The 72,089-nt window shown below is 41.5% G+C and overlaps 1 long non-coding RNA gene across 1 annotated transcript; it reads left to right on the top strand.

The window, feature by feature from the left end:
* Positions 1-40,350: 40,350 nt before the first annotated feature.
* Positions 40,351-66,494, top strand: LOC128832616 (uncharacterized). Its single transcript, XR_008444018.1, has 4 exons — positions 40,351-41,366; positions 44,414-44,538; positions 54,162-54,339; positions 66,358-66,494. It is a non-coding gene; the product is annotated as an uncharacterized LOC128832616 (long non-coding RNA).
* Positions 66,495-72,089: the final 5,595 nt, after the last annotated feature.

The following is a 72,089-nucleotide window of genomic DNA, read 5'->3' as shown; positions in this document are numbered from 1 at the left end:
CTAGATATACTTTGGTGTACTCTGTCTCATATTCAAGAGGCATCCATGTTGGATGCTTCTTTCAGGATTTGAGTTTCACAACAAATAAAATAATGTGCAGGGTGGTTCACAGATGATCATAGGGATATGCCATCTATGGGTGTGGCATAACGTGTGTTTATATATATAATATGGGACTTGGGCAATATGAGGGAAGTGAGGCAGGGGTCTGAGGGATGATGTGGAATTTCAATTATTGTCTCTTGCCTCCTTGACAAGCAATTGACGCTTCCTATGCATTTCTTATACTTCCATGGAAGATTATTAGGACCAGTTCTGCTTAGCAATTCTGGGGTAAAGCTTCCTGACCCTTCTACCCAGCCCTATTCATCTCTCTCTGCCAATCTCAGTTCCTTGGCCCAGAACCTAGCCCAGTTGCCCAGTCACATGCCACTCTCTATCCCTTCAACAGGATGACCACCTCTTTACACACCTAGCTCTAATGCGTAGGAAAAAAATCTGCCTGAACATGTGGGACTTCAGTTTGAGTGGCACATGCTGGAGGTCTCATGCTGCCAATACTAAAGCATCCTTAGAATTTCTAAATATTAAATATGACAATTTCCTAACTCAAAAAATGCTGCAACCTACATGGGGGAATTCTTTAGTGAATCTTGTTGTAACAGATAGAGAAACTGATCACAGGCCTAAAAATTGATGGTAGTTTTTGGTATAAGTGATCATGACTTGATCACATTTATAATGTGCCAGCAAAATAAAGTAAAACCCAGCAATTCTATGTGTGCTTTCAATAGGGCCAATTTTACAAAGCTGAAAACAATTATAAGCTAGATCAGCTGGGAGAAAGAATTCTATCAGAAAATTGGGAGTCATAATTGGGAATAATTTAAGAACATATTACATGATGCCCCAAAAGCCACAACAAAGAAGTAGACCATATTGTTTAAAAAAAAAAAAAAAAAAAACTGACCTGGTATAGAGGAGAAGTGAAGGCAGATACATAGGAAAAATGGGAAGTTGACATTAATAAATATAAATCAGAAGTTAGGAACTGTAAAAAATTGGTAAGGGGAGATGAGACACAGGGAGAAATCTATGGTCAGCAGAGTTAAGGACAGTAAGAAGGCATTTTTAAAATATATTAGAAACAAAAAGAATCCTGACAATGGTGGTAGTCCATTCCTAGATGGAAAGGGTAGAATTACCAATAATGCAGAAAAGGCAAAGAGTTAAATATCTTTATGTATTTGGGGGTGGGGGGAACAGATGATATAGTTTAATCATATGGTGGTGGTGATATTCTTTCCATTTCACTAGCATCTCAGGAGGTGGATAAACAGCAGGTTAGACATTTTTAAATCAGGAGGCCCAGGTAACTTGCATCCAAGAGTTTTAGAAGAGGTGATTGAGGATCTCACTGGAGCATTAATGTTGATTTTTAATAAGTCTTGCTGCACTGAAGAAGTTCCAGAAGACTGGAAGAAAGCTAATGTGGCAGTTTTTAAAAAGGATAAGGGGGTGACCTGGATAATTATACACCTGTCAGTCTGACAGGGCAAGATCCTGGGCAACATAATGGAATGACTGATATCGGACTTGATTAATAAAGAAATAAAGGAGGGTAATGTAATTAAGGCAAATTAACATGCGTTTATGGAAAATAGATCTTATCAAACTTTTTTGATGAAATCATGAGTTTGGGTGCAAAATGTAATAGTATTGACATGGTATAGTTAAGCTTCTGTAAGCCATTTGACTTGATACCACACAACATTTTGATTTAAAAAAAATATAAAATCAAAATGGCACACATAAAATGAATTAAAAACTGTCTAATATGTCTCCAAATGTAATTATAAATGGGGAATTGTCATTGGGTGTGTTTGTTTCCAGTGGTATCCTGCAGGGATGGATTCTCAACTCTGTGATATTTAACATTTTTTTTATCAGTGATTTGGAAGAAAATATAAAGTCATCACTGATAAAGTTTGCAGATGACCCCAAAATTGGGGGCATAGTAAATAAAGAAGAAGAAATGTCACTAGTACAGAGTGATCTGGATTGCTCGGTAAACTGGGCACAAGGAAATAATGTGTTTTTAATATAGCTAAATGTAAATGTATACATCTAGGAAGAGAGAATGTAGACCAGACTTACAGGATAGGGAACTCTCTTGTGGGAAGCAGTGACTCTGAAGAAGATTTGGCAGTTGTGGTGTATAATCAGCTGACCATGAGCTCCCGGTGTGACACTGGCCAAATACCAAATGCAAGCCTGGGATGCATAGGGCTTGTCTTCACTATTGGGGAGATCGATGCTCTGCAATTGATGCAGCAGGTGTCAATTTAGCGGGTCCAGTAAAGACCCGCTAAATTGATGGGAGAGCACTGTCCAGTCAACTCCGATACTCCACCACTCTGAGAAGAGTAAGGTAAGTCAACTGGAGAGTGTCTCCCATCGATACAGCGCAATGTAGACACTGCAGTAAGTCGAACTACGCTACGTTGACTCCAGCTACGTTATTCATGTAGCTTGAGTAGCATAACTTAGGTCGACTTACCCCGGTAGTGAAGACAAGCCCATAAACGGGACTCTTGAGTAGGAGTGGAGAGGTAATTTTTCCCTATGCTTCACACTGGTGCAACTGCTGCTGGAATTCCGTGTCCATTCCCAGTATCCACAATTCAAGAAGGGTATTGATAAATTGGATATGGTTCAGAGAAGAGCCACAAGAATGATTCCGGAAGCAGCTGGCATGTCTGGCTTCTAGGCAGAGGGGCAGCCAGGGGGATCTGCGTGCTGCCCCACCCTGAGTGCCAGCTCCACAGCTCCCATTGGCTGGGAACCGCAGGCAATGGGATCAGTGGGGGTGGCACCTGCAGATGGGAGCAGAGCCTCTTGGCTGCGCCTCCGACTAGGAGCTAGAGGGACATGCCAGCTGCTTCTGGGAGCCACCCGAGGTAAGCACCGCCTGGACCACAAACCCCCTCCTGCACCACAATCCCCAGCCCTAAGCCCCGTCTCACACTCAAAGTCCCTCCCAGAGCCTCCTAACCCTCTTCCGCACCCCAACCATCTGTCCCAGTCCTGAGCCCCCTCCGGCAGTCAAACGCCCTCCCGGAGCCCGCAGTCCCTCCTGCACACCAAACCCCTCATCCCAGGCCCCACACCACAGCCTGCAACCCCAGCCGGAGTTCTCACCCCCCCATGCCCCAACCCCCTGCCCCAGCCTGGAGAACTCCCTGCACCCTGAACCCCTAATTTGTGGCCCCACCGCAGAGCCTGCATCCCCAGCCAGAGCCCTCACCTCCTCCCGCACCCCAACCTCCTGCCCAGCCCAGTAAAAATGAGCAAGTGAGCAAGGGTTTGGGAGAGTGAGTGACGGAGGGAGGGGGGATGGAGTGAGCAGAGGCAGGGCCTCGGAGAAGGGGCAGAGAAAGGGTGTTTGGTTTTCTGCACTCGGAAAGTTGGCAATCCTATTACTAACAGAAGTTGGCCCAATAAAAGATATTACTTCACCCATCTTGTCTTTCTAATATCCTGAGACTAACATGGCTACAACCATATTTCCCTAAGTGTCCTTTTGAGCTCTTAATTATGGTATGTTTTATTCATTGCAACTGATTTTGGGAAGACTATACAACTTTTTATATTAACAAAGCCAGCACTAAGGTCTATAGATTTATCAATGGACCGTGTTTGTGCGTGTGTGTGTATGTGTGTGTGCATGCATCTGCACATTTGTGTGTTTAATTTCACAGTTTAAATGAAATAATACAGTGTGTGGTACTCAAAATATTTTCATTCTCCAGAAATCAGATTTGGATCTCTCCTGGCTAGATTTGAAATAAATATTTCTTTACTTGAGTAGACTGAGTTTCAAATTTTGGCCTGTGCCAACTCATTTGCTTCCTGCCTTTTTAAAGACACCACCAGTAATAGTGATAATTTAGCAGGCATCCATTTCCAGATTTTAACTATAGTTTAGCTTTTTTTCTCACACCAGAATTATTTATTGTGCCTCATTTCCAAGAGGCACCGAATCATCAGCGTCACTTTTACAAAATGTTTGCACAAGAAAGGGAGATGATAGTAGCAATCTAAGATAATAGAGTAGGTCCTACTCTCAATAATTTTGAAGCAGTCGTCCTTGAATAAAATGATTGTTGTTCTTAAACTGGCCCTCAGAGTCTTATCGTGACTTTGAATTTAATTATTTAGCACACAAAGTAGGAATTGTAATTGTTAGCCTATTCAATAATAAATGAACAACAAGAATCACTGCAGAGCTAGAGGTGGTGCCTTGTATTGGACTAACTAGAAAAGCTGATAAAGGCTACCAGCTTTAAAGAATACCATTCTCTCCATCAGGCCATAGATATGTAGCAAAACAGAGCAGCAGATACAAAAATCCTATAGCTAGATGCTGCGCTCGTAAATGAATTGAGAGGCACTTGATCAAAGGGAGTATGTATTCATGAATAAATGCAAGTCTTGAGTGTGGCATTTCCAGGGCTACTCTGATTTACAGTGAGCGGGGGAAGGCTAGAATCAAATAAAAATGAAACCACAGGTTAAAACAAGAGCCCAGATTCTGAATTCCTTACTGGGAATATTGAGTTCAGAAGGAATGAAAGATAGGGCCCTAGATTAGAATTTGTGATGGGCAAACCCTGCAAAGTTTGGGGATTCCTTTTATTTCAGGTAGGTTCCCAGAAGTTGGGGCCAACTTCCCTTGGTGAGAGAGACAGGCTTTCGAGCTACACAGAGCTCTTCCTCAGGTCTGGGAATGGCAGTTAGTGTCACAGCTAAATACAAGATTGCACAGATAGTTTATCATAAATAGTTAGTGCATTTTCTAAGGGAACTTTCAAGGTGAAGCGGCCTATTAACACCCCTCCAGTCATAGGACAAAAAGGGGAGTTGGTGGGTAACAGATCATTGTAATAAGCCATAAATCCAGTGTCTTTATCATGACCATGATTTTTAGTGTCAAATAAAGTTATGAATTTAAATCCCCATGCTCATCTTTTGAAAGTGTTGTGCAGGTTTTCTTTGGGGATGAGGACTGATAGGTCAGATACAGAATGATCTCTTTGTGAAAAGTGTTCACCCACGGGTGACATACAGACATGCCAAACCCGCAGAAAAAATGCAGAAATTAGGCTTGTTTTTGGCTTAATTGGTTTGCGAGTTGCTTGTTGGCTAGTTGTTTGGCTTGCAGCTTGTTGCTTGTTGTGGCTTGTTGCTTCTTCTTTTTTTTTTTTTTTTTTTTTATCAGCTCCTGGCTAGCAGAGGCAAGGGGGGGAGAGAGTCAGGGGTGCACAAAGGGCCCACCACAGTCCCAGACTGCATGCCAGGGGTATCTAGTCACATAGATTGTTGGGTTCTTAAGGTTTGGCTTGTTTTGAAATGGAATTAGCTTGATTTTTGGCTTATTGTGAAAGTCGGGGTGCTTATTTACCACGTGAAAGTTGGCAGCTGTGGTGACATGTTGTTTTTGTCTTTTATCATTTTCCTGTGTGAGGTCATTGAGAGCATTCTGATTGTCTGGTTTCACCCACCTAGTTGTTACTTGGGCACTTCTGGGTGGGACATAAGATTTTGTGATAGGCATGTGTTGGGCCCATGGATTTTGAAAGATGTTTTCCTCTGTAATAAAACACACAATTACATTAGGAAAAATAAGACATGATTAATAATACTATAATAATAAAAGAGCGTATATCTTCATCCAGAGAATGCATGGTAACATTCCTGCCCTTGATCAAATAATGCTGGTTGTGTATTTAAGGAAACATTCTAGGCCATTATAAGGGATCCCTTTTCACTCTCCTCCGAAGCACAAAGTAATAATTAAATTGCCTGATTGTGGATCTGAAAATTCTCCAGTCATGAGGGAATTCTCAATGACCTAGTATTGACACTGGGAGCATATAAGTAGGATTAGAGGAATATTGCACTTGGTGGTCATTGGCTGATGTAACAGCCATTCAGAGCAAGTTAGAGCACCAATCAGGTGGCTCTAACTTTTGCTAGAGGCTGAACTCAGGATTGGAGAGGTATGAAGGTCATGTCCTGCACAAGCCCAGCTTGTCTGGAACCAAGACCAAGATTCTTACCCTTAGGTCTTGTCTATATAGGAAAAAAATTCAGTGTAACCTAAGGTGTGCATTTACATACTCATAATTATGTCCCTTTGTAGACTCTGATTCCGATATAAGAGTGTCTTTTTCAGTTTACAGAGAAGCAGCCATGTTAGTCTGTATCAACTCAAATAAATTTGTTAGTCTCTAAGGTGCCACAAGTACTCCTGTTCTTTTTTTCAGTTTAGTTTATGATGCTTGGGAAAAGTTTAAGCTAAACCAAAAACTCCCACGCATACTGGAATGACTATCCACATGGGGAGTAGGAGGGGGGCAGTTCATGCTTGTATAACTATACTTGCACAACTGTATCAGTAAAACTGGAAAATCTTCTCCATATAGACAAACCTTTAGTCTTCCTAATCAAAGGAATGAGATGTGTACAAAACAGTATTCCTACTTCCAACACAAGAAAACACCTTCTGTCTTGAGCCCTGATTAATGAAGAGGTTTTTGTTGTTGTTGTTGCTTCTCTATTGTGTTTTAACTTGTCATATGGAAGACACATGTCAGCCACTTGTGTAAACTTCTGTTCTCACTGATGACTAGCTTGACAATTATATTTTCAAAAATATGCTGCATCCAATTAATTTTCCATGTGCTCGTTTTGATACAGAAAGTCACTATGTTTAAGCACTATACAAGCTTGGAAACGTTCTACATCTTGGTGCAACTTTTTGCAGCAAATACATATGGAACTGGGAGAATTATTTCTCTCCATCTGGAGTAGATACATCTAGATGTAACAACAAACCAAAACAATTTTTTTTAAAAGTAATTTCAAAGTTTTGAAAAAGGAACTCAATTTGAAAAAAATGTTTTTCCTTCCCCCCACCCTCTTTCCCCCAGTTTGCAACCGAAAAAAAGGAAAAAAATTGGGAGAAAGGAAAAGAACATGGGGAAAAAAGAAAAGCCCTTCCCTCCCAAACAAAAGTATTTTCCATAAAAAACAGAAAATTTTGAAATTTTATTTTTTCAAAATTTCATAATTTTGCTCCACAAAGGTTTTTACCCCTTCCACTTACAAGAGCACCCATTCAGCATGTGCTTAAATTCCTCTGACACAAATAGAGTCAAAGTTAAGCAGGTGCAATTATCTGTGCTGTACTGGCTGAAATCAGCATTTATCTTGAGGAGCATCCCATCAATAAAATAAGACAGTAACTGTCTTCTACATTGGTTTGAAAGAACCATGTTTAAATGCGGTTTTGTCTAAGAACCTAAAAGTCTGCCTACTCATTTTCTCTATCTATGAGCAAGTGAGTGTGGACCAATATGTTCCATGGTGAGGTCAATGAAGTCCAAGAAAGAAGCACTTTATTGAGCTCCAGCAGTACTACATCACACTTATCTATTTATTATCCCACTGTATGTGCTGAAAGTGCCTTTTGCTTGTTAAATTATACTGCACGTTTTTTTAAAGAAGATACATACAAGCATTCCTGGTGGCTTATCCAAACAATTCAGACAAACTCACTGAAGCCTTTTATATTTTACCTTCCTCTCCCTTTTGTTCTGCTATCCATATATCACTGGAACCTTGAAGTAATTGTTTGATGAAGACTTGGCCTTATGATTCATGAAGCCCCAAGAAATAATTTAGGTTGGCTATTAGAGGGGAAATGTTTAATTTCCCTTAAATTCTGATATTGAAGGGAGAATACAGACTGAGAATTGCCAGCCTTGTGCTTCAGCTTGGCCTTGTTTCCATGTACTTGTCTCATGTCCTCTGTCTGTGTTGTCTATTTAGATTGCAACTCATTGGGACATTTACTGTCTCTTACTCTGTGGCCAAGATTTTCAAAAGTGGTTAAGGTTTCTTGGTTTCCAATTTGAGACGTGCCAAAAGAGCATGATTTTCAGAAAGTACTGAGAACCTGCTTCTTGAAAATCAGTCCAGGACAATTGAGACACTCCAAACCACTAATTCCATTTGAAAATCTTGGTGTATGTTTGCACTTTCCCTAGCACAGGGGGGCCTTGATCTTGATTGGGCTCCTAGGCACAACTGTAATACAAATAACAATGTACTGCAAATAGTAATATAAGGACCCTCTCTCTTCTCACATGCTCTCTGCTTCCATATAGATTACCAGTGAGGGGAAAAGAGTACATAAGCAATTGCTGCCCCAGCACTTTGATACTTGTCTGAAAGTTAATGAAACTAGCATCACATCCACCAAAAAAATGAAAGTTGGGAAAGATTACTTTAAACAAGAGAAGATAAACTGTAAAAACATAAAGTGAAATGGTGTGGTTAGTGTGTGTGATAATAGATTGAAATAGTCCCATGTGATAATTCAAAGTTCTTAGACAGCCCCAAATCAAGACTTCCTTTTCTCTTTAATTGTCCTGTGCATCACATTTAGAGCTAATCAGCAACCTATAGTGCTATGTTTCATGAATCCTTGTTCTTTAATAATAAGAACAATAATGATACACTTATGTTAATTGTATTGATTTTTTTAAAATATTCCCCAAATAAGTAGCAATCTAAAGGTGAAAAGGGGGCTATACTGACAAGCATGAGAGATGGGCAATTGCTGGTTAGAACGTAATGGAGATATAAAAGCTTCCCTGTTTATACAGTTGATGGAGTTTTACAGGCTATTAAACCTGATGAAGGGAATGAGGCCAAACATGGTTGGTTTATGTTGTTTTTACTTGAATATGAACTCTGTAAATGAATTGGAAACCCTAGGGATAGTTTTTCTGCATAACACTGATCTCCTGTACACTTTCCTCCAATGCTGGCCCTTCCAGAAAATTGAACATAGTGAAAGGAATTGAAAGAAATGGGGACAGAAAGTAATCAGTAGCACTTTTGGTTTTCAGCCCTCCTTGCCATGCCCCCAATTCAGCCTGGTAATCTATAATGTTCTGCCATTGATTGTGTCCTCTTCCTCCTCTCCTTGTTTTCTCTCCTGCTTCATCCCTTTGCACAGTCTTCCCCCTAAACTCCATGGGCAAACTCTTGGACTCATGGAAGTCTATGGCAAAACTCCGACTGACTTTAGAGGGGTAAGGATTTCATCCTCTGTCCCTCCCTCCAAATTTCCTGCAATACCTGAGTGTGCCTCTATCCATTTATGTATGTTGTACATAGTGAGGACAACTTTCTCATGTTGCTAAACAGCAGAATGTCAGTCTCCACGTTTTCTACTCATTCATACTCCAATTAGATTTGGATTTGGGTCTGGTTATCTTTCACCAAAAATTCAGGAGGAGAACCCCATTTAAAGCCCTGCCATAATATATAGCAGTAAAGAAAGTAAGTGTGCAACCATTATTTCCCCCATTATTGCTATAACAGTATTTATTTCCTTTTCTGCACCACTTTCTGTTATGTAGCGTGAGTGTACATAGCTGTTCATTGATAGTGACAGTGAGCTTTTTATTGATAGCATCTATGTTGGTCAAACACAAATAAACATTTACACAACTGAGAGTCAGATCTTACTAAGGCAGGGGTGAGCAAACCTTTTGGGCCAAGGGCCACATCTGGGTGGGGAAATTGTAGGCAGGGCTGGGGCAGGGGGTTGGGGTGCAGAAGGGAGTGAGGGGTGTGGGAGTGGGTGCAGTGTGTGATGTGCAGGAAGGGGCTCAGGGAAAGGGATTGGGGCAGAGGAGGGGTGTGGGGGGCATGAGGGGGCTCAGGGCAGGGGTGCAGGAAGCGTGTGGACTGTGGGAGGGAGCTCAGGGCAGGGGGTGCAGGAGGGGTGCGAGGTGCAGGCAGGGGGCTTAGGGCAGGGAGTTGGGGGGTGGGGTGCAGGAGGGGTTCAGGCTCCGGCCCAGCGCCGCTTATCTAAAGTGGCTCCGGGGTGGCAGCGGCGCGCCCCGGGGCCAGGGCAGGCTCCTTGTCTGTCTGCCCTGTCCCCGGCCCCACTCCACTCCAGGAAGTGCTGCAGCCCCTATGAGAGCGGGAGGGCGGAGGGCTCTGTGTGCGCTGCCCTTGCCGCGCCTCCAGGTACCTCTCCCAAAGCTCCCATTGGCCGTGTTTCCCCGTTCCCGGCCAATGGGAGCTGTGGGGGGCGGTGCCTGGAGGCAAGGGCAATGCATGGAGCCCTCTGCTCCCCTGCTCGGGGCCACAGGGACATGGTGCGGCCGCCTCTGAGAGTGGGGTGGGGCCCACGACACCACGGGGGACAATCTCACAGGCCGGATCCAAAGCCCTGAGGGGCCGGATCTGGCCCACGGGCCGTAGTTTGTTCCTCTTCCCCCCCCTCGTACTAAAGGATGCTGCTGCTTGCTGCTTTGATTTCAGTGTTAAGCTTTTCCCCAGTGCAAATACAGTGTCTTTCAGTATCCAGGAGCTCCTTTTGTATTTTGTGGCTTCAGTTACAATACATCAACCGAAGGCTATAGTCTCCTGGGAATTTGCTGGTATATTGCAAGATTGTAGATTTAGTTCTAAAGTGGCTTTTTGATGCTAGCAATGCCCTCAACATGATTGTTTAACTTACTTTAGCTGCAAATAAAAATCATGTTTGGGAAATTGTTTATCTGACATTTGAATGAAATGGCCAATTCCTCTCAATTGTGCTTTTCACTCTGTAACTTTAAAGTTTATAATTTTGGTATGGAACAAGTCCTTAATGCTGACAGTCTCTCCTGCCACTTGTTGTGCGGCATGAGTGATTCCAGACAAAGCTGTGGTTTAACCAATGTGAAATGCAATTTTTCTTGTTGTTTGGAATGCATGTAGTGTGTTACATAGCCATAAGTTTCATATCCATACAGAAGAGATGTCACAGTGGTTACCAGATATACTTTAATCTTAATATTGGATTTGATATCACATTTATTCTATACATATTTTTAGGATTTCACAAAAACTCTGCATAGCTACAACTTCATAATTAATTATGATTTTGTTGGCAAATGTGGTGTTATTTCAGTGCTGAAATGCTATAAGCTCTGTGACATCTATTCCAACTGTAGGGATGACAAACTGAAACAAATTAGCAGGTTAGCAGTAATGTACTAATGCTTTATATTATGGTACCCAGCTATTTCTGTGGTGCAAAGTCCATAGGAATATCTTGCCTACTTAAACAATTAAGTGGTAGCAGTTAGATCCTGAAAGGGCCGGACAACTGAGATGTCTATCCCTACCCCCAATATCTATGTCTGTGCCTAGCTTAATTGCCAGAAATAGCAGTCAAGTAATTGGGAATGACATAATGGTAAGTGGTGCTGATGTGCAGTGCTAGTTTTTTCCAACATCTCTGTTCATGAGAAACCTCAAAATGCTGTGAGGACCAAAAAATTGAGCAGTCAGCCAAGAGTAAGAGACAAGGCCAAACTTCCAACTTCTGCACGCAAGATAAGAGCAAAGGACTTACATATCCACTCTTCTTCCTCACCATGAGCAGTGGCAAGAGAGCTTACTGCAGCTTGGTGCTCCATAAGAGGAGAAAGTGGGTTGGGAATCCATGGAGGACTGCTTGGGGAAAAACGCTATTTACATGTATTTTCTGCTAACCCTTAGCCATAGCGTATTTCGCATTGGGTCTGGTCATCCTCAGGATTATATGACCAAATGTACAGTCAGTTTACTTAGCCTCTTGGGGCTTACATGCCCACAAGGTGCCTTATAAACCAGTCATGATTTGGCTTTGCAGTTGTAGAGAAATGATTAAGAACCTTCTGTCTATGGATAAGCTGTGTGCACTTCCACAGTCATCAGCAAAACATTCTTGGTAGATGCCTTTGTATTTGGCTTTGGCTTGCCCTTTGCAAAATTCACATAGCACGCCATTTGAGTCACAGACAGCAGATGCACCAAGGTCTGAGCTCCCTGCTATTTGCCAAAACTGGAGCTATAGTAAACACAGGGCATTGCACAGTTGTGCTTGACACCACTGAGGATGGGTGTTGCCGTTTAGATTTTTTCCTCTCAAAGATTACCTTTTCAAATATGCCATTGTAAAAATGAAAGACAAAACATATTGGGCCATGAGAGTCCATGATCCTCTTCTGCTCAGTCTATCAAAAGCTTTTTGTCATACTGATAAATACCAAATATAGATTTGTGTTTTGTTCTTGGCATTCTTCTTGAATTTGTCAAGTTTAATAGATCTTTTCAATGATGTTTCATTTATCTTGAAATCCATAACCATTTCCATGTGAAATGGCATGATTGAAGAATAGCTTTAGCATTTACTCTGGATAAAATGTTGTCTGCTATTGATTAAGGAGAAGTGCCTCTATAATTACAGCAATCAGATCTATCAGCCCTCCTTTTAAAAGAGGCATCGGTCGTAATCCTGAGGAATAGTTTATTCTACCTGTGTATCTAAGGGTTGGGGAGGGGACCTGGGTGTCTTAGGGAACTGATAATATGATATAAAACCTTTTACCGCTCCAACACTGGTTTGTTTGGCTCTAATTTAATGGTAAGCCAAGTCATTTTCCTTATAGGTGGTTATGTAAAATGAATCGGTAATCTCATTCTAGGCTAAGGGAACCCCTCATGAAAACCACCATGACCACATTGGATTACTTAGCACCTTGTTGGCAGTCTCCGTAGTGGGGTTGAATAAGCATGAAGATGAAGATCGCTTTCATGCTGAGAAACTATCCCCACACTTCTCCCAGCTCATCATCCATAAGAGCAGGGATGCAATGTCACTCCATGGATTCTGTTTATTAAATGAAGGCCTTCATTTTCTGCTGATGTCAGCATAGCACCTTCCATGAATTTCAATTTACTATAGAATATTAATAGCTGTTCTGGTCACGAAACTGGAAATAACCAAATCTTAGAGGGTAGAATTTAAAAATAATATTTTCTGAGTAGATTTGCAAAAATGTTTGGTATTTAAAATGCTATTATTGCATTATAGGTTCATGTAGAAACATAGACATTTCAAATTTGAATTTTTAACTGTGTTGTGTAGCAACTAGAATGAAGGTGTTTTTTGAGAGACAGTGTAGGGGAGGTGTGTTTGTAATGAGAACCAACATGGAGCATGTTAATGTTATGGAAATAGATACTTTGAGTAAACAATGTTAAAGTAACATGGGTCATGTTAATTAGGTGAGGTATAAATAATGAATGAATATGGAGTAAGGAACTGACTGGGATCCTTAATTGATCATTTGTTTGAATAGTTCATTTGTTCAGATTATTTAACATATAGACTTTTTTAAGGTGTCCTTTTTAAAAAAAAAAGAAACATGTTTTTGATGTTAAGCGGACTTCATTGAAATATGTTTCCAGTCTTATTTCTTCTTAATGCACATGATTGTATGTGTGAGGGAAAGAGAATGATTTCCCTGATTTTATGTGTTTTTTTTTATGAGAGCCAAAATATTAAATTGGGTTGGTGACGTATAAGGTCTGCAGTTGGAGGTCCCTACTCTGATAAACCTTCTGAGGCCACTAAAGTGGGCTCCCTCTCCTGCAGACTTAACAAGCCCAAAGGAGGGAAGGATGTGTGGATGGAGTTACACCAGAATGCAATACGAGAGGAATGGCAGTGGTAAGAGAATCAAGGGCATAGGTTTTGTCCGTGATGGAAATTTGAAGTGTTCAACATTTGACATCTGGAAAATGTTAAGCTTTTAAAGATTTTCATGGAGATAAGATACTACCTTTGCCTGTTCCCTCTATCTACAATGCAAAAACAAACAAATAAATAAATAACCCACAGCTGCAAGTCTCAGAGCCTGGGTTAACTGACCCGGGCTTGCGGGGCTCCTGCTATAAGGCTATAAATAGCTGTGGGGACATTCCCACTTGGGCTGGAGCCTGGGCTCTGAGACCCAACCACATTGCTGTTCTTCAGATCCCAGGTTCCAGCCTGAGTGGGAATGTCTAGACAGCTATTTTTAGCTCTGTCGTGAGAGTCCTGGAAGCCCGAGTCAGTTAATCCGGCTTCTGAGACTTGCTGCTACTGGTCCTTTTTTGCAGAGTAGACATACCTTATGCCTGCCCACATCATACCTCTCCTGTCCTATTTCATGCCCCCCTCTTTCTCATATCCCACCCACTCCTCTGCATCCTGCTGGCCAACCCAAAATGGCTCAGGACTTGCTGCCTGCTGGGTAACAAAGGCATCTACAGCAACAGAGTGGTCAGGCCGGCTAGGGACAACTAACCGTTTTGGAGGGAGGGGAAGGAAAGCAAAGATAACAAAATGACAGGCACTTAAATCAAAATCAGCAGAATTTCCATAGCTGTGCAGCTGGGAGGAGATTTCTGTGGCATCAAGACCAGCTGGCCAATTTTATGATCAGAGTTGGTGGAAGCCTGTTTTTTAATGATGATGGAGCATATAAAACTCTAATCTCAGGAAGGTGGAAAGGAGTAAAAAACTAAATGCTTTTTAGACTTACCTAAGCATTAATTAAAGATGGAGAATGTTAATTCTGTCATCTAAGGAAGCTATAGTCTTATATTCTAAAAGTAATCTAATGTTGAATTTAATACATATAGTATTCCCATTAATAATAATCTCTTACTAGGGCATCTGTGTAACACTGATAATTTTAATTTAATGGGAAAATTCTAATGAAGTATGTAACTTTATGAACTTCATCAGATGCCCTAATTTGATATCATTAAAGAGACTGTTAAATGGGTGAAAATGGAGCCTTTCATTTACTACAAGAAACATGCCAACTAATTTAATAGGAAGCAGTTTTACATAGGAACAGAGACCTGCACAGGAGGTAGAAAACTGAATCCACTTGTATCCGCACAGGTGCATCATCTGCTCACAAAATATGCATCAAAAATTGGATTCAGTGCACATTCCTTTATGGGAGACCCATCTGCTTTTCTGAACGCTTCTTTTCAAAAAATCCATGCAGTAGCGATCTCATGAGTGCTCATAATGACCATTCAGGTCTGTGACAGTTAGTGGAAAAAGAACAGGAGTACTTGTGGCACCTTAGAGTACTCCTGTTCTTTTTGCGGATACAGACTAACACGGCTGCTACTCTGAAACCTGTCATTAAGGGAAAAAGAAATTTTCAAATAATATAATGACTATTCCGAGCCCCACACATGACCTTTTTTGGCACATGCTGACTGTGGCACATGCACTATGCACTCACTATTTTGAAATGCCAGCAGTTGTATGATATGATCCACTATAAATAAGAGTCAGTATTGCTACATTTCATCTTCTGTTTCCTTATCAATAAGAAACTCCGAGGCATCCCATGTCTAGAAAGCTGAGAGAGAGAAACAGTTCAGGAACAATTTAGGATTTATTTACAGGAAGATGACTAGAGCTAAATCCTGCCTTATACTGTGACACAACCCCATAAATTGGTGCAGGTTTAGTTGAGACTTGGCCCATTAGCTTTAATTAATCTGTCAATGAACCTGGCTTGAGTGACGAGTTTGTAATGAAACATGAATCCAGGTTTTCTTTTGAGTGGCAGCAGGTGTCACTGAGAACCCATTTATTTCTATTTCATATGCATTCCCCTGTACAAACTGTTAGAGCAAGAAACCATGCTGGATGGGGGGCAAATATAAAGTACCCCATGAAATGTTGAAGTTTGGGGTGGTGGTGAAAATAGTGAGAACGTATCTGGAAGGGATACATATTGGAAACATACAGTGGCTGATAGGAACCCAAGAAAGAAATGTGATAACTCTCCACCACCCAACTCTCCATCAGTCTCTCTACTTCCCTCATAAACCCCCTACTCCTGCCACCCGCCAACAAATCCAACCAAACCTTTGACTCCTTAATAATTGTTAAACATTCAAAATAGCAGAAGCATTTTAGCTCAGATCTAAATTGGCAATACTGCGTGAATGAATCTTGCACAGGATTTTCCAGGTATCAGTTTATTTTAATGCAGCATTATAGTTTGAACCTCTTTCCCTATTCAGGTATATTACATTTTAAATAAACAAATCAACCTTATTTTGATCTCATATCATATTGGCCATTCTAAAATATGATCTGCAATTTTCTTTTTTAAATAGCTGTCAGACTTTTGTTGAAAATTGTGTCATAAATATCAAACATTCACTGATCTCATAGAACATTATTTGTTTTATTGCACATATTTACAGTAGTTTGGGATGGTGGTGGTGGAATATGTTTTTCCCTGACCAGCACATAATTTTGACTAACAATTAAATGTGTCTTCCCTATTTATCTGGAATTCCACAAACCTATACAATATACCACTACAATACCAAAAAACAAAAAAAACACAACAACTCAGCCCAGTGTTTTATATAAAGTTAGAGAATGTTTTGGCTACTTTCATATTATTAGTGGTAACAAGAAACAATAAAATGTCTTCTGAACCTTTTCCATTTTTTTTCTGGATCTCAAAGTGTGACTCAAAGATAATAACCAATGGCAAAATAAGCCTTCAACAAGACCTTAGACTCTAAGAACGCCTTTACAAATTCTAGCAGCACTGAATAAGAAAGTTGACAATAAACATGCAAGAACTTTTTAAAACAGTGGTTTTTAAACTGAGACTGGGAGCAGTTTTGATCAGAGCAATGTATGTTGTGTGGCCAACAATGCAGACATGCAGAAAGAATTTTGAAAGCTAGTAACTTGGAATATTATAGAGAAAGGAGCCCTTGAGGGATGCTAATGGACCCATGTTCCACCATGAAAGATTTCTCTATTCTGAAGAGGGTGAGAAGCTTCTTGAAAACTTTCATCTGAATGGTAAAATAAGGAGGTTTCTCATGCTGGGATATATATCTTACTTCCTAGCAGGGTCAGAGCAAGTGTGCCAAAGAAGCATTGCTAATCTCCGCTCACTTCCACTTCTCACTTGAGTAAGTGCAGGAAGGATGAGTTTAGGGACCATGGGGAAGTTTGCAAAGCATTGATGAATGCCTGCACTCTCAAACTCCTAGTAACTGCCTGGGATGCTTCCCAGAGCACCCAGGATTGTGAGGCACCTCACTACTACCTGCCCTTCAGACTTCTGGGACTGCTGGGGGTCAGCTCCTCAACTCCACTGGCCACAAGTGAGACAAGCACTCCTCCTTCAGCAAATGCAGGCTCTTCTGTGCTTCTGCAGGGTAGTGATAGTTAAACTCCAACCTCTGAGCCTTCCAAGTGTCCCCCTGGAGTATCCAGGTCCTGTTCCACTGGACACGCACACAGTTTTGCTGCTCCCAAAGAAATAGTAAACTCCTGCTCCACAGTTCCTCTTCAGATCACTGCTCATTTATATCTTCCAACAATCCATTGCCTTTACTTGTAAACAGGATTCCCTCCTGCTGTTTTCTATTCCTAATCTACTCATGAAGATTCTGCAATCTCTTGATTAGCATCAGTTTCAGTATGGAAATAGACTTCCATTGTGAAGTGGACAATACACAATGACCAGACAGAGAAATACATGTGTGGTGTCGGAGAGAAGGCTATGGATTCTTTGACCATGGGATGGTGTTCCAAGAAGGAGGAGTGCTAAGCAGAGACGGGCTCCACCTAACGAAGAGAGGGAAGAGCGTCTTCGCAAGCAGGCTGGCTAACCTAGTGAGGAGGGCTTTAAACTAGGGTCACCGGGGGAAGGAGACCAAAGCCCTGAGGTAAGTGGGGAAATGGGATAGTGGGAGGAAGCACAAGCAGGAGAGTGCAAGAGGGGATGATGCCTGTCTCATACTGAGAAAGCAGGGTGATCAGCAAGTTTTCTTAAGTGCCTATACACAAATGCAAGAAGCCTGGGAAACAAGCAGGGATAACTGGAAGTCCTGGCACAGTCAAGGAACTATGATTTGATTGGAATAACAGAGACTTGGTGGGATAACTCACATGACTGGAGTATTGTCATGGATGGATATAAACTGTTCAGGAAGGACAGGCAGGGCAGAAAAGGTGGGGGAGTTGCATTGTATGTAAGAGAGCAGTATGACTGCTCAGAGCTCCAGAATGAAACTGCAGAAAAACCTGAGTCTCTGAATTAAGTTTAGAAGTGTGAGCAACAAGGGTGATGTCGTGGTGGGAGTTTGCTATAAACCACCAGAGCAGGGGGATGAGGTGGACAAGCCTTTCTTCCGGCAACCAACAGAAGTTACTAGATAGCAGGCCCTGGTTCTTGTGGGAGACTTCAATCACCCTGATATCTGCTTGGAGAGCAATACAGGGGTGCACAGACAATCCGAGAAGTTTTTGGAAAGTGTACAGGACAATTTCCTGGTGCAAGTGCTGGAGGAACCAACTAGGGACAGAGCTCTTCTTGACCTGTTGATCACAAACTGGGAAGAATTAGTAGGGGAAGTGAAAGAAGATGGGAACCTGGGAGGCAATGACCATAAGATGGTCGAGTCCAGGATACTGACACAAGGAAGAAAGGAGAGCAGCAGAATACTGACCCTGGACTTCAGAAAAGCAGACTTTGACTCCCTCAGGGAACTGATGGGCAGGATCACCTGGGAGAATAACATGAGGGGGAAAGGAGTCCAGGATCTGCCTGTATTTTAAAGAATCCTTATTGAGGTTGCAGGAACAAACCATCCAAAAGTGTAGAAAGAATAGTAAATATGGTGGGCGACCAGCTTGGCTTAACAGTGAAATCCTTGCTGATCTTAAACACAAAAAAGAAGCTTAAAAGAAGTGGAAGACTGAACAAATGACCAGGGAGGAGTATAAAACTATTGCTCAGGCATGTAGGAGTGAAATCAGGAAGGCCAAATCACACTTGGAGTTGCAGCTAGCAAGAGATGTTAAGAGTAACAAGAAGGGTTTCTTCAGGTATGTTAGCAACAAGAAGAAAGTCAAGGAAAGTGTGGGCCCCTTACTGAATGAGGGAGGCAACCTAGTGAGAGAGGATGTGGAAAAAGCTAATGTACTCAATGATTTTTTTGCCTCTGTCTTCACGAACAAGGTCAGCTCCCAGACTACAGACTACTGCATTGGGCAGCACAGCATGGGGAGGAGGTGACCAGCCCTCTGTGGAGAAAGAAGTGGTTCAGGACTATTTAGAAAAACTGGACGAGCACAAGTCCAGGGGGCCGGATGCGCTGCATCCGAGGGTGCTAAAGGAGTTGGCAGATGTGATTGCAGAGCCATTGGCCATTATCTTTAAAAACTCATGGCGATTGTGGGAGGTCCCAGATGACTGGAAAAAAGCTAATGTAGTGCCCATCTTTAAAAAAGGGAAGAAGGAGGATCCAGGGAACTACAGGCCAGTCAGCCTCACCTCAGTCCCTGGAAAAATCATGGAGCAGGTCCTCAAGGAATCAATTCTGAAGCACTTAGAGGAGAGGAAAGTGATGAGGAAGAGTTAGCATGGATTCACCAAGGGCAAGTCATGCCTGACTAACCTAATTGCCTTCTATGATGAGATAACTGGGTCTGTGGATGAAGGAAAGCAGTGGATGTGTTATTGACTTTAGCAAAGCTTTTGATATGGTCTCCCACAGTATTCTTGCCAGCAAGTTAAAGACCTATGGGATGGATGAATGGACTATAAGGTGGATAGAAAGCTGGCTAGATCGTCGGGCTCAACGGGTAGTGATCAATGGCTCCATGTCTAGTTGGCAGCCGGTATCAAGCGGAGTGCCCCAAGGGTCGGTCCTGGGGCCGATTTTGTTCATATCTTCATTAATGGTCTGGAGGATGGCGTGGATTGCACCCTCAGCAAGTTTGCAGATGACACTAAGCTGGGAGAAGTGGTTGATATGCTGGAGGGTAGGGATAGGATTCAGAGGGACCTAGACAAATTAGAGGATTGGTCCAAAAGAAACTTGATGAGGTTCAAAAAGGGCAAGTGCATAGTCCTGCACTTAGGACGGAAGAATCCCATTCACTGCTACAGACTGGGGACCGAATGGCTAGGCAACAGTTCTGCAGAAAAGGATCTAGGGGTTACAGTGGACGAGAAGCTGGATATGAGTCAACAGTGTGCCCTTGTTGCCAAGAAGGCTAACGGCATTTGGGGCTATATAAGTAGGGGCATTGCCAGCAGATCGAGGGATGTGATCATTCCCCTCTAGTCAACATTGGTGAGGCCTCATCTGGAGTACTGTGACCAGTTTTGGGCCCCACACTATAAAAAGGATGTGGAAAAAGTAGAAAGAGTCCAGTGGAGGGCAACAAAAATTATTAGAAGGCTGGAGCACATGACTTATGAGGAGAGGCTGAGGGAACTGGGATTATTTAGTGTGCAGAAGAGAAGAATGAGGGGGGATTTGATAGCTGCTTTCAACTACCTGAAAGGGGGTTCCAAAGAGGATGGATCTAGACCAGTGTTTCCCAAACTTGGGATGCCGCTTGTGTAGGGAAAGCCCCTGGAGGGCCGGGCGCAGTGGCCGCGTTTCGCTGCTCCAGGCCAATCGGAGCTGGTGGAAGCAGCACGGGCCAAGGGACGTCCTGGCTGCCACTTCCAGCAACTCCCATTGGCCTGGAGCAGCGAACCCGGACCTGTGGACGCGGCAGGTAAACAAACCGGCCCAGCCCGCCAGGGGCTTTCCCTACATAAGCGGCATCCCAAGTTTGGGAAACGCTGATCTAGGCTGTTCTCAGTGGTACCAGATGACAGAACAAGGAGTAATGGTCTCAAGTTGCAGTGGGGGAGGTTTAGGTTGGATATTAGGAAAAACTTTTTCACTAGGAGGGTGGTGAAGCACTGGAATGGGTTATCTAGGGAAGTGGTGGAATCTCCTTCCTTAGAGGTTTTTAAGGCCCGGCTTGACAAAGCCCTGGCTGGGATGATTTAGTTGGGAATTGGTCCTGCTTTGAACAGGGGGTTGGACTAAATGACCTCCTGAGGTCCCTTCCGACCTTGATATTCTATGATTCTATCCCATGTCTGTAATGAATACTTTTTGAAGTTTTTCACCTCTTGGCTACCTGCCTTCAGAATGTAACTTTCAACATAGAAATATAACTTAAATATTATCTGTACATACATTTCACAAGGATTAAGACAATTGACCCTTGGTAGACATGTTATGTGTCACCCTTTGGTAAATTTTATTGTGGATATAAAACTCTTGTAAAACTCTTATGCTGCCCATGCCCTCTGCCAGTAGTTGGCACAAAGAGGTTCCTGGGTCACACGGCCTTCTAGTGCTTTGAACAGTGTTACTCTGCATTCTCAGAAAGAAATATTTTTTATTGATTTTAAAAAAGAGACAAAATACAAAGTCTCATTGATCTGGTAGGAAGACTAAAAACCATTTAAATATAATTACATTCAGCTTAGCTAACCTGGGTGAGTCTCAATTTATGGCTTTGCAGAACTGGTTTCTTTTTCAAAATTTTCTCTTTTGGTGTTGGGGAAAGGGGGCTGAATGATCTAAATCACCGTATTTTTACTCTCATTAAATGACAAATCCTCTTCCCATTAAACTAAATGAGAGCAGAACTGGATCTTAAACGTTGAATTAGGCCCATGAAGAAGGTTGGGTGGTCACCGTGGTCTTGAACATGACCAAAAATATAGAAACCTCTGCAGCAGGTCAGTTCCTGGTAGACCAGCATTTAACTGTAAATTAATGTGAACAAGCTATTAGAACGGTTTTATTACAAATTAATAAAATGTAATTGTCATCCAGTAACAGATTCAACAAGGCATAGTCCTAACTGATTTGGGAACCAGAGAATAAGGATATTTTGTAGAGGGGCATATGAGGTAAATGAGCCAATGATGGATGAAAATATGGAGGTTGAGGAAGTTTTTTATGACCATATTTATCTGATACCTTTTGGTATAGCCTTTCAGGACTGAGCAGTAACTGGTTTATTGAAACAAACCAGACTAGTAATGCCGCATTGAAGGGTGATACACCAGCTTGTTAACTGTGACGTAGTTGGGTGGAGACATGACTGCTCTGGAAAGCTGCCTTTTTCACAGTTATGTTCAGTAGACACTCTTAATATATAACTAACCAAGACAGATTAGGATCATCCTAGAAAATGTTTGTATTTGCAACGTCTAACATCTTTAATACACAGGATAAATTACCAAAGCAAACATTTGTTATGATTATTTATTGTATTATGGTAGCATCTTGGGAAGCCCAGTTATGGACCGGGGCCCTGTTGTGCTATGTAGTGTTAAAAACATGAAAAGATGATCCTGCCTGTGACCCCCCTTCTGCCAAAGTCCCACAGGGGTTAAGAGGTTGGCTAGCTACCTCCACAGCTGCAGCTAATTGCTTGGCCATTCACATCTGATAGAAGAAGATTTCAGATCAGACACGGGGGTTGGCTGCCAGAAAGCCTGGGAACTACCAAGAGGAGGTTTCTCAGCAGCAGACTGACGGGGGGGGGCTCATTAGTAGTCACACTTCCAAAGGGGACTAGAGGACCTAGTCCTGGAAAAGGTGCCTTTGGACTGGCAGAGGTAGGAAATAACCCTGGGAAGCAGCAAAGGACTGTAAGAAGCAGGTCTTAACTGTTTAAACAGCATCCCCGGGCTGGAACCCAGCTGAAGGAATGGGCCTGAGTTCCCTTACCATCCCCAGAAAAGGGAACTGGAAAGTTTCCCTGAGAAAGAGCGGAAAAAGACTATAGAGTTCAGGTTAATAATAATAATTATAATTAATGGAGATCTCCTATCTCCTAGAACTGGAAGGAACCTTGAAAGGTCATCAAGTCCAGCCCCCTGCCTTCACTAGCAGGGCCAAGTACTGATTTTGCCCCAGATCCCTAGGTGGCCCCCTCAAGGATTGAACTCGCAACCCTGGGTTTAGCAGGCCAATGCTCAAACCACTGAGCTATCCCTCCCAGGTTGGGGTCGATGACCTTTACCCTGAAAAGGGTGAGATAATAAATGACCTGGCCAGAGGGCTGGAGGCCTGAGAGTAGGCTGACCATTGCAATGCTAGAAATGCTATGCCTGGCCATGAAGGGATGCATTGGCTGGTAAGAGACCTGTGATGCTGCCCTGATGTACGTACAAAACAAGAGACAAGTGGACACACCAAACTAACAGAGGGAACACAGGGATAACAGTGAGGCAGTAATTGTTTATACAACAGGGTTAACTCATTACATGGGTGTTGTGCAGATATTATGCTAACAATTGGTTCCCATCTTGAGTCCCTATGTAGAGTGTTTGATAGCTCTGGTCAAGGCCGGCTCCAAGCACCAGCTTAACAAGCAGGTGCTTGGGGAGGCCCAGGGAGAGGGGCGGCACCTGCAGCAATTCAGGGGCGGCAGGTCCCTCACTCCCTCTAGGAGCGAAGGACCTGTCACTGAACTACCGCCGCCGATCGCGGCTTTTTTTTTTTTTCAATTGCCACCGCCGATCGCGATCGCGGCTTTTTTTGGTTTTTTTGCTTGGGGCGGCAGAAATGCTGGAGCCGGCCCTGGCTCTGGTTGGCAGTTTAATACAGAAGTACCGAGATTGGATTAAGTGTAAGAACCTTAGGGAAATCACTATCTATGCTCAACTGCTTTGCCTTTAAACTGTTAAGGCTTCTCTAGCGCTTTGATGATGGGGACATTGGCAAGTCATAATGTATAATAGTCCACATCCTATAGCCATTATCATTTATTGCATGCAGACAATGTGCTTGGTACATTTAAATATAGTCCCTACCCCAAGGATGTATGTAATTGGTGAGATGAGAAAGGAAACAAAAGTTCAGGCTTAAACATCCCTTATTCACTAAAGATATAGCTTACTCTGTCCCATACTGTGCAGTGCAGTAAACCACATTTTCTCAACAGAGGTGTGTTAAAAAGGGCAATGCTGTAAGGTAGGTGCTATTTGAAGGACAAGATACACTGACACCACATTACTATGATAGTGTTGTACATTGACTGATTAGCTGTTCACTTAAAGAACTGTTAAATCAACCAGTTGCTTTTTACTTTTGTCTGTGGAGTAGGGAGTAGCCCACCATCATGCCTGTATATCGGTGCAAAACGAAATGTAGAGAAAATGGTCAAAGCCTGTTTTAGATTTATGCTTTGCTTTTTCAGTGATCGGTGTAAAGCACATGAATTGGCTTATTTATATTTAATATATTAAATCAAATAGTGAAATGACTATTATACAGAATAGTAAAATAATTACAAAAGCATCCAAACTAATATGAAAGGTAGAGACAAAACACAAATATACAAGGCTAGCTCTGGATTTGGGAATCTCCCACACTTTAACCAATGCATGGTAGACAATTTTATATTAGGAGCCAGATTCTCAGCTAGTATAAATCAGCATAGCACCATTAACTTCCATGGAACCAGCTGAGGAGCTGGCCCCATCTGTACAGATGATACAAAATGTAATTGTGAGGAAGTGATAATAGAAACTGTTGCTTTGAAAACAAGGACAAAATAAAGGTGTTGGTTTTTTTTCTGTGCCAGTGGATAGAAATGAGTATTTTACCACTGTACCTGCAGCTCTTTAATGACTGGCAATTTATGTGCTGATCAGAAGAAGACAATTATTGGTCCAATAATTCGTGTGCTGATCAGAAAAATCCAATTATTGTGAGGAATCTTTTAAAATAGCCTGTGAAGTTTGGTTTGGTTTGGATATTAGGCATTTAATTGTTGTTTGGAAATCAGAGGCTAGGTTTTCGATATTTTTTTTCTCTTCAGAAATGCAATGCCTGATAGAAACTCAGAAGGATTATTAATTTTGTTTGATAGCAATTTTACAGCATGCCATGCACTATTAATCTTTAAAGTGCCCAGCAGCAAAAGGCAATGCTGTTGGACATCTCTGGAGGCTGTTGCATTAGCAATCAGAGGTATGAATGCTTTCAAAAATGACAAACCAGGAAAAAAAGAACTATGGTATCTGTGTCTTGGGCAATCAAGGACAATCTGCTCTGCAATTGAGTATTTAGAAATACCAAATGTTTGTAGTTAAATGGATAACTGATTGTTTCCTTCGCAGTGACTGTGGCTCACCCTGGTAGGGGGAAAAAAGGGGGAAATGGTTATCCTAGAGCCCAGCGACAAATTGATTAGCATGCAGTGCATCTTCCTGAGTCACCACGACCTGCTCTACAATTTCTACTTGACATTTAGGAGGAAGGAGAAAAAAGCAGCTTGTAAATGAACATTCATGTATTTATTTATTTATTGGAGTCCATGAAGAGACTATTTTCAATTTGGTTTCTTTGTGCTTCTTGCCAGGCCCTAAGAAAGACTGACGAGGCCTCTGTGGGAGGTTCATGTTGATTAAGCTTTCAGTTTATCCACATGGCTCTGCAGGAATGTACCTACCTCATTTCGTCCCTCCCAGTAATTAACACCTGCACTAAGACTGATAATGGCAAATCCAGAGTGGAGAATTAAGCAGGTGGTTTTATTATCCATTCTTGTGTTCTTGTTCACCTTTCTCTACATTTAGTGTCACAAAAAGATGTTCAGAATCATGGAACCAACAGCTGTGCTCTGCCACCATATCCCAACTGTTTTCCACCTGTTCCAGTTGCATTGTATTAGCAGATGCAGGAGGAGCATGTCTGCTGAGTGCCAAATCTTGAGTACCAATTCAATGCAGTGAGGAGCCATGGCTGGAACTTTAACAATTCAATATGCTAAATATTATGGATGCATTCATTATAGACTCCAGTAATCTACACAAGTGAGTTCTTTTATCTCCACAGGTAACTGACAGGGAGACTGAGTTGAAAGAAGAGTGTATCATAATGTACAGACAAGAGTATATATTTCTATTCTACCTCTGAGTAGCAGAAGCTGATGCAGGAGAGCCTTTTTTTCTGCAGAAAAGGTCTGGAAAAGATCTTCTGACAATTAGAGCCACTTTACCAACTCTTCTGTCTGCAGTAGACCGCAACCAGAAAGCAACTATCTGCTTGAACTGCTGTGACCAAGTCAGCCGTGGAACCTACAAATGTGGGTACCTCCGTCTCGCAAATATGCAGACTCCCCTCCAACTTCTAACAGGAGCCACAGCAGAAACAAGGTAAAACCTGTTTTGGCTACTTCCTATTCTTCTGTCACCAGGGGTGTCTCCCGGAAAGGCTGGCTCCGTTCCTCTCTGAAGTAGACCTAGCTATAGTGACCCACAACTTTGTAACCTCAAGGCTAAATTACTGAAACAGGGCTTTAATTAGAGCTACTGTTGAAAAGGTAGAGAATGTGGCATGGCATGCAGATTCTGAGAGCTCACTCCAGACTGAGGGGCAGCATGGAAAGCATAGGGACACTTGTGGGAGAAGGACACAGGAGGAGAATGATGGGAGGTGGAATTTCCAGAATATAGGGCAGAGCTGTGCAGACAATTAAAAGTGAGGGCAGGGAGTTTGAATTTTTCTAATTAAAAGGGATTTATTCACCACTAAAATAGAGATACTCTGCTTGCATTTTTTTAAACCTGAGAACAAATATACTATTGTTCATCACACCATCCTGTTAGTTTACTCTGAATTACCCATATATGTGCTTATGCGCTTCAGTTCTGTTCTAACTGATTAAGTCCACTTGCAAAACAGAGTAAATGAAAGTGGACAGTACACTTTACTATGGCCAACAGCTTGATCCACCCACTGCACATACTGGAACTGGTTTGAGGCTCAACAAGCATTCTGCATTTGACAGGCATAATATCAGTTTAATATCATGTAGGAGACAGAGGGGAAAAAAAACGTTCCTGTAACATCCTGTTCTCTATCACTCTGCTTTTTGCCAATTCAAATTTTAAGAGCTATAAAATAGCAGAAGTTGTTTTTCCTACATTGGACCATAATGATTACATTTTGGATCTATGTGAATGAAATTGGATTGCTGTTATAAATAAATAATGAAGGAACTTTGGTGCACAAATAGAAACAAATTTTGCCCTCATGTATGGTGTGTAATTCCGATTGTTTTTAATGGAAGTTGTGTATGTATGTTTGAAGGAAAAATTGGCTGAAATAGCCATTATTGCTATTCATGTGTATATGACTGGAAGGCAGATTCTCAGTTGTAAACAAAATATTAAAGACTGGATTGTTGCCCAGCCTATGTGCCTGTGCAGGGGCATAAGGGAAAGTAAGACCTGCTGTGTGCCTGCTTGTCTCTCCCTAGAACTGACCGAGTAGAATTGGGGTGTGTGTGTATGTAGTAACTTGCAACTGGTATGGACCAGCAGTAGATTACTTCCCCCCTTTACTCCCCAACCTCTAGACGAATGGGGGGGTGGGGGGAGGAGGGAGAAAATACTCTGAGGTACAGTTCCTTCCCGGCACTGCTTCTGGGGCAATGCACCAATGAACCACCCTACACACAGGGCTTGTGGCAGAACTGCTATCTAGCCCTGAAACATAACCTAAACTAGATTTTTATGAGACTAAAGGTCATTTATTCTCTTGTCCTCCATTCCTGAACTGCAATGCTTAAGGGAAAAAGTGGTTAATAACATTTTGTTGAAAGAGCTGGAAAAAACAGAAAGTGAAATTGATGAGTCACCTAAACATTATTAAGTATCAGAGGGGTAGCTGTGTTACTCTGGATCTGTAAACAGCAACAAAGAGTCCTGTGGCACCTTATAGACTAACAGATATATTGGAGCATGAGCTTTCGTGGGTGAACACCCACTTTGTCAGACGTATGGTTGCTTCTGAAATACATTTATCCTAAAAATATATGTTTTGGCATTATTGTTTGTTTTGGCTTAAAACAAGAATGAAGCATGAAGACTGAAAACATACAGAGGTTCTGTATTATCCTGAATGTTTGGAATGTAATCAAATTAATCATAATGTTTCTGATTCCCCACTATGTCCAAGTGCTTTCCTATGCTATGTCCCATGTTCTCTGTGTTCCACTCCTATGCCCATACAGTAATGCCTGATCCTGCAGTGTGTTGAGAACTCACTGACTTCCTTATTCATTCAGTGGGAGCTAAGGATGTTCAGTACTCTTCAGGAAATGGGCCATTTCCTGATTATCTTCTTCATGCCCACTCTGGTTTGAGCAGCACTGGTGGTGCAAAGCAGCTGTAAAGACAGTTTAACAGACATTGGATAGTGTAGAGTCACAATAGCAGCTCCTACATCCTCCTCTCCTTCCTTACCCCAACAAAGAGGATGCATTTGAAGGAAAGGGGGCACCCTGGGATGACTTATTGGCCTTGTGAGCCCCAAATGACAGACTCGTCCCTTGGGGGCAGTTGGCAACCAGGGCAAGTTAGAGCAGTACAGAAGCTGCTCTGATTTTCAGCAATGATTAGTCTGCTGTCAGATGGCCTCAGGATTAGAGATTATAGAAGTGGTTTAAAAATTCTTTGCACAAACTCTTATGTGTATGACATAGTTTGGTTCTTCCACTGCATCTCCTTTTCAGCCAGCTGGTCTTAGTGAATGCCTATAACTCAGACAGCCCCTCTTTGTCACTTTCCTCTTCAGGCATTTATACAGCTAAACCTGTGGGATGATCCCAAACCCAAGACTCCCATACATCAGGGCACCTCATGTTTGGGCCTGTCAGGCACGTGTGTGTTCTACTCTCATGATTTTCAAATGTAAGAGAATCAAATTGGAATAAAAACCCACCTTAAAATTGTTCTTTTGTGTTTATACCCTGTACATATTTCCCTCAATGAAAATGGTTACAAAAATATTGTATACTTTGCATATTTACTTGTCAGTTACATGTATGTTCATGAACTATACTGCTAAATACTTTTTATATATATATGATTAGCAACTTATCTGCCTTTGGTTTGTTTTACCTTTTTGTTTGCATTCTGAGTTTGTATTTTATAAAAACCTGATACAATCTTTTTAAATGCCCATTGGTCCTGAATTAAAAAGCCTGATTCTCCAGTTCTTAACTGTGAAGCACTTAATTGAAACCAATGAAAGATTTGGTTGATTAAGGAATGTAGAATTGAGCCCAATGCCATTGATTTTAAAGCATTAAAACCAAAATATTTTGGGCCTGATTTGGCCATCCAATAGGAACACAGCTATTCCATCTGATAAGAATCATGCAAGTAAGGTGCTCTATCTGAAACTGCAGTTTATTAGATTTAAGCACACACAAACATAAGCAATAGATTTAGAACAGGGGTCTCAAACTCAAATGACCAAGAGGGACACATGAGGACTAGTACATTGGCCCGAGGGCCCCATTACTGACACCTCCCCTCGCCCCCACTCCACCCCTTCCATGAGGCCCCGCCCCTGCCCCGCCTCTTCCCACCCCTTCCCTGCCCCCATTCCAACCCCTTCCCTGAAATCCCCACCCCAACTCTGCCCCCTCCCTGCCCCCAGGGGGTGCAGGAGGGGTGTAGGGTGTGGTGGGGGCTCAGGGCAGGGAGTTGGGGTGTGGGGTGCAGGAAGGGTGAGCGGTACAGCAAGGGGTCAGTGTGCAGGGTGCGGCAGGGGGCTCAGAGCAGGGGGTTGGGGTGCAAGAGGAGTGTGGGGTGCGGCAGGGGGTTCAGGGCAGGGGGTCGGGTGCAGGAGGGGTGCGGTATGGGGCTCAGGGCAGTGGGTTGGGATGCAGGAGGAGTTCAGGGGGCAGGATCTGGCCCGGCATGTACTGGGCGCAGGGCAGGCTCCCTGCCTGCCTGTCTGCCCTGCCCCCGCAAGAGGCTGGAACATGGGGAAGGGGGGGCGGAGGGGCTGTGCGTTTCTGTTGCTTGAGGCACCACTTCCAGCAGCTCCCATTGGCCACCGTTCCCCGTTCCCGGCCAATTGGAGCTGCTGGGGGTGCTGCCTAAAGCAACAGCCACACACAGCCCCTCCGCCCCCCCTTCCCCATGTTCCAGCCTCTTCCCGGAGCTGCGCAGGGCAGGGCAGGCAGGGAGCCTGCCCTGCTCCCGGTGCTCATCCGGCCACTCTGGTAAACACTGGGGGAGGGCTGCGAAGGGCTTGTGGGCTGCAGAAAATCACGCCGCGTGTTTGAGACCCCTGGTTTAGAACATCCCAGATATTTACCGAACATCTGGAATAGTATTGAATAATTAACAGCAGATTTGCATTGGCCAGTTGCTCACCCACTGGGGAGAAAGGGTGTCAGGAAAAATTTCTCTCAAGATGGCTTCAGAGGACTGCTCCAAAGTACACTCTGTTAGCTAATCTTTTATAACTAACTTCTACAAATCGTCACTTTTCTAACTTTCAATAAACTTGTAATATCAGAGGCGTCTAGACTCAAGGTTTTCCAACCACCAAGATTTTTAGTCTCAATTGTTTAATTGTCCCCTCCTCCCATTCTGATTAGCAGAAACTGCCAGGTCGATCTGACCTTGCTTCTAAAAGCCTGTCTCAAAACTAACCCATAACTATGTGGTGTTCTATTTCATTACTTCAGGGTGGCTGAATACACATAATATGGTTGCAATTAACTTGATCACATTCTGGGGTATTCACACTCCTCAAATGCAGGGCAACCGTGCTCAGTAAAAAAACAAGATGTGAGATATCAAACAGTTTTACTATTGTCCCACAGTTTTACTACTACTCTGTGCATATTTATTTTAATGTGGCTATTATAGAAGTTTTTCAAAAAACAGAACTTATTAACCTACTGTACTAGTCAACTAAAGACTATAGGGAAGGCAAAGCCTTAAATTGGACATCTCCATAATTGCCTGATTGTTACTTATATGAGGTCATACCCAGTTATTTCGGTGTATACAGATATTCTCACTGATTTTTGACGGGAATGCTCATGTCAGCAGAAGACTACGTGCCAAGGATTGCAGTAACAGGTCATGTGCCGGTCCCAATGATAGCTTTTCTTCCTGTGAGTGGGGATAGATTAGAAAAGCTAGAGATTGAAACAGAAGCCTAATTTGGATATATACTGCTTTTTTGCTCTGTTCACACCTTTAAGCTCTCACATAAGCACAATGCCGGCTCCAGCTTTTTTTGCTGCCCCAAGCCGTGAAAAAAAAAAAGAACCCAATTGAGCTGCTGACAAAGTGCCGCCGAAGAAGAAGACAGCGAGTGAAGGACCCGCCACTGAATTGCCGCCGATCTGGAGCGGGCCGACTGAGCTGCCGCTGAAGTGCCGCCACCACCAATCCGTACATGCCACCTTGACAATGGATGCACTGCCGCCCCTTTCTATTGGCCGTCCCAGGCACCTGCTTCCTCGCTGGTGCCTGGAGCCAGCCCTGCATAAGCACATTTTGTTTGCAGAGAAAAACAAAACAAAAAAAGGCTTAATTTATGAAAGCTACTTATATTTTTAAATGAATATGTGTTGGTGGTAAAATATCTTTAATAATGGAACTGACGTTTAGATAATACTGAGGAGAAAAAACTACCTAATTTTCTAACACATGTATTATTCATATAATGAATTTGATTGGTTATCCACTATTTGAATGTATTGGTCTTCCATAGGAAGGAGGGCTGGATGCCTTTTTTCTGTTCTGGCCTCTCTATTTGGAAATGTTTATCTGATTTAAACATGTTTTCTCTGGGGCACTAAGAGCCATCACCTTATATTGGTGATTTTGTTTACAGCTATTCAGTCATTTTGGATTTTATATTCTTTGAACATTTGGGCCCTTAGATTAAGTATTTGTTTTAAGTACAAATCTATGCTGATGCTGAGGCAGTAGCAAACATTTTGCTTGTTAAGTAGTGCTTCCAAATTAATTGTTGTTTGCAGTGATGGGGTAGCCATGTTGGTCCTAGGATATAAGAGAGACAAGATGTGGAGGTATTATCCTTTACTGGACCAACTGCAGGTCCTGAAGAAGAGCTCTGTGTAGCTCAAGATCTTGTCTCTTTCATCAACCAAAGTAGGTCCTATAAAAGATATTACGTCACCTACCTTGTCTTTCTAAATTAATTCAGACTGTTCAAACCATTCCACTCCAGGCTGCCCAATCCACCTGGAGATTTCCACATTTTAAGGTCAGTTGTGAGGTAGAAATCAATACGAACATGGGCTATTTCATTTATCTTCTTCTTTTGACTCATCAGCTTCAGAAAAAAAATCACTCTCCTTTGCAACTTCAGGAGTGGTACCATCATGAGATTTATCTAGAAACCTAATCCTCAAAGCTATCAGTCACTGGTACTTCAGTAATAACATGCATATTGGGAGACTTTTTTGCAGGCAAGATTAAAAGAATTGTATTTAATATTTGTATACATGTGAGAGGCAAAAGAGTTCTCATTTTAGATGAGAAGATTATGAAGTCCAACAACTGTGGATTGCCCATCAACTACTGGACGTAGGTATGTCAGCAACTTGGTTATAACTTGGTGTGAAATACATAAGGAAAGCAATTTTTAACATCAAATAAACATAAGGTTCTGCATTAGCAGAGAGAGAGAGAGTAGACAGGTGTTATGTTAAACACACTGTTCACCTTCTTAGTCAAAATTTGTGAACCAAACTTTGGGTCAGCTTTGATATCCTTATTTGCATTGACTAGCACTAAGCTGCTTGAGTTACCCAACTGACTCCAAAGGGACTACTTGTAGAATAAGGTGCTACCCATTATAAATAAAGGTATCAGGATCTGGCCATTGATTTTTAAAAGTTGTGCACTTGTTGGCTCCTAAAGAGCACACATTATCCATGCTAAAGCTAAATAACTAACAACATTTTTTTAAAAGATAAACATCAAACAGTTCTACTTACAGAGGTCTCCTAGAGAAAGAAAAGAGACAATCATAAGTGAGAGATGGAGAAGATTAGCTCCCTGTGAGTTGTGGATTGTACATTTATTGTTAATCATTTGTCTTACAGTAGCACCAAATGACTCCAGCCAGGGTCCCCCACTTTTCCTAGTAGATGAAGAGACAAGCCCTGCCGTAGACAGCTAGCCCTGGGAGATCAGTCTATGGTCTCTCAGATCTCACTGTAAGGAAGATTTCCCAGATTTTTGTCTCAAATTTTACTTTTATTTACATCATTCAATTTCTTTTGGTTATATTGTTTGTGTGTTACCCTAAATAATTTAATACTTTCTTCCCATCCTTGGTATTTGCACATTTCAGATATTTTTAGAAGCTATATTTAGCTCTTTCAAATGTTCTCATTGTCATGCTGTCTGGAGTGGCTCACAAGCAAGAATTCCAACCTCAGGGCAGACTCAGAAGCAGGATGCAAACCCCAAACTGGTTGTGAATGCTATATGTAGATTTCAGCAATCCAGTAACAAGTGTAAACTCCTCAAGCCTTAACAAGGAGTCACAGATATTGGATATTCTGAGATATTTTCCATCCAGGCAAGCTTGACTCTGTTGTAGATGGCCACTTTACACCAAAGATCACAAAATATTCAGGTTACTCCAAGTCCCAAAGGACAAGTCACTTATCCCAGGTTAACTTATGCCTTGGATCTCACACCAAAGACAACGCTTGTCGTCAGCCCTGTAACAAATGAATTAAGGATTTATTAACTAGGAAAAAGAAATGAAAAAATTATTTACAAGGTTACAGCAGGTAACTTAGGTATAAAAAAAAATGTGTTAGTAAGCAGACTCTGTATGTCCTTTAGGGTTAACCTATGCAAAACAACTGGGAACTCCTTGCATATGCTTAGAAGTTCTCCCTCTCCCCTGCAGAGTTCTAGCAGCAAAGGAATAATACAATTCTCTCCCCCCAGTGTTCAAGTTGTGTTGGGATGACAACTTGGGCACATACCCCCACGCTGTTCGGAATGGCTCACAACTGTAAGTGCCAATCTCAGGTCAGACTGTCAGAAAACAGGGCAGACACCCCAAACTGGTGGTATATTCTATAATTAAATTTCACCAAGATAGTAACAAATGTGCACTCTTGGATCACTGTATTAGTCCTACCATGGAGTCACAGGCAGTCCCGTTAAGGGTCTCCAGCCTCTCTTACTACCCCGACAACTGGACTTTGTGATCCTAGTTGCTATACCAAATATCATATCGCATTAGGTTATACTCAATCCCAAAGGGTCAGTCACTTACCTCAGGTCAATGGATACTCTTGATCTCACACCAAAGACCATTTTGGCAACCAATTTCTCTAAATTAACTAACTAAAGGTTTATTAGCTAAGAAAAATAAATGAAAGTTATTGAGAGGTTAAAGCAGGTAAAATACATTAACAGGTGAGTCTAAGTTTGTAAGTCCAAAATTATAGCAGAGATGTAGCAATCTGCTAGTTTTCTATAAGTCTCTCAGGGTTACCCAAAATAACTTTGGGGATTTCTGTCTTGCATCCGAAATGCTTCCCAGTGCATGTCCAAATAGTTCAGAGATACAGAATCATTCCCTCAATCCATTCTTACAGCAATCTACTAAAAGCTATCTGGCAAGTGTTTTCATTCACATGGGCTTTTCCTTTGTTGACTAAATGCAGATGGAGACTGTGAATTTCCATTATCGAACACAATGACCCATGCTTTGAAGTTATCCACCTTCTTCATTTACATTTCCAAGGCTCTAATCATGTTTGATGGGTAAACAAAATTACCACGATATACTCTATGTAAATTGTAATGTAATTGCACACAACAATCCTTCATTACTTTTCATGAAGTTTATAGATCAAGTAGATTCTCATTTTAATATTAGGGTTAATTAAGTACAGTAAGTGTAATGCGATAATCAGCAGGTTATTGATAAGTGAAGACAATATCATTCACATTTCCTTTGAACTAAATTAATACCTGAGTGAATTAGTACACTTAACATTTATTTGATATCCACACACAAGTGAATTGTCCTGACACTCTGGTATGCCCTGGCATCTGGCCTGTCAGCATCACAGTACACTCTCCAGGCCTGTGGGGGGAAGCAATCACCAAAGTCTTTGTTCCACAATGTCCCAGCACTCATGTGCTTTGTCCAAGGCTCCGTGATATGCAGTCCCAGGGTACCACCAACCTCTCATCATTTCATAGATCAAAACTCCGTCTTAATCCTTCCTGATGGGCAGGAAATACAGGTTGTGTGGTGAACAAGTATTTCACACTTGGTAATACTTCTCCTCTGACTGAGGGATTTATGGTCTTAGCAAACATTTTTATAGTTACAGAGAAAACATATAAACATTACCTTATAACATGGGATGCAGATATAAGTAGGATTAACATACGCAGCATCCTACAAGCATTCCATAAAGTATAGACACTAAACACATTCTTATAACACTAATATCTATTTTAATTATATTAACCCACATGTAAGCCAGACTGGTTTCCAACTATGCATTTGTCAGTGTTCAGTGAGGCCTGAGGCACCTGGTCTGTCAGCATCACTCTCATTCTTCCTCCTTTGCTATTCCCTGTATTCCCCTAGTATATATTCTATTTGTACCTTTTTTATATTTTTTTACTCTTGATTCCTACACAGTTTCAGATGCCAGTTTAGGGCCTAGCCCAGATCCGGTTTTGAAAGCAATTAGTGGATTGAGTAACAAGTGGGTTAAGTCTGAGTTCTGGTCTATGAAATGCTGAGAGAGTTGTGGTCCTCTGGGACTGCATATCACAAAGCTGAATTCAAAGCACATGCATGCTGAGGAGAAAATGTTCTTGATCAGGGAGGTTCTGGCTATGGAACAACCTTCCAAAGGAGATTAGATTAACCTGGAGTCTTCCCATCTTTGGAAAATGCTGCAATTTTTTCCCCAAAAAATCCTTTCCACCACAGCAAGAATGACATGCTCAACAGTGACATTCCCATCTATGCAAGTCAACCAAAAGACATTGACTCTCCCATCTACGCAAATGCTTGCTCACCTCCCCCAAAAAATCCTGAAACAAGTAAACCAACCAGAACCAACCAGAACCCCAGGTCATCAGCAGTCTTTTTATATCAAAGTTAAGAGTAAGAGATTTTTTGAAGACCAGGAGGCACTTCCTTACTGCTATCAATTTTTTTTCATGGAAGGTACTCAGATATTACAGTAAGCACTGTAAGCAGCAATATAGATGTAAGCAGAGTCAGAATGAGCTCTACCCTGACATCTGGTGGTGAGCTGTAGAAAAGGACTTCGGGGGCTGATCTTGTTTGCATGGGCACACCCACCCTGCCTAGCATAATGGGACTGCTTGCCCAAATGGTCACTTTGGCTGCTGTGGGATCCCCAGTCTCTTTGTTGGGGACAGGTATGTGTACCTGGTAGTGTGGGTCCCCCTCTGAGGGCCCTAAAGACCACTTTGACCTCTCCACTATGTAATAACAAAGCTAATTTTGACTCTGTTAGGAGTCTTGTTACGTGCTGCAGAGCTGACATCACTGATTCCTAAGCATTAGACCTACTCTGGGCTAGTGGTTCTGAGTGTGCCAGCACTGAGGCTAAATCACTAAAGAGCTGAAGTTACTAAGAGCTGAAATCACTGAGAGATGTGTTAAGTAGAGGCGGGGCCTGAAGATCTGTTGGTGAGTGACTAGCAGGATGGCTGGCGGAGAGGTGCGGCTGGTGGCGAAGACTGCAGCAGAACTCCACGGAGAGGCGTGGCAATCGGCCATTGATCCGAGCAGCGGAGCATGTAAGTTGCCCCCATACGTCCCCCACTTCCACTCAGGCTGGGAGGCAAACTCTGCAGATGAACTTCTGAACTCTGGGGCTGCAGCGACCCAGGACAGAAACTGTGGGTGGGGTGACTGTTGGGTGGCTGGACTTAAGACCTGAGGGGGAAAAGACACTGCCAAACTTACTTTGGGGTGGGTCTTTTGCTCATGGTTTGTGTTATGAATCCTTTGTGGTGTTTCCCCACATAAAGCCGCATTGTTTCCCTCCCTGATTAAAAGGCTTTTGCTACACTCAGACTCTGTGCTTGCAAGAGGGGAAGCATTGCCTCGTAGAGGAACCCAGAGGGTGGTATGTAATTGTCCCACGTCACTGCGTGGGGGCTTGAGATGGTTTTGCATTGTGTTATTGAAAAGGAACCCCTAGATACTGAACCCAGCCCTTGTTGCTGCCAACTCTGATGGGCAGAAGGGTTATATAAAACCATTAGCTATCCCCCATGATCTATGGTATACTGGTATATTGGGATTGGGTTGGGACTATGCATTAACTATATCAGCTGATTAATAACAGTCCTTCATAGTCTCAGCTACTTAAACTAATCAAAGCTGGCCTTTTTTTTTTTTTTTTTTTTTTTAGGTGCTTAAAATGGTGTCTACTAATTAATCCAATTTAAGATAACTTGGTTTTCCCAGATGCTGAAGAGAAGAACTAACAGCTATAATGATTGCATAGATGCAATATATTGTAGGCAACAGTCTATAATAACTACTTCTATGCAAATAATTATTTAAAAAATTAAACATCAAGTGAAATTAATCTTTGGTGAGCAAATTGTCTGTAGTGATTTTCTCACATTTACTCCTTTGCAAATAATTCTTGGTGGGAGACTTTCAAAAGTGCCTATGGGGTTTTGAAGCACAAGTCCAACTGAAAGTCAATGAGACTGAAGTTCAGAGGGTTTTAAAATGTTTGGTTTGTAGATAGTTTACAATTCATTGTGCATGTTCAAAATTTGAGCTGTGTTGATTAGTTTTGATTAGACTGACATGTCACATGCTAAGTTTTCATTGCCTGATTGTATGAATGTGACTCTTCAAATCAGGTTACCTTTGTGAAAACTTGCATTTACAAATTTCAAACTTGCCTTCTGGAAATATTCTCCACCCAGGGTTAAAATTCTTTTTTCTGTACCCATTCCTGCCAGCACAGGTGTTTGATAGAATATTTGTGCAACGTGCACATAAAAAGGGCAATAACTCAAAGAAAATTTTCAATTCACAGTTGGTTTGCAATATTGTCCCAAAGCTAATAAGTAGTGACATTAAAACCTTTATAAACTTTACTTGCTGATATGCTTCCTGGATACTGATTGCATTGAAAATAGAGGGCTGCAGTTGTCTTATCTTTGGGGAAAAAGTCCAGCTAAAGATTAACTCTTTAAAACAATTCATACTACTTGACAATACAACTCATACTAGATAAAAGTCCCACCCCTAAACTGGTTCACATAGTAGAAGGTATTGTACATTTGCAGGCAACATTAGGAAGCTGGAATGGTCCTTATACACTCTCACATTCCTGTACAGAGACACAAGATTTCCTGGGAGTCCCTTCTGTGTGTCAGGTTTCAGAGTAGCAGCGGTGTTAGTCTGTATCCACAAAAAGAACAGGAGTACGTGTGGGACCTTAGAGACTAACACATTTATTTGAGCGTAAGCTTTCGTGAGCTACAGCCCACTTCTTTGGATGCATAGAATGGAACTCACAGAAAGAAGATATTTATACATACAGAGAACATGAAAAGGTGGGAGTAGCCATACCAACTGTAAGAGGCCAATCAATTGAGATGAGCTATCCTCAGCAGGAGAGAGAAAAAAACCTTTGAAGTGATAATCAAGATGACCCATGGAAGGTGTGAGGATATTTTAACCTATTTTAACATGAGGAAATATATTCAATTAGTGTAATGACCCAACCATTCCCAATCTCTGTTCAAACCTAAGTTAATTGTATCTAATTTGCATATTAATTCAAGTTCAGCTGTCTCTCTTTGGAGTCTGTTTTTGAAGTTTTTTTTGTTGCAAAATTGCCATCCCCCATGAGCCGAGCACCTCTGCCCTGAATCCCCCCCACACCCAGCCTTCTGCCCTGCACCTCCACACACACCCCAGCCCTCTGCCCTGACCCCTGAACTCCCTCCCCACATACAGCCTTCTACTCTACACCTCCACACACCCCCAGCCCTCTGCCCTGAACCCCCCACATCCCCAGCCTTCTGCCCTGCACCCCCACATGCCCCCGCCCTCTTCCCTGACCCCTGAACCCCCCAACACCCAGCCTTCTGCCCTGCACCCCCCCACACACCCCCAGTCCTCTGCCCTGAACCCCTCTCCCCTCAGGTCTGGGGTCCCGGCAGCTGGCCTCTTGTCAGCCGTAGTCCTGGCTGCCGGCCCCGCTCAGCCCGCTGCCAGCTTAGGTGAACAGAACCCCAGGCTGGCAGCAGGCTGAACAGGCTGGTGGCATAAGATCAGCATTTTAATTTAGTTTTAAATGAAGCTTCTTAAACATTTTGAAAACCTTGTTTACTTTACATACAACAATAGTTTAGTTATATAATATAGACTTATAGAGAGAGACCTTCTAAAAACCGTTAAAATGTATTACCAGCACACGAAATCTTAAATTAAAGTGAATAAATGAAGACTCAGCACACCACTTCTGAAAAGTTGCCTACCCATGGGTTAGAGAGATTGAAGTGTTCTCCCACTGGTTTTTGAATGTTATGATTCCTGATGTCAGATTTGTGTCCATTTATTCTTTTGCGTAGAGAATGTCCGGTTTGGCCAATGTATATGGCAGAGGGGCATTGCTGTGTGTCAGTAGATAGCACTTTATGTGATTACATAACGAATAGACTGTTGACATACATGTGAATCTTAAGAGTATGCTAAGACTAGGGTTTTATTGCAATCAACTCCGAGAGAAGTATTAATGAACTGAAGGCTATTTTAAAGCAATCCCACATACTTTTAACTACAGTAAATTGATTCTGTCCATAAGTCTTTCATCAGGTATCCATTTAGGATCAATTTATCATACAGCTGATAGAGTGTTTGCATAACTAGGATGCAGTAGAATTAATCATTTAATAGTTCTTAATCTATCAACAAATAGGATGATCAATATTTTTGGCCACCTGTTGTTCAGTCTTCTTTTAATCTTTAACAGATATTCCCTTTATTGCTTCACTGGAAGAAAGCCTTTTTTAAACTAATTAATTTGCATTTAAATGTATACTGCTGACATTTTGAAGACAGCATTCTGGGCTGAATGATTAAAATTAGCCACAGAATCTGGCAAAAGACTACAGAAGTGTATACCTAGGACCTTGAATGTTAACAGAGAGGTGGTTTCAAAGAATTGTACAACTGTGGTAAAAAGGGGGCTGCATTCACTATTGAAATGCATCACATCAGCTTTGTCACAGGTACATTGGCCAGGAAAATTCATTTGTGCTGTCCCAGTTAGTTCTCTAATAATTAGTTCTCTAATTATTAATATTTAGATGGTTGGTGACATTCAGTCACCTGGTTCCTCTTCAAAAACACATGTATCATCCACTTTTGGAAAGTAAGCATGCTCCAGTATACAACTTCCACTCCAAGAAGACCAGAGTTGGGAGAAGGAAGCAAAATAGAAAGAAATAGGATAAAGGTTGGTAGACATTGAGGGGAGAGAGGACAAATAATGAATTAAAATGGAGGAGGAAGCAAGAACAGAAAGGATGGAAAACAGAACACTGAGCGTAAAAAGACATGAGAGAGAGAACAGATGAAAAAGAAATGTCTTGGAAAAACAAGTAAGTTGGTATTATAGAAATAAATATATGGAAACAAAAAAAGAAAATATATATTTTTATGTATGATGAATTAATCTGAGAAATGGAAACATTTTCTGAAAAACACTGAAGATTTTTTAATTGAAAATAGGAATGAATGTAGATTTGTACTGAATATAGTAACTTCCTTACCAGATCAGATCAGTGGTCCACCTAGCTCAGTATCCAATATTCCAGACAGTGACTAATAACAGATGCTTCACAAAAAGTGGCAAGAAACCCTTAAGTGGACAATTATGGCATAATCCTCCCAATCTTCCTAACTCCCATCGCTTAGTGGTTGGCTCAAGCCCTGAACGGCCAGAGTTTGTTCCTTTTATTTTAAAAAAACCACACTTACTATTATGTAACTGGATATTGTCACCAAAGAAAATTTACCCCTGTGAAGAAGCCCACTATCCCACTTAAATCTGCAAAATAGTGTTTCTTCTATTATCTGTAGAAATAGCTGATCCCTTTAGAATCTTCATCACCTCAAACATGTCTTGTGGCAATGAGCACCAATGTTGGTTAAAATTTAGGCATGGTGTAAAATAAGTTATTTCCTTGTATCAGCTTCATAATTGTTGCCTTTTGGTGCCACTGACTGTCCTTTGGTTCTTGTTTCATGAAATGGGGTAAATAGAACCAAAGCAAAAATACCATAAGAAATAAAATAATAGGAAGAGAAAAGGGAAATAAGTGGGTTGCAGGAACAAGGAAGAAAGAGCATTGCATTTTTAACTCCATTTGCTTTATACAGTATTTTGAATCTGAGATGTAATGGTGATTTGTATGTTTCTAAATGCCAACACAATCAGATTTTTTTTTCTTTGTCTTTGGCAGGTTGGAAAGAGTAAAACACTATTTCTAAATCTGGATCCCTTTTGAGTGCTATAGCTTATCCTCAGTTGTTTTGTTAACAGATATGACAAGCTTTATGACATGGGAAAGTGGCCAGGGAGAGATTGGACAGAGAGAGTCACCAGGACCATCATCACCTCAGTGAGAGGGAACAAGCCATGACTGCTACTCCCCAGCTAAGAGGTGGGGTATAAACAATAAGAACCAAGAGGAAATACTTCTTTCTCCTTCCACATAAAATCCCCAATTGCCCCTGATCCCAGGTTCTTAATTTGAGCTGCGAAATTCTCCCTCGTAATAATGCTATATTTCACCCCACTCCCACCTGCTGTCTAGATTAGCTATTTATTTGGCCTTCATTCTCATAGTGACAAACTGTACCATTGTACCTGATTACCAGATTACTTTCCCACTCCAATGATGAAAAAAGACCAAACAACTCCTAATCATGTGCCCCACAAATTCTCCTGTTCCCTCCCCTAGCTCTGAAACCCTTTGGTTTTCCCAGGTCCTAACAGATGAGTGCTGCAGTGTAATTAAGTATGCTCCAGGCCGAATTCTTCTGTTCATTGAAATTCCCATGGCAGGGTCAATAAATTAGTAAAACTACAACCAGTTTTGGTGCTGAATTAAATGCTAAAGCAAGTAACACAATATGCAGCATTGTATTACTTGCATTAATTCTAATGCATTTGAATATTTAATTCCATAAAGCTCTGTTTTAAAAGAATCTTTGATTCATTCTGCACTGTTGCAGAAACTAAAATGTAAAATCAAGCATTAACCAGCTGCAGAAATTGTGGATAACAACTTGGTGCAGAATTTCCATCAAACTTCTTGTAAAATACTTGCAACCTTTCCTCTTTTTCAGGGCCTCTCTGAATGAATCAGTAAAATAACAAAATCTCAATTGTTAAATTTTCATTTTTCCCCCCTTTAATAGTTGCTGTCTCCAGATATTTTTGTAAATCACCCCAAGGTGTTTTTTAAATGAGAAGAGAGTTAAAGTGTCGTGTATGAACCAGATGGAATTACAGTTTTAGTAGCTCTGTAGCTGATTAAAAATAAAATAAAAAAAAAAAAACATTTGTATTTGTAAATGCTGAGAAGTTAAGGGGAAAAAATACTAACATTTTCAAGTACATCATGGCAAAATGTATTCAGTTCAGACTGAGTGTTTGCTGAGCAAGTTGAAATTAGAGAATATGTTAAATACAAAGTTTATATTATTTAAGTTGCAAACGTCAAGTACTCAAAAAAATTAAGGGATGCCAGTTGCAACCTTAATTCTGCCACCTTATGGATCCTTCCTGTGCATTTAGGGAAGGAGGGGCCTTTGAAAAAATTGTATGTGATCATATAATTAAAGACTGTACTGTAATGCATACATGCAAGGGGCAGAAAATCTAGGAGACCATAAAGAATTCTGGAAATACAGACTTAATGTTACCCAAGTCCCAATTCTTCAATGACTTCTCTAGAACCCATGAGTTTACTACAAAATCAGAGTAATAGTTATAAAATGCAAAACAGGAAACTTTTTAAGGGCAACTTCTGAAGGTGAATTTCAAGGGATGGAATAACCACCGGATGATGCTAATTAGAATGATATAGACCAGCTTTTCACCTGGGGACTAATTGCATCGTCACCAACGTTATTCTTGGCCTGAATCTGTTTGGGACTAGCCACATATCCAGCTGTTTTCTTTACAAGATAATGTTTTGTCAATAAATTAGGTTTGTGAGAATTTACCTGCTCTAAAAATATGTAGGTTGTAGAGTATTGGGAAGGAGTTTAATGGAGAGTTTTAGTTCGCTAGCCTACACTATATTAAATGTACTTTTTTTTTCTCTAAAGCCTTTGTAGTGCTTACTAAGTCAAAATGCTAGAAGAAAAATAATTTCATATGGATGTCACCTACATTCTATTGATTCTTTATCCCTTTTTTCTTATCTGTATGCAAAGAAAACAGTTAGTAAGGATAGATAATCAATAACTTTTTTACAAATGTAATGCAAGCTACATTTACTCAGGGCTCCTTGATAATTACATCCTGTTTGGAACCACTGTAGCATTGTCTCCCTTCTCCCCTTCCCCAATATATATAATGTGTTCATAATCAGCTTCAGCTGAGACCTTTCCTTTGTGCAAATGACATCACTTTTTATCCCAGCTTGAAATGAATGAAAAAGAAGATTCTCAATTCAAAGAGTCAAATGCTACCATCATTTACTCCAGGGTAAATCCTAAAAACTCCACTGCATAGATTTGGAGTTACTCAGGATTTGCACTGGAGTACAAGATGGGAGAATTTGACCCAAAGAAAATTGGATAGGTACAGTGGAAACGGAAGCCTTTTCAAGCTGGGCAAGAAAAGTAAATGCCAAATACTAACTCTATTATCTTTTCTGACCTTATGGCTGTTAACATGCTATTTTGACAGGGTGTCAGGTGGTCTGATTGTACAGAGATACAGTTGTTCTGCTGATGCACCCTCAGGGCCAGTCTAGGTGGGTCCTATTAGCTCCAGTTCAGGAGCATAAAAGTATTTGAGCCTCTCTCTGATAGAGAAGAATCCAGGGGCATAGGAATCCTTCAGGGAAAAACCTTAGAGGCAGCAAAGCTCAGGAGGAAGATGAGCTGAGGTTTAGTTTTGTTGTTGTTCGAGTAGAAAAATCCCAATGCATGTACAAGATTCAGTGGGAATGAACTGTTTTGGGAGCAGGGTGGAAACTCCATCAGCTTACACATACAATACTAGAATGTCTTCCCTGTATTCTAAAGCCTTTTAGCTCCAGAAGAAAAATGGCACTTTCCTCTGGTGTTGCCGAGTCTGGTTTTATGGAGGAAAGTAAAGTTTTGGGCTCAGTGGGATTATGAAAATCTTTTTGCTTTAAGAGTGTAAAGGTCAAGAAATAAAAGCATCTCATTATGAGTGATGAGGTAAAAAGTCAGATGTCCCATAAACTGCAGTGGTGAAATCAGAAGGTGTACATCTTCCTTTCCTCACTAAAGTCAGACAAAAAGCCAATGTATGAAGGCAGTGTACTTTTACTAATGATAACAAATTATAACAGATAAATGATAATTATACCATTGCAGGCCATTAAACATTCCATGTATATATCAAAACTTTGGTAAGTAGTAAAGTTGTTAATTTGAGGGGGTATATATTATAATTAATATAATTACTATAATATTTTATCTTTTTATCGTTCAAATTCAATAGCTCTAGGCTTTCTGCAGATGCTTGGCTGCTGGCTCCCAGCCAACCTGGAAGCAATGCCATGTCAACAGCATAATCGTGACAGAGGGGAAAAAACAGCCAAGAAACTTTAGCTCCACCCTGTACAGGTAAAAAGACCGTCATGAAGATAGATTGGGATCTTGTCAACTGAATCCAAAGGAGCACTTAATGTGGAGGCAAAGTGACTGACTTTGGACGAGTCACTCTGCTTCTCGGTTCCTTTTCTCCCCCCCCCCCCCTTTTTGTCTATATAAGCTTTTTCAATTTAGCCATGGTCTCATTGTGTGTTTGCCCAGTGCCTGGCCCAATGGGACACCAATCACAGCTGAGGGTTCTAGCTGCTTTGTAATATAAAAATTGTGTCTCTCAAAATTTAGTTGCCTTAGTTTTCTTCTAAAAATATATTGCTGACACCTGAAGATTGCTTACATAACCGGATTCTATGAGAGTTTGAGTGTAGGCAGTGGGAGGGCGCTTGTGTGAGAGAGGTCTTTTCTTTTCTTTTCTTTTCTTTTCTTTTCTTTTCTTTTCTTTTGTTGCTTTCTGTTTGGTTTCAGACAGTTGATTTCAACATGCTTACAATGGTGAGTTATAAAACCTACTGACCTAGTGATGAACGGGGGAGCCTCCCGTTCGAATTAAATTCAAATCAGTTCACACACCATGTCTCCATTAAAAGAAATTCCTGTGCAGCCAAGAAGACCAGCCACGGGTGAGAACTTAGATGTTATAGATGGCAGCCTCTCCATAGGCTGTTCTTTTACATAGTGCTAATGGCTATTAGAGTGCTGAAATATGAAGGAGGGGGGCAGAGAGAGAGTGAGAGAAGTTGGACTCCTGCAGCCGCCACACACAGAGCTGTTACCCAAGTAACAACTAAACAAATTAGCATCTGGCACATGGTGAGATGCCAGCTTCCTGATTGCCACAAAGCAACACATTTATATTTTAAATTGTTTAGTCACAACTCAGACACAGAAGAAAGCAAAACCAAAGCTAAATTTGGCAAGGTAAAATGAGGAGCAGGTTAACAGCATGCGTGCTGCCTTGAGCAATATGTAGCTAATGGATAGAGACAGATGAAGTTTCATTACCATTCAGAATTCAGTGTTTTAAATAAATTAGTTATCCCGTCAATATCCTCGTGACTTCATTTACTTTGCACAGCGGCAGCACTTCTGGTTCTTCTCTTTTTGGCTTTGTTTACATGGTGTGTCCTGGGGCAGAGAGGAGGAAAGGAGGAAATCAGCAGTGGTGACCTCAGAACCATGACTAGGCTTTTAATGACCACTTCTGGTCACTAATGGGAGGACATACTCCTTATACTGCTACCGGTTTCATGCCGCCCACCCACATCTTGATCTGAAAATGTATTTGAGATTATTGTCCCCTGCCCTTCTCAGTTCTGTAGGCTTGTTCAGTTCCTTATTCTGTCTGCTCCATCACTGTTTCCAAAGTCAATGCTGCTTAGTTTACCATCAAAGGCCCCAGGGATTCTGTAATTCCATGGCCACGAGATTGGACTCAGAATTCATGTTTTGCAACTGCTGCTCCAGAAATCCTTCACAGCCTAACTTGGCTACTTAAATGCTTGTTATTAGGAAATTTATTTTAAATGTAAGAACTTGGAAATAAAATGTCGTGAAGTAATAAAAGAGAACCTGATTGCACTGCTATAATTCTATCCCTGATCGTGCACTAATCCTAATACACCTATTCAAGAGTAAATTAAGAGCACTCACCTGGATCGATTGGTCTTCAGCTGTCGTTAAGACTGCGCCAATTACAACACGTCCGCCTTTCTTCTCCACGTTCGTCTGAAACGTTTTACAATGTCATCTTCCCACCTTCTTAGAGGCCGACCAGGTGGTCTTTTCTGTTTGTGCGGGTACCATTCAGTAATGATTGTGGTCCACCTATTGTCCGTGAACCGTGCTATGTGGCCCGCCCATCGTATCTTATTATATCTGCTTTCCACAACAATATCTTTCACACCACTGCGTTCTCTAATCGTTTCATTTGGGATACGATCCAGAAGGGAAATTCCCAACATACTTCATTCCATTGCCCTTTCAGCTACCAACAGCCGCTGTTCTTCGCTCTTCATCAGTGCCCACATTTCACTGACATACAGCATGGCTGGCAGCATTGTTGAATTGAAGATATTTGTATGTGTGGTCTTGTCGATTTTTCCTTTGAGGATGTCCTTTATGGAATTAAACGCACACCATCCTGCCCGAATCCTTCATGTGAGTTCTCCGTTCATGTCTTGGCACATATTAACTTCTTGGCCCAAATATAAGAGCACTCAGTGTGTCTATTTTCAAGCCTGGAGAGCTTCTGTTGAGCATTTGGTTTTCCATATAAAAGGTTTTTTTTGCACTAGCAAAATTTCCATTGGAGTTTGGAGATTGCTATCTGGATGGATGTGAATATTCTGACATACCTTTTGTGGTACATCTGAAAATCTGGGTTTAGTTAGTCATTAAGGAAGGTTGGCAGAAGCCACGTTGACTCATTTTCTGTGATGGGATAGCCACATCATCTTGGACTTTCTCTGCCATTCACAAAAAAAGCAAAATAACAAGACTTGTTTTTACCAGGATCCAAGTCCTTAGATTTCTCAAATAATCACTTGCAAGGACCTGTGACCTGGCAGCAACGGGGAATGGCTTTATAGATTCTCTGTTGAAATATAGTAGAGATGGGGGTGGGAGGGAGAGACCACAGATGAAAACTTTCTGGGATTGATGTCCTTTTTGGCTAGTTTGATACAGTATTAGAGAAGGGAGTTGTGATAACCTGGGCCTTGTTTCTTCGAAACTTTAACAGGTAGGTAGGCAGGCAGGGGTCTGGATAAGATTCTAGGCATAACCTCTGTAGTAAAGCAGCAGGAAGCAGTAGCTTTTGGGTTTCCTTGTTCCTGGAAATTCCTGTAGTGGAATTTCCTTGTTTGTTTAGTGTTAGAAGAAAGTGATTCTTAAATAGGAGGAAAATAATGTATTGAGAAAACATTATAAAAAATAGTCTGCCATTACATAAACTGATGGTACATGTTTACCTTTGATACAATTTTGGTCACCTTACTCAAAAAAGGCAGCAGAGGAGGAAAAACTGCAAACTAAGAAAGTGTAAAAGAAAAAATAATACTCAGGGCCTAAATATTACCCCAATGACCCTGATCTAACTATCCAAAATGTGTCCTTTTCTAATGTACTGAGTGTGTGAATAGTCTAGAGTCAGGCAAAACTTTTTGTACAAATATTCTATTTGCCAAAAAATTCAATTTTGATAGACTGGAAACTATTCACGTATTCAACACAAATTCACTGAATAGTTTTGTCCACTTTTTTTTTTTTTGTGGAAGGGCTAGATTCACAAAGGTGGTGGTGATCTCCTCCCCTTAGAACCTTTAGCCCAGGGATTAAATGCTCACCAGGGATGGGGTAGACTCAGGTTTTAATCCCTGCTCTGGAGAGGGACTGAAACCCAGGTCTCCCCCTTTCCAGCTGAGTACTCTAATTTCTGGGCTAAAGGTTATAAGGCACAACCAACTTCTCCTCCTCAGCTACCTCCATTGTGAATCTAGCCCTTCATTTTCTTTTATTAAAAAAATAATAAATCTGGAAACAACATTTTCTTCAACCCAAAACAAAACTTTTCCAATTCACCAAAAATTCTGAAAAGTTTTGGTTTGACTCAAACTCATTCTCCTCCCCACCCCACAATTTCTCTGAACTGCTAGTAAACCACAGTTATTCACACAGCTGCATTTTAACTTGGAGGTAACAGAAGTATCATCATCTGGGGTATCAACAGATACTATGCCATACAAACCAAATGATCCATCTTCTCCAGTTCCCCTATATCAGATAGAGGCCTGCAGGTTCATTTAAGGAGAAAAGCAACTCAAAAATTATTAACCGTAGCCCCTGATGACCATAAGAAAATCTGTTAAAGTGGACCAAGAGCAGAGCCTATTGGATGAATTTACATAAATCAAAAAGGAGGTGAGGAAGAAGGCAGCAAAATGAATTGCTAAGGCAAGTAAGTCAACCCAGCCTAAGCACCAGTAAATGGAAGAAATATTCATTTTTAAGGCAGCTTTACATGACATCTCTGTGAAGCTGGGTATATTTAATACAGAAAAGGCACAGATGAAGGCTGTGTTCAGTATTAGGTATAGTATAATAACTCATGGTGAAATTAAAACATCAGAATGATTTGCCAGTGCTCCCCCCAGAAAGCTGCCGTTTATAATAGTTAAGTGAATTATAGCACAATAGAACAGAAAAGCATCAAAGTAATGTTCTTTATCTTTTTAAAATACTTCTGAGAGGCAAATGTGATTCAGCAAGTAGCAATATCTTGGAATAGATTTGACTTGAGCAAATTTGAGAGTTTAGAGTAGCCAGCTGAACAAGGACAAAGGAGCTGCCAGGAGCAGCCAAGCGGATTACATCATTTTAGAGCAACATCTTTGGTACATAAAAAGCTGATCATTTGACATCTAACTAGGGTTTATGTGCAGTACACAGAAATAAGTGAGTATATCATGAGTCACTGAGGAAGTGCACAAAGTTGAATAATGTGTATGGTGTCTGCCTCACAATCCTTAGATTCCATGATATTTGCAGACATATCAAGTCTCACTTATTGGGTGTGAGACTCACTCATGAACAAGCTATCTCACTCTCTCACACATTCCTAAACTCATCTCACTCCTTTTCAGTAAATATATTAAGATTTAAAATATTTTTTAATTCAGGGGCTGAAAGAGACAACAAACAGTGTTGTACAGAAGTTGAAAGAGCAAGTGGATATTAATCCTCTTGCAAAATGGAAGTTCTAAAAATTAGTGTACCCAAGTATGCTTGTGAGAAACTACCTTTGAATGATGAAATGTTAATGATGGCAGCATTTGTGAACTTTGACATTAGGGGAAACTGCACTTTTGAACAGGTTGAGCACTTTGCTGGCAGATACCAGCATATGTTCAATCCCTCTCCACCTGAGATAGGGAATCTGCAAGAGGAGTTTGTTGATTAACCAGTTGATGCAGAAATGAGATGTCCTTCAGTGTGTATGGGATGAGGCAACACTACAGACTGACACAGATAACACTACTGTGCAGTACAGGCTAGACACTGTGGGTATATCTTAGCAATGTCAAAAGCCCCAGTGGTCTTCTCAAGTTCCCATTTACTGTCCAGGGTTACCAGGCTTCTCTTAGTTTTTCCCCATTCAAATACAGGAGAAGAGAATGTGTTTAGTCTTGTTTTAAGGAATAAGACACCATTCAGACCAAACCTTAGTTTGGTCGGGACACTGTCCTCTATAACCCAAGTAAACCTGGCAAATCCTGAGCCATGTTTCAAGATGAGCCATCAAAAGAAGTTATAAAAACAGCAAATAAAAAGCACATGAATTAGGACGGGCAAACCTAGAAACCATTGGATTTTGCTTCTAAATACAATATTTGACAAATCTGAATTTCTGCATTACTAATTTCCATTTTAGAGTTATTCTCAGGCAGCATTGTAATGGGTCGATGCCAATATCATGATGCAAACATAGCCACATCATGATGCAATGTCACACAACGCTTTGGGGAACTGAACCCAAACTCACATATATCGAATTCAGTTTGGTAGGCTAGAATAGGACTGGGTCTTATTACCAGTAAAACTCTTCACCCATCCTTTCTATGAATGGACTTCATATAAATAACTATTTTGTACCTATTTTCTATGTATTCACTGCCGCCACCAAAGTTGGCCAGTGCATGGATGAGATTAGCTCATGGATGTAAAACATCTGGCTCAAGCTGAATCCCAGCAAGACAGAGGTGATGCTGGTGAGCAGAGGAAAGCATTTTGAAAAGATTGCAGCTGTGGTGCAGTCTCCTGTGGTTGATGGTTCAAATTCACAATTAGTCAGGTTGGTCCATAGTTTGACTACTTGTAGTATCCTCACTGATGCTAAATTCTCACATAGCAGCATTCTTAAGTAATGCTTTATATCATTTCTGGTTGGTTAGGTGACTCCATCCCATCCTGGTGGATGATCACCTGGCCTCAGTTATTCACACCTTTGTTACTTCTCAGATGTACTGCATCAATGTGATATACCTGGCCATGAAGCCTTTATCACTTAGGAAACTAACTAGTACACAAAAATCTCCTCAGCAACACAGACTACCATGAGCACATCACATCTGTTCTCTGCTCCCTACACCCTATAAAATATTGAGTCAAGTTCAAGTTCTTGGTCCTTAGCCTCAAGGTACTTTATGGGCTGGACCCAGGATATCTAAGGGCTTGTCTATGTTACCCGCAGGATCAATGGGCAGTGATCAATCCAGCGGGGGTCATTTTATCGCGTCTAGTCTAGCTCTCCTGTCAACTCCAGTACTCCACCAAGAGGCGCAGGTGGAGTCGACGGGAGAGCATCAGCCATCGACTTACCGCCGAGAAGACACCACAGTAAGTAGATCTAAGTACATTGCCTTCAGCTACATTATTCACCTAGCTGAAGTTGTGTAACTTAGATCGATCCCTCCCTCCCCCAGTGTAGACCAGCCCTAACAGATCACCTAAAGTTCTGGGATGAAGAACATCAACAATTACCCTCCTCTGGCACAATGGAACTCATCATATTAAGGGTAAAGCATGTCTGTGCAGGAGATGGAACTTTCTCAGGGACCACTTTGAGATGGTGGATTGAAATCCCACAGGAAGTAAGGACCATCACAAACCTTACTACTGTCCACTCCAAGTGTAAGGCACATTTCCTTGACCTTGCTTTTCTTGAACATAAATACATAGGAGGGTGTTTCTATCATTAAAACCTAAACCCCACCAAAACAAGACACTGCATTGCACAGTGGGGAGAGGATGAGGGAACAATGTGACAAATGTGCAGTGATGTTGCTTAATGCACTACTGGAAGATGCTCATATAGTACGATGATGAGCTTTGTATAAGAACCTCTAAAGAATAGAATAGAAAAAACTTTAGTTCAATTTATTAAGGAGTTGACATGGAGAACCCATTATTTGCTGACAGAATTGCTTCTATATAACAGTGTAACAAAATATATTCGTGACCTTTTAAGAGAAAGATGTCTTTTTCCATTTCTTTTTTCTTATTCTTTCCTATATTTTTCCTTATTCTGTTCATTTGATCGAATCTATGTCCTTAAAAATATACTAGCAAATTGCATATAAAAATATACAATCCTAACACTAGGAGCAACTCATATCCTACTTTTCTTTTTTAAGTCTGTTTTCAAATCTTTTTGATTCCATTATCCCTGTGAATTGCATTTTGAAAATGTTTGCTGTTGGTACTTTATGAATTAAGTCAGTAAGTCAATTTCACAGTTTCAAGAGGGAAAAAGAAAGCTCCCTTTGTGCTTCCTGAAAAGCTTTCCTTCTGATCACTGCTGTGCCTTTTCATTGCATTATGCCTATGACCATACATCTTTTAGCTATTAAAAATTTTAAATAGGAATAATTTAAAAAAAAAGATGAAATGTTAGCAAGATATTGCAACAGTAGCAGAAGTACCTCCAACAACCACAACAGAGAGAAGATGTTAGAGGAAATTAGACTGGATGATTTCAGGGATCTTTTCAGGCCCTGTGTTGAATGCTTCTAAGGTGAAAGTAATAGGTGGTGGATTCACCTGCTTCTCCTCAGCTGATCTGCTACTAGCATGCCATAGAAATTAATGGAAAGTTAGGAACAGGAGCCTGCTGGGATTGCTCCTGGGTCTTCCCTCTGCTAGTGTCCAATGCAACAGCAGCAGGATGGGAATGGAAACTAGCAGTAGCTTTCTCTATCACCACATCACATAACTGCCTGAGATAGCAACTAGAAGAACAGGAGTACTTGTGGCACCTTAGAGACTAACAAATTTATTAGAGCATAAGCTTTCGTGGACTACAGCCCACTTCTTCGGATGCATGTCATCATGAATTCTTCCTGGATCTTTTACAACCCAGGAGCCATATGACAACTCTGCATTTATTTTTTTATTTTTTTTACCTGTGACATCATCTTACTACCATATTTAATTGTTATACTGTATATTTTCATATTGCCAATGTTACCTCTAAATTGCTTGCATTCTCACCTTCACTCTCCTTTCTCTCTTGACTTCCAACTCTCACTATGCCTCCTGCACCATTCTTCTAGCTCCTAATCTCCATCTTCCTCATCTCCTGCCTCTCCTCTCCAAGTGTTCTTCCCTTGTTCTTTCCAGCTCCATTGTTATGTGTCTAAATGTCATCTCTTATGTTCCATCTCAGTAGGGTTGCCAACTGTCCAATCACACAAACCCAAAGACCCTTGCCCCGCTCCTTCTCTGAGGCCCACCCCACTCACTTCATCCTCCCTCCCTCCATTGCTTGCTCTCCCCAACCATCACTCACTTTCATCAGGCTGAGGCAGGGGGTTGGGCTGCGGGTGGCGAGGTGGGCTCCGGGCTGGGGCCAAGGGGTTTGGAGTGTGGGAGGGGGCTCCAGGCTGAGCCTGGGGCAGGGGGTTGGGGTGCAGGGTGAAAGTTCTGGGAGGGAGTTTGGGTGCTGGAGATGGCTCAGGGTTGGGGAAGAGGGTTGGGGTGCAGCAGCGGGTGTGGGGTATGGGCTCCCGGAGGGGAGTCAGGGCTGGTGCAGGGGATTGGAGTACAGGAGGGGGTGAGGGGTGTGAGCTCTGGGAGGGAATTTGGATGCAGGAGGGGGCTCAGGGCTGAGGCAGGGGGTTGGGAGTGAGAGGGGTGCAGGCTCTGGGAGGGAGTTTGGGTGTGGGAGGGGGCTCAGGACTGGGGCAGGGGGTGGGACTGTGCGAGGGGATATGGGTTGCTGGTTCTGGAAGGGGGCTCAGGACTGGAGCATGGGGTTAGGGTGCGAGAGGAGGTTCGGGTGCTGTCTCCAGCCAGACAGCACTTATCTTGGGCGACTCCTGGCTGGCGGTGCAGCAGGGCTAAGACCGCTCCCTACCTGCCCTGGTACCACACTGCTCGCAGAAGCGACTGGCCGCAGTTCCTGGCCAATGGGAGCTGCAGAGTTGGCGCTTGGGCAGGGGCAGTGCGCGGAGACCCTCCAGCTGCCCATCCTCAGGATGTGCTGACCGCTTCTGGAGGTGTGGGGCCAGGGCAGGTAGGGAGCCCTGCTGTGCCGCCAGACATTTAGTGGCCTAAAATCTCCGGTTTGGCTTCATTAGCCTCCGGGAGAAAGAGTCCAATTCCGGGAGAGTCCCGACGAAACTGGGAGGGTTGGCAACTTTACATCTCAGTAGTATCAAAGGTCCAAATTTAGGCCCTGATTCTGCAATGATCTGTGAGTGGCTGGAACCCCACATTCACATGGAGCACCACTGATGTCAGAGAAGTTCTGTACAGATGTAGGAGCTCGTTGCAGTATTGGGACTTTAAATTGTAAGCTCTCTTGGACAGAGAGCAGTGTCTTTTCTCTGTTCTGTAAAGTGCTTAACTTGCTTTAGATGGAGTGTAACAACAGCTACTGCTTCTGCTAATACTCACTAACCCAGAACATGTGTTGTATCTGCATGTATCTAGAAAGACTGACAGAAAACTACAAATTAAATTAGCCTTACTGAGGAAATGAGATGCTTCTCATTTGAGCCTACTTCTAAGGCGAAAATCATGGCTCTAACTTTCCTGTTCTCCAACACCCAGGATGTAATAATGAGCCTTCTCTGCCTCAGGATTCAGCATGATGGCTGACTGCATAACCAGGAATCTAAAACCTGACTGAGTTCACAGCCCAGTCTCTCCTTCATATCTGTGGCTGGATCTTTGTTGAAACAACACAAAAGCATTACAAGATTGAGAACAAACACATACAAACACAAAGCTCAGCATGATTCATCACTAGGACTCAAGGTGAGATCTTTGTAAGATTGTTTCAAGCTTAGGAGCTCAGTATTCATCAGCCTCTCATGTGCTGGCATTTTGCACATACAACCTGCCATTTCCACTTTTATGGACATGTTCACTTTTTTGCGTCTCCACAGTACTTGCTCATTTCTCAATATATTGTATCATGCTATCTATGAAAATAAATGTATAGCCATTGGCTTTCCAAATATGCAAACTTCATTTTGCTGGTAGGGATGGTATAGTTGTTACAAAGAGTCTGGTTCTCCATTGCCATGCACCATATGTTGTTATTTATGTCTGTGCAAAGTAGACGTACTCCCTGAGTAGTCCCATTGACTGTAACTGTGCTACTCACCTGCTTAAAGTTACACACCAGCTTATGTGCCTTGATGAATGGGCATTTAAATGTGAAAGGCAATGGAAAAAACAGGCTTCAGGTTTGCTTTACCACATTCATACCACAGTTGCCAACTTTCACAAGGTAAATAAGTACCCCGACTTTCACAATAAGCCAAAAATCAAGCTAATCTCATTTCAAAACAAGCCAATCCCTAAGAACCCCAACTCTCTATGTGACTAAATCCCTCCATCATGTAGTCTGGAACTGCAGTGGGCCCACTGTGCATCCCTGACTCTCCCCCACTCTTGCCCCTGCTTGCCCCCCCTTGTCCCTGCTTGCTGTGAGCCAATCAAAAGAGGAAGCATCAAGCCAAAGAAGCTACAAGCCAAAAACTAGCCAACAAGCAACTCACAAGCCAATTTAGCTAAAAACAAGCCCAATTTCTGCATTTTTTTCATGAGTTTGGCATGTCTGATTCATACCCATTTTGTATTCTATTTTGAATGTCCACTCATCAGTTACTGCTCTACTCTCCTTCCTCTCATCCTAGCATATCTTGAATTTAGATCATCCATTGAAGCTGGGTGACTTATTTGACTGCTTTCAATCAATTATTTTTTTCTGCTTGCAATCTGATCTTTTCCACAGATAGGTTCATTGTTTAACTCTTTGTAAAATCATTTGTGTGAATAAATTGCAGCCTAGGGACTATTTGCAAATTTTGCACTACAATTATTCATTATTTACTATGTGATTGGTCACATAGGCCTGTTCTATACACACAGCTTTGTCAGTTTATCTAAATGTCTGATGTTAAACAGATTTAGTTAACCCAGTGCAATTTTTGTGTATGGAAACTCTTATTCTTACATAGATTTAAATCCTGGCTTATATTGGTTTAGTTTTCACTCATTAGCTAAACTGCTGAGTGTCCACACACACACACATCACAATGGGCTAGCTGTCTAACATCACACCTTTAGTTAAACTGTGCAACTTCTATGTGTAGACCAGCCATAGGTCACATGGTAACATTTTTGTCCCCTAACTAGATTATCTATTTTTTTAAATGAAAGGCCTTCACAAATCATCAGGGCTTTAAACATCAACAGGGAACTGTGACAGAATGTACCACTGTGTCCATACTCTAAAACTATTGTAATAATCTTAGTAAAAGTACGCCTTGTTAGGTATCATCAGAAAACCTATAAATTGCTTGCTGGTCAATATTGTCCTGATAAAATGTGTGTCAACATTGTATGTGGAGTTATATGTATGTGAAGATTTCCCAATATTATGTTATTAACATATGTTCCAAACCACAGCAGAAGTTGGCAAACAGATCTGTCTCAAACAAAGGAATGTGTGCTCTGCTTAATTTGCATTTAAGCGGGAAACAGTCATCAAGCAGGAGGGGTAGACAAAGAAACCTCAAACAGGTGAGGAAAAGCAGCAGGGAATATTCTTCTCCATAGACTTTTTGTCTCCTGAATCTCAGATGGAAATATTTTTAAGACTGGGACTGATACTATAAAAAGGAGGGGCAAACATCCCAAAACACCCCCTCTCTGCCTCCCTGCTTATCCATTCACTGCACCAGAATGGACAAAGCAGCTGTTGGACTGGAGAAGGGGTCCTGACTGATAAAGTTTGGTCAGTAAGACTGCTGAAAGCATATGGTGAGAAAACTTTGTTTTCAATTTATCATAGTTTGTTAGGCACCAGTAAGTGTTTTATCTGTATTTTTCTTGTAACTATTTCTGACTTTTATGCATTACTTTTACTTGCTTAAAATCTCTCTCTTTGTAGTTAATAAACTTGTTTCATTTTTTAATCTAATCCATTGTGTTTAAATTGAAGTGTTTGGAAAACTGCATTTGTGGTAACAAGATGTGTATGTATTATTTCTAATGATGTAATGACAGACTTGTATTGTTCGGGAAAGGGCTGGGCAGTGCAAGATATACACTTCCGGGGAAAATCTAGGACTGGAGGTGTGTTGGGGTCACTCTGCAGCATAACCAAGGCTGGTAAGAGCCAAGGTGTGCATGGCTGGCTGTAGCATACACACAGACATAGCTGGGAATGACTTGCATGCTGCAGGTTGTTGGTGAGCAATCCAGACTGGAGCCTACAGCAGCAAAGCATTGCAAAGGGCATCCCAGGTTAAAGGACATAGGTGACACAGCTACTCATTAGTCTGGATTGCACCCTGGTATGTCACAGGAACATAGGATTTACTATTGTCAGTGGCCCGATTGCAAGGGGCTCTTCTAGCATACAGCTGGAGGCCTGCATGTGGGCCTCGAACATTAAGGGATTGTAGCCACAGAATTCAAGTGGACTGCAACACTTAGTGGTTGTGGGCCAAATATGACCACACAAAGTTCATTGCAGGATCAGGGTTTAAGATTGTAAGATCAATGGGGCCAAGGAGCAGTGTCTTTTCTATGTTCTGCAAAGTACCTCGTATGTTCTGGGTGCTATGTAATTCTTACTACTACTACTACTAACTGGTATATGTGAGCTATCCACATGGTTTGCTGTGTAGGATTGATTACCTGCTTTTCTTGGTTTTGTTGCATCAGTGCAACTTCTTTGGCCTCATAAAGACTGGGAATAAATAAAGGTACATATGCATGAACTACTATTTGTAAAATATACTTTGCTGCAGTTCAGATTTAGGATACATTTTATCTGAACTCCCTGTTAATGTAACTCCCACCGTTTGCTAAGTGGGTCTGGTTTTGCCTATCTTTAATTGTGAAGAACATGCTGGTAGAGGTTCAGAATCCAGAATTATTTCACCTCAGTGCATTTTGACATGTTTAACACTTAGTGCTTCGGGTAATATTAAAAGTAATAGATCTAGTTAAACATCTCTCTCCTCCCCACACATAAATGGAAAAAGTTTCAAAAGACTCTGAGCTTGCGTAGCAAGGGTAGTGAGGCGTGGACACCCAGAATAAAACTAATGAGCATTTATGAGGTATATGAGACATCTCACACTCTGTCTATTGCAGATATTCAGCAACCATAGGTCAAGCTCACCCGACTTTGAGTATCAAAGTGAGTATGATATTTAGACATCGCTAATCTCTTATAATTGAAGCAATGTCAAACAAGCAGTGAAAAATGATGCCAAATATTTCCCTCACTATTTTCTTAGAGGATATGGGCTGATTTCATCCTCGGTGAAATAGTAGTGTTTAATTTGGCCCCATAGTAGAAAGTAAACATGGATATGTGAGCAGTTGTCTCTATTGCGCTATATTCTCTCAGCCATAGAATTGAAATTATTTAAAAAAGTAATTGGTAATTTTAGCGGTACAGTTAATAAGTATTGATATATATTCCTTTTTTCCCCTCTTTTCATAGTAGAATCAACTTGTTTGAAAGTGAAAGGTTAGATTTCCCCTCAACTTTTAATTCTGCATGCACTGAAGCCTCATAGAAACAGAAACAAATTGAGAAGATCAATTTTTATGGGCACTGATGCAAATGCATGTGCCGTGTTTGATAAATGTATCCCCCCATCCCATGCAAGGAAGTAGAATTCATTGAAAAGCTACCAAATTATTTATGTGAAGTCTGAACCATATGATTATTTGAGGTCTCTGCCAGGTTTTTCAATTAAGGTTTATGCATTCATTTTATATTAGCAAAAATGCCTAAATACTCATAAACTAGTTCAATGAATGCTTTACCAAGTGATCTGTTCAATTTCCCAACTGAATGTTTCCCACTAATATGTTTAAAAAAATATTTTCCAAGACACAAACTTATTTATATTTTTTATGAAGACTTGCAATTTATCTCAGGTGGTCCTATTGAGAACTAACTCACACTATCAGCTAAGCACTGAAAATGAAGTGTAGGTTTTTTTCCCTTTTTAAAAATAAAGTTTTATTTCCATATACATTAAAAATACTTTAAATGGAGCTTGGCACAGTTATAAACTACTAGGGTAAGCCCATGTCTTACTACGCCCAGTTCATGGCAAGATTGGGGCCTTACACTGTAATGGAGCCACAGAATAGAGTCTTTTTCTGTGTTCTGTGAAGAACCTAGGAGATTTTGGGTGCTATGTAACTGCTACGAATAATAGCCTGGTACACATGATCTACCTGCATGTTTTGCTATTTGGGATTGGTTACCTAAGTCACATGGAGTTGTTTCTGTTGTACATAAATCAAGGGGGAGGGTTTCTTTCCGAACAGCAAAGAACATTGTACACACAGGCTGAGATTTTCCAACCTGCCCTATGTGGTTGGAATTACAATACCTGTTCATTTAAATAGGAATTAGGCATCTGAATCCCCATTGGAAAACCTCAGCAATGATTTTTTGAAATTTCTATATTCAAAAGCCCTATCTTCATATATCTTATATATAGGAATGCAGATAAGTTTTCTCACAATTTGCAATCAGATGCACATCCTTAAGCCTGTGAGGAGCCTCACTTACTCTATTTAGGGGTGTAGTTTGTCTGAGAGCAGGTTTCCAGAGGTGAGGTCCCATTAATGAAGCTTATGTTTATATTATCCCCACAATTTTTTTTTCGGTAGCTGCCAGAATGAGCAAATAGCAGATAGCAGACCACAGGTCTATATCTAGGCCACAGGTTACTGAAGGGAACAGTTCTATTGCTTGACAGCAGGAACCTTAGCCTTCAAAAACAGTCCAGCAATTATATAGACACTGGTTCCATTTGCACTGCACACACAGGTTCATCCAGTGAGGGAAGGAGGAGAACCATAAGCACTGAGGCAGCACAAGATGCTGAAATAGTACATTAATTATGGTGATAGTCCTGTAAAGGTAATTAAAATATTGCAGTTACTATTCTAAAACTAAGGATCTTAATAACTTGTTCCTCTCTGTAATAGAAAACCGCCCCCTATGACATACCAGGGTACAAGCCAGACTAATGAGCAGCTATGTCACCCCTGCCTTGCAACCTTTAGTGCCTTTCAATGCCTTGCTGAAGTAGCTCCCACCTGGGCTGCTCACAAACCGCATTCCAGCAGGCAAGCCACATCCTGAGTATCCGTGTAACTGCAGCCTGTAAGCCACACTTTGGTGAGAGCCAGAATGTAACCTGCGTTGGTGATACTGCAGGGTGACCCAGCATCCCCCCCGCGCCCCCGAAATGCACGTTTTGTACTGCCCAGCCCTCTCTTGTACAATATAAGTTACGTTAAGTCTGTTATTTCTTTAGATATAATATGCACACACCTTGTCATCCCATAAAAGTCAGAAATGGTTACAAGAAAAATAAAGATAAAATGCTACTGGTGCCTAACCGAACAAACTATGTTTAAAAAAAACCAAACTTCTTAGGTCAGGACCCTTTCTCCAGTCCAACAGCTGCTTCCTTTGTCTATTCTGGTGCAGTGAATCAATAGGTGTGGGGGCTGGGGTCCCTTGGGTGTAGGTCTCTCCTTTTTATAGATTCGGTTCCCCTCTGGAAAAATATTTCTGGCAGGAGAGACAAAGTCTATGGAGAAGGATATTCCCTGCCGCTCTTTTCTGACCCGTTTGAGCTTCATTTGTGTCCCTTTCTGCTTGATGACTGTTTCCTACTTAAATGCAAATTAAGCAGTGCACACACTCCTTTGTTTGAGACAGACCTGTTTGTCAACATCTGTTTGGAACATGTGTTAATAACACCATAAAATGGAATCCTATAACTTCACAATGTTGCCACACATATTTTACCAGGATAATCATGACCAGCAAATTATGGGTTTTAAATGATACCTCACAAGACATACCTTGCACAAAGATTATTACAATTGTATGTGGGGTGTGAATACAGGGTACATTGTCACACTCCCAAAGGAGGGATTTGAGGTGGATTAGTCAGTGGGTGGGTAGCATCTCTGGCTTCAGTGGAGTCGGAGAAACTCAAGAGAGCTGGAGAGAGCCCTTTCCTCAAGCAGTTACCAGAAACAGCTGGTTTTGGTAGTTGATTCCTAGCTGGTGCAAACTCTGTCTCCTGTGCCACAAGAAAAACTTCATAAGAGTATACTGCTGTTACGTATTCTTACACAGGTTTTGCCTAAGGAGGGAGAGATCTGGTCCATTTTCAAGCAACTGTCAGCCTTTGCTGACAGATGCTGGTTATTTACATAACTGGAGGATTTTCTTTATTCTTCTTCTAAACAACCTTTGAGAAATTAAATGGAAAAAAGCCTATGTTAAGGCTACACACCTAAGTACTCCAAAAACCAGGAAATAGCAGAGTTCAGGTTAAAAGCATAACTATAACTCTGCCAACATAGATGTATGCAATACAATAATACCCAGTGCTTATGTAACACTTTTCATCAGTATATCTCAACATACTTTACAGAGGATGTCAGTATCATTATCCCCATTTTACAGATGTACATTAACTGAGGCACCGACAGATGGGATGACTTTCCCAAGGTTGGCTAGCAGGCTAACAGCAGAGCTGGGAAACAGAGCTCAGATCTTTTGAGTTACAGTCCAGTGCTTTATCCATTAGGCCATACTGTCTCTTTGCTTAAATTAGTTCTTAATTTTGCAACCTCAACTTTGCATTAACATAACTTTTGTGCACTTAATGCCATTTAAAGCCTGATCCTACAAACCACTTTTCCATGAAATTAATTTTAAGCATGTGAGTAGACCCATTGAAGTAAATGAGAGTACTCAGATCGTTAAACATTGAGCATATGCTTAACTTTAAGTAATTGGAATATAAATTAATATACTGTGTGAGTGTGACATAATAAAAACCTTACTTTGAAGTAGTATGGGCATTGGTGATGGTATTTTTAAAAAGGACAAATAAGTAGACCAAGCAATATGAAGCAGATTCCCCCAAAATGACAGTGCCTGCATGTTTCTAAGTACAAGCATCCTTTTCAATGCAAGCACTTATTTTGGTTGCGGCTCTAAGATCAATGCATTTTCAGGATATAAATTTGTCTAACTTTTTCTATCTTATCTTTTTATTTTAAAAAGTTATTTTTAAATAATGAAGAAAACACCATATTAGAATGTGTTTTTTTAAAAAATCATCCAAGCATCCATAACTACTTTTTTAGAACTTTGTCCCCTGGAATATAATTATCAACTTGTAGGTGAATGGAGCATGTATAATAAAGCCATGATTGCCTGAGCACAATTCAACCAGCAAATTGTTTACTAATGAGACTCACCAGTAGGAGAAGACTTTCTGTTATGAATCATAAGCTTTTGTTTTCCACCACTCTGCTCTTGCTTCAGAGATCTAGGTCCCAGAGGTATACTGGGAAACAGGTAAATATGAACAGGTGTTGATATATCCGGTTTCCCAATCAAGTATTTACTGTACACGTAATTAGTTACTTTTTGTCATTTAATTAAGAAATATTTGATAACACCAATTAGTCAATATTTGCACAGCACTGAGCATATAAATGCTCTGCATTGTTATGCAACTAATTAGCTTAAAATATACTAAGAATGTGCTAATGATAATGGATAGTGAATATAAATCATATTAAATGTACTGATGGAACAGATTTCTTTCTTAATTTAAAAAAAAAAAATTCTCTTCTTTGCACTACAATTACAATGCCTGGTTACCTACGAGTGTAGATTCACTCTCTCCATTCTAATGCCATGATGCCCAAGGAATGATCAACATGATCTCCAGACACAAAATCCCTAGAATGTTGTGTACATTCACTGCATGTACTTCTTAAATTCCAGTAGAAGAAACTTTGTAAGATATGATTCTGCTCCACCATTACCTGAATGATTAGTGCACTGTTCTTTCTGCATTGACCACTTGAGGTGGTGAGCCCCATTTCAGCAGTATATTCCTGCTCAACAGAGCTCTTAAGTACATGCTTACCTTTAGGCATATGCTTAAATCCCATTGGGCAACATCCAGAAAGAGATTTAGGCACCTAACTTCCATTTTAGGCACCTAAATCCAAAATTTTGACACCCCCCCCCCGCTAGTTAACTCTATAGATTCCTAAATTTTTACTAGTAAAGTCCTCATAACTTCAGCTGGTGGGCATGCACAAAGCTACCTAAGCCACAGTTGGGTCCTCAAACAAGGCGGTCTCCACCTTTCTCATCTGACCCAGTAGCCGTTCTCAGAAGCCATCTAGCAGATGGGGCCCTGTGCAATATAGAGGAGGAGCCCCCCAACACACACACCTGATAGTCAAGTGGTTGAGCACTGTCCCAGGATGTGGGAGACCCAGTTTCAAATCCTCATTTTGCTTGTTGTGGAGCAGGAACTTGAACTCACCTCTCCCGTTTTCAGTGCCCCAACAACTAGGCTATAGAGTCATATTCTCTCTCCCAATAATTATTGCATACCACTATCACCACCTCAATTTTTTGTGAGAAAGGGCTAACCTGGTTTAGGCACCGATCCCAGGAGAGGGTTCATAGCTGTGGGTCAGTTCCCAGACTGCTGCACTGGGCAGCACAGTATGGGGAGGAGGTGAGCAGCCCTCAGTGGTGAAAGCACAAGTTAAGGACTATTTAGAAAAGCTGGACATGCAAAAGAACCATGGGGCCGGATCTAATGCAGCCAAGAGTGCTGAGGGAGTTGGCTGATGTGATTGCAGAGCCATTGGCCATTATGTTTGAAAACTCATGGTGATAGGGGGAGGGCCTGGATGATTGGAAAAAGGCAAATATAGTGCCCATCTTTAAAAAAGGGAAGAAGGAGAATCTACGGAACTACAGACCTGGAAAAATCATAGAGCAGTTCCTCAATGAATCCATTTTGAAGCACTTGGAGGAGAGGAAGGTGATCAGGAACAGTCAACATGGATTCCCCAAGGTCAAGTCATGCCTGAACAACCTGATTGCCTTCTATGATGAGATAACTGGCTTTTTGTGTATGGGAAAAGCAGTGGATGTGCTATATCTTCACTTTAGCAAAGCCTTTGATATGGTCTCCCACAGTATTCTTGCCAGCAAGTTAAAAAAGTATGAATTGGATGAATGGACTATAAGGTGGATAGAAAGCTGGCTAGATCATCAGGCTCAATGGCTAGTTGGCAGCAGGTATCAATCGCAGTGCTCCCAGGGTCAGTCCTTGGGCTGATTTTGTTCAACATCTTCATTAATGATCTGGATGATGGGATGGATTGCACCTCAGCAAGTTTGTGGATGACACTAAGCTTGGGGGAGATGTATCATAGAAGATTAGGGTTGGAAGAGAACTCAGGAGGTCATCTAGTCCAACCCCCTGCTCAAAGCAGGACCAACCCCAACTAAATCATCCCAGCTAGGGCTTTGTCAAGCCAGGCCTTAAAAACCTCTAAGGATGGAGCTTCCACCACCTCCTTAGGTAACCCATTCCAGTGCTTCACCACCCTCCTAGTGAAATAGTTTTTCCAAATATCCAACCTAGACCTCTCCCACTGCAACTTGAGACCATTACTCCTTGTTCTGTCATCTGCCACCACTGAGAACAGCTGAGCTCCATCCTCTTTGGAACCCCCTTCAGGTAGTTGAAGGCTGCTATCAAATACCCCCTCACTCTTCTCTTCTGCAGAATAAATTAGCCCAGTTCCCTCAGGCTCTCCTCATAAGTCATGTGCCACAGCCTCCTAATCATTTTTGTTGCCCTCCGCTGGACTCTCTCCAATTTGTTCGCATCCTTTCTGTAGTGGGGCAGGTGGGGCAGGGGGCGGGGGGGAGAGGGGAGAGGCAAAACTGAATGCAATACTCCAGTTGTGGCCTCACCAGTGCCGAATAGAAGGGAATAATCACTTCCTTCGATCTGCTGGCAATGGTCCTGCTAATGCAGCCCAATATACCGTTAGCCTTCTTGGCAGCAAGGGCACACTGTTGATTCATATCCAGCTTCTCATCCACTGTAATCCCCAGGCCCTTTTCTGCAGAACTGCCGCTTAGCCAGTCAGTCCCCAGCCTGTAGCATGCATGGGATTCTTCCATCCTAAGTGAAGGATTCTGCACTTGTCCTTGTTGAACCTCATCAGCTTTCTGATGTCAGATTTCTGAGTCACAGGGAGGTAAGTTACTTGTTCAAGATATCACAGCCTTGGTGAGGGAGCTGGGAATTGAACCTATTTCTCCTGAGGTCCAGTTTAGTGCTTTATTCATAAAACCATCCTTTCTCCTGGTTCAAATTACTCAGCTTGTCTTTGTTGAATCTCATCAGATTTTTTTTGGTCCAATCCTCCAATTTGTCTAGGTCACTCTGGACCCTATCCCTACCCTCCAGCATGTCTATTGGGAGGAGAAATAGCTCAGTGGTTTGAGCATTGGGCTGTTAAACCCAGCATTATGAGTTCAATCCTTCAGGGGACTATTTAGTGATCTGGGGCAAAAATCTGTCTGGGGATTGGTCCTGCTTTGAGCAGGTCTCTTCCAACCCTAATCTTTTATGATTTTATGAACCCCGAGGGGAGGGAGGCATCTCTTTCTGGGCTGGAGTTCAGCACCTAACTCCCTGTGGAGGCAAAGCTGAGGCCACACCCCTCCCTTCAGGATTTCCTTCTGGCTAGTTTAAGTGGCTCCCTGCTGTAGATGCTGGCTGTTGTGAATCCTTTTTTAGGCACCTCCTCACACATTCTAGTGGGATTCTGGGCCCTAACTAGGAGCTGTGGATTTCACTAAGTAGCTGGGGGCCTAAACATTAGACATTGCAGCACTAAGTGCAAATCTCCTTTATAAATCTAGCCTGTTGAATTCAAGTCAAGCATGATCTTAAGTACTTTGCTGAATAGGAATCGGCTTAAGCACATGCTTAAATATAAGATTGGGATCCTACTTTCTGCAAAGAAACTGTAGTAGGGTAAGTAACTTGGTACTGTTACATTTTTTAATTAAAATAAAATGCTGTCAGGTGTTTAATCTACACTGTAAATAGACCAGAAAAGGGGATACCAAACCCAACTGAGCATTAGAGGCATTCCCCAAATATTATGTATATACTTAAGGGCATGGGGAACATGTTTTTTCCCCCCCATAAAAATGTCCAATAAGGCACATTAGATCTCAGATAAGTGGCAGAGAACCTGGAATTGTGGTTTGCTGTTTATGTATTCCTTAAATCCCTCCTATTCTGATTCCAAATTTCTGGTACTCCATACATTTCACCCTTTGTTTTCTGTATTGGGGAAAAAAGTAACTACATTTTTGGGGTAAGGCTGGAAGCTTTTGTGGCTGCATAGGAGATGGAGAGCAGGGTGGCTTTTGGCAGCTGGAATGATGTGAGAGATAATTTTGTTTTTTTTTTTTAAATGGCCAGGAAGCAATAGATCTTTTACTACTCATGATGGGCTGCTTATCTTCTTGCTCTACTCTGAAATTTTGGGAAAAGGTGGGCTTGGATTCCTCCTGCCCTACCCCAGCAACCCTTGACAGCAACAACTTGCCTCACTACCCCAATGTGAATATCAATAAAAAGCACAATAGCCTCCCTGTTTGTTTCTGAGCAGCCACAAATGAGCTAGGCACAAGACACTGTCTCTGTGCAGGAAGTGTACACAATCTTGATTTGATATGACTTTACAAGTTAAGGTAAACTGATGAGGGGAGAAGGAGGAGAAAGCTAATACAGTACCTAGTTACTCAGTAAAGAATGTACTTATCTTAATGGTTTTGTACCCTCTCATCCTGTTTTTAAATTCTTGTTATTTATTTGCTACCTTCACTTCTTGCAGGCTTTGCATATGGATTAAGTGAGTTAGAAGAGATTTTAATGATGTTTCTGCTAAAACGATACTGACTTCACTACTTCAACCAAGCTTCACAATCATCATCGCTGTGTACCAGTATTAAATTGTTTGTTTAAAACTTATACTGTTTGTGTGTATATATAATAATCTTTTGTCTGGTGAAAAACATTTCCCTGGAACCTAACCCCCCTATTTGCATTCATTCTTATGGGGAAATTGGATTCGCTTAACATTGTTGCGCTTAAAGTTGCATTTTTCAGGAACATGACTACAACTTTAAGTGAGGAGTTACTTGTAAGTTCTTTCATTTTCCTTGGTATTTCTGATTCCAGTTCCAGACACAAGGAACACTAACAATATGGGGAAATGAAAGCAGTAAACTTTTTCAGAATTCTGAAAAAAAATTGGTTTGAATTTTGATTTTGTACAAATTTGATTTTTCCCATTCCTAATGCAAATATTTTTTTAAAAAAAGACTGTTCCAAGTACTGTACTAGGGTTTGATACACTGTACTGGCTGCAAATAAAAAGTCACCATTCACCAGAGGTGCTATTTGAGATGACCACAGTTTCCCCTCAATACTTAGGATAGGAAATATCTGTGGTAGCTATGTGATATAGGTTGGCAAATGGCTTGATAATGACTTCTACTGTACATGTCCCAGCAAATAGATGGAAAAAAAAACAACACATACCTAAATTCTACAAAAAGCAATTTCAGATTCACAGCATAGGGTGACCATTGGCACTAGCAAACAGTACTATCCACTCAGGAATAAACTTACACTAGTCCATAAATAATGGACGCAGACAGATGCACGATGATGCCTCTGTCCTTGCAAAAGAAGATATAGTGTGCCCAGCAGGGATACCTAAGAAGTGCAAAATGCCACTGCTGTGCCACTACTTTCCCAAAATAGATAAAGGCATGCAGATTTCTAAATATCTTGTGCAAAAAACACACAGGCAGTAATTCAGATCCATAATTGTCTTTATTGGTTTATTGTGCAGCACCACTAGGGTGAAGATTGTCTCCTGCAGAACAGCTAATAGGCTGAAAATTGGTTATAAGCCATCCCTGAATCAATAAAGAGCTGCCCAAGAATGAAATCATGCATAAAAATAGACAGTTAAGAGTGCAACAAAAGAAATACTCTGAAAGAATAGCAAAATGAGAGAAGGGGACTCATCATGTGTAAAGGAATTCAATCCGGGAAACAAAAGGTTACAGGTTCTGCAGATAGGAATGACCAGATTGTCTATTCTACTGTATGGTGTCATGACTGAAAAGGGGGAAATTTATAGACAGAGTTAAAAGATATGTTCAGAAAATTAAGGAGGTATTTGCAACGTTCAAATTGGATAAGAAAATTTGAGAGATAGGCCCTGAGGTGGGATAAAAGAAATGTGAAGACTCAGATTTCTGTTTGCTAGCAACACAGAGCCTGAGCATGACAAGATAGTTTTAAAAAAAAAATCAATAGAAGAAGAATATTCTACAAGAAACATCTTGATTCATAAGCAATTATTTCAATACACTAAAATATGAAAGCATGGTGATGATGTGGTCAATGGAGCAATATTCAAATTCAGCTCCCTTTGAAAAATGGGAAATCTCATTAACGCCACATTGAACTATTTCTGTAGCACAGGTCCTCTTTACTGGCCAGATGTGCTGCTTAAGCAAAGCTTGATTTGGGGGGCAGCTGTTGTTCACAGAAAAGTAAGACTCACTTTTTGCAGGGTTCTATTTCTGAATTGACTACTACAACAAGTCATTCCCAGGAATGGCAGCCTGCTGAAAGAAAGACTTAGGTCAGGGTTCTGTATATAATATGATAACATGGCTATGTAAACTGGCAACACGATAGTCAATTTTCGTTGTTGTCACATGAGTGTGTTCCCTCATCTCACTTACTATTTCACAACAACAAATGATGGCATTTTCAAAATCAGTGTTGGCCTAACTCTTCTCCTATTGAAGTCAATTTTGATGTCAATGGGAATAAAGTGAGGCCAATACTGAGTGTTTTTGAAAATCCCACTGGTGAAGTCAGAGGGTGGGATATTTCCCATGGAATGCCTTACTGCTGAATGATGAACTAGTACTCGGCTGAGCCCTGAAGGGTTAACCCATTGTTGTTAATGTAGCCTCACACTCTACAAGGCAGCACGAATGGAGGGAGGAGAGAAAGCATGGCAGATAGAGACACACACCGTGTGTGAGAGAAAGAGATGCGCATTGCTCCTTTAAGTACGCTGACGCCACTCTAAATAACTACCTTTTTAAATAGATCAACAAGTTGAGACAGCAGCTCCTGCCATCAAGCTCCCTCCGTCCTGAGCCCTGTCGTGTCCCCCTCCCCGCTCTTTGGAAATGGGGTAAGCGGGGTGCCAGGGGAGGGGAACACCCTTACATTACCTCCCCTCTTCCCCCCTTGCACAGCAAGCAGGAGGCTCCTGAGAGCAGCTCCAAGGCAGGGGGCAGGAGCAGCACATGGAAGTGGGGGAAGGGACAACTGAACTGCCAGCAAGTGATAGCCACACAGGGAATTTAGGGAAACGGGGAGCTGATGGGGGGGCTGCCAGTCCACCCTGGTTCCCCCACCAGCTACCTCCAATGGGCTGCTCTTCCTGCAAACAGTGGATTGAGCAGGCGGCTGCCAAACAACATTATAAGGGAGCATTGCGCAACTTTAAATGAGCATGTTCTCTAATTGATCATCAACGTAACAATGAAACAATGTTAACCAGGACAACTTTAAGTGAGGAGTTAATATACTCTTTTGTTATTTCCAAACAAGGCAAAACCTCAAAGTATGAAAGGTTTTGTAGGAGATACTATTCTCATGACTGATCCAGACCAAAGTGTTTTGAATAAGTTCAGATAAATATTTCTTAAGCATTTGAGCTGGGCTTCTGAGCCGTTATAAGCAGAATGCAGAGCTGGTTCAGAATCTGATTCCATGCCGGTGTCTGGAACCTTATAAGTTATTTTAACTAGCACAATATGTTCCAATACTTGGTCTCCTAACAGTGCATTTTCTAATAAACAGCAAATCCTATTTATTACATTTTGTGATCTGTCTCATTTTCACACACTCCTGTTTCACTTCTTTGGAATTACATACTTAAGGGAAGGGATAGCACTTCTGTTTGCAACTTTTGCTCAGGCTTCATGCTCCAAAAGGCATACATGTAAAATGAATTTGCCTTCACCCTTGGTATCTGATTCAAAGTTGCTCCAGTAACTTCTATTGGTAGTGCCACTAGTCATCTTTTACCATGCAAATACTGTCACATGGATTTGCTGTGTAAAATCCTGGTCCTAGTGAAGTAAATGTGAGCTTTGCCATCAACTTAAGTTGGGCCAGTATTTCACTCACTCTTTTCAAAGTGCTCAGCATGTGTAGGTGGGGTATTACTTGATCAATAGCTATGAAAATACAGTATTACATAGCAACTAAATGAGAGAAGCAAATTTTACAATGAGAGAACCTGAGACTGGCTAGGACCAGTGGCTTTGTGATAGTGCAGAACCAGTTAGATATTTTTAGATTTCCTTTGGATTGCAATTGGCACTCTTATAACCTTTACAAATAGCCATGTCAGCTAAAACTACAGAAAGGTCTTTGTTTTTTATACAAGAGAAAGACAATTATGTTCCAGCAATACTTCACTGCTGTTGCTCCTTGCAGCACATTTCAACATAGTATTACCAGTAGTCAGAATCACATTTGTTATTTTAAGGGAGGGAAATGAGGGAGGTTAGTATAGTAGCAGCTTCCCATTTCTAGAATTTTGGTAGTATTAGCACCATCATTCATTATATGTATGATGATAGCAGTAGCTTCCTAACTCACTCCCAGCACAAAAGTAGATGCAGGACACTGAAGTCAATGTGACTGAGGTATGAGGTAAGTAGAATTTGGGCCCTCAACTCTAATCAGCTAACAATGGGCAAATATGTAGCTTTCCAAAAGGGCATACGGTTCCCCTTATGCATCTGTGCAGGCTAGGGTGACCAGATGTCTGGATTTTATAAGGACAGTCCTGATTTTGGGGTCTTTTTCTTATATAGGCCCCCTGACCCCTGTCCACGCCATCCCACTGCAGAGCTGAGACCGGAAGCAAAGCCCCAGGTGTGGGATGGCAGCAGATCCGCAGGTGCGGGGTGGCCTCAGAGCCTCGGACACAGGGCTGGCAGCCAGGACCTGGGAGCAGAGCCCCGGGTGCGCAGGGCGGGGCTGCAGCAGAGTCTGAGGCATGTGGGGCTGGCAGCTGGGAGCCGGGGGGTGCTGCAGCACCCCTCCCCCAACCCTAGTTCCTGCGTCTATGGTCTCTACATGGCTGCTACTCCCCGTCGCAGGGTGGTCCTTTGAGGGATTGGGGCTCAGCTGCACCCTGTGCCAGACTCAACCCATATCCCCAGGTGTAGGGAATAAGTACTGAAGTTGGATTGGAGAAAACTGTGATTCAGAGCTAGGCCTGCTGGGATATATAAGGCAGCCTGAGTCAGAGAGGGAGTTTCAGGGATTAGGGAGGGTCCTCAGGAAACACTGGGTGTCAGAGAAAGGACCTGGAAGGAGGCTTGGTGAATAACTTGACTGGGGATACCTGCTGTGTTGGCCGCAGCAGAAATACTCTGGGGCAGGGACATTAGGAGGGGCCAGGTGGCAGGGCTTGGTTTACCTGTCTTGACTGATGTTGAACAGTTTTTGTGTTTGAACAATAAATGCATCCTTCAGAAAAGGAAATGAAATACTGACAATGCTTCATTGATGCAACTGGCTAGTGAGAAACTGAGACAGAGGCAGGGTCTGATGCCAGGTTTTGAGATGCTCCGTTATTTCCCCTGCTGCTTAGCTAGCTGCAGAGTGGATGGAACTTTGACTTATTTACTACCCACCTTATCAGCCAGTCCAGCTCACCTGGTGCAAATGAGGAAGTAGCTGTGGCTTATGAAGGGGTAGCACAGAATAATTATGATAATGTATCATATAGCTGAGGTTGCAAAATAATTTCACATGCTTATAATTTCCTTTTTGTTCAGATAGAGGACTCAGAAGTATCAGTACTTTGAAACTTGACAATTGCAAAGCAAATAATCTTTAGACACATCTACATACTTGAAAAAAAATGTGGATAATAATTCAAGTTTTGTCAAAAAAAATATAGAAAATAATACTGATCTGTAACTTGACTTAGTTAATATTGCTGTACTGTAACATGACTTAGTTAACATTGCTATAAAAACTTGTTTTCATTTCCTGATATTTTTCAGCTGACCAGCCTTAATATGATATTAATATAGTATTTTCATTTAAAAGCAATGGCATAGTCATAAACATATGCAAGATAAGTCCCAGCAGTCCTTTTGTGATATGATTCTGCATACTAATGAGTATTGAAAAGCAATCCAAGTGCATGGATGCATCAGCGAATCAGAGCAAAGTTCAATAGCACAGCAGAACAGTTCAACTTCTCCTTTGGTCAGGCAGAGCATGTTAGGTTGCCTACCAGGAAACTTTTTCCTATCAAGTGAAAATCTTGAGAAGAATTTTCCTTCCAGAGAGAAGTCCTTGGAGGAATAATTGTATGCTACCTTTCTTAGTTTCTTACCTGAAGTTTCTGGAAGATACTGTAAACAGGCAGCAAAAAGGGGCACTTATTAATTTGCAGACAACACAATATTTACAGAGCACACTAATTTTTGT

Source organism: Malaclemys terrapin, chromosome 2 (assembly GCF_027887155.1).
Source record: "Malaclemys terrapin pileata isolate rMalTer1 chromosome 2, rMalTer1.hap1, whole genome shotgun sequence".
NCBI classification, from domain to species: Eukaryota; Metazoa; Chordata; order Testudines; family Emydidae; genus Malaclemys; species Malaclemys terrapin.
Note: the sequence above shows the minus strand (reverse complement) of the source record. Positions and strands in the feature narration are given on the sequence as shown.